The following is a 72,089-nucleotide window of genomic DNA, read 5'->3' as shown; positions in this document are numbered from 1 at the left end:
TTGCTTGTCCGATATATATATTGAGAGTGGGAGAATTTAAAATTTAAATACCATATCAGTTAAACATATAAATTATTTGTTTGAGTGTTTTTTTAAGATCACAAATTGGTTTTAGAATATAGAGAGATTTTGCATTTAAAATTGGGACATTAATGTCGTAACGGTTTTGTGTCCGTCTGATGAATTTGGAAACAGAATAAAAAATAACGGAGTCGCTACCAATCTTTTTGGTTAGGTGCGATTGGTCACCTATTAAAACATATCCTTTTAATGAAATATTAAAATTAATTAAAATTTATTAAAAAGATAATTTTACGGTCTGTGAAACAGTCTGGGTTCGAGAGTCGGTTACGCGTGGGGAAGGATTAGCACCCCCACAGCGCCTGTTAAAAATGGTACCAATTAACAACGTGTTATCCTTTAATTTTGATACAATCAGTCTTATTTTCAATATTCTAAAAATAATTTCCTTGATTTTTTATTTATTAAAAAAAATATTATTCTCGAGAAAAATAAATCAAAACCTTTTTACTGAAATAATTCTTAAAATGTTTCAGTACGTTAGTAACACTAAAAGAACTCTTTCTCACCTAAAGATTTCTTAAAGCATCTCTACTCGGAATACTTTTAGAATCTCATCTTTGGAGGCTCGAATTTATTTTTTGTAAGAAATGTCATGTTAAAAAAATATTTATTCTCAAGAAAAATAAATTAAAACTTTTTTATTGAAATAATTCTTAAAATGTTTCAGTACGTTGGTAACATTAAAAGAACTCTTTCTCACCTAGAGATTTCTTAAAGCATCTCTACTCGGAATACTTTTAGAATCTCATCTTTGGAAGGTCTGAATTTACTTTTCGTAAAAATTATGTCATGTATGCAATGCTAATAATAACAAGTTGATGCACACATTTTATTCTTTTTTTTTAAAATTTTATTAATTGTTTTATTAATTTTTAATTTTAATTGAAAATTTGAAAAAAAAAAAGAATTTAATCATATTGAAGATTTTCTATAAATATTCCAATACGCTAGTAATATTTTACAAAAAATCTTCTCACCTAGAGATTTCTTAAAGCATCTTTACTCGAAATACTTTTAGAATCTCATCATTGGATTAAATTTCTCTTCTTCCTATTTTTATTACTTATATTTTTAATTTATTAATCAATTTTTACTTATTATTTAAAAAAAAATCTTTACTGTATTGAAAATTTTTTATAAATACTCCAATACGCTGGTAGTACTTAAAAAAAATTTTCTCACCTAGAGATTTCGTAGACATCACTATTCGGAATATCTTTGAATCTCATCGTCAGATAAAAATTTCATTTTCTCTTATTTTTTATTAGTTTAGTATTATTATTAAATTTATTTTTATATTATTGTTTTTAAAGTTTATTAACATAATTACATAAAAAAATTAACCACAATTTCATCAATTAGTTTAACAAATATAGATATTTTAATATGCATAAATATTAATAAAATAATATATAAAAAAATAAGAAAAATTCAAAAAAAAATTTTTTTACCTGAACCGGATCGGTCAACGGTTCGGTCCGATGATTTGGCTCGGTCTGGCGGTTGGATCGACGGTTCAGACGATCTGACCGGTTCAATCCGGTCCACTGACGATTCGTATGAACCGATTCAAGGCTGGCTGGAACGGGTCGTTGGGTCGGGTTGCGCGGATCTCAGGTCGGGTTCGGGTCAACGCGCAGATCCTTCTTTGGTTAAAACGACGTCGTTTTGGGTTTTATTGAAATGATGTCGTTTTGGCTATTGATAATTTATATAAAAGTCAAAAATATTTTTTTTCGTCATATTTTCGGTCTTCAGAAAAAAAATAGCCCATTTTTTTTTCTTCTCTCTTCTTCTTCAGTCGCACGCTGGGCAGCCGTCGGTGCCGTCGCTGTTCGCCGATCGTCGGTCTTCATCTCCGGTGGTCGAAAAAACCCCAAAATTCTCTCACGAAATCTTCTCGACCCCCTGAGCATGGATCTGACCTCCTTTTCACCAAAAACAACATTGATTCGCGTAGATCAGGTTTTGAAGTTTTTGATTTTTTTTCTCTTTTTTTTTTTCGATGAAACTGATGATTTCTTGGCTTTTACAGGTGGCTCGACGCTGAGGTTCCTCGCCTATGGCGAGGACTATGTTATTTTTTAGTTTTTTTTTTGTTTTTTTGTGCATTTTTTTTTTTTACGTTTTTGTGCCCTTTTTTTTTTTGCTAGATCTATTTGTGTATTTTAAAGGGTAGCTGTGTGTTTGAAAATGGGTTTTTGTTCTTTTTATTTGAGAGCTGACCGATCTCTCAATGAGAAAGATGGTTGGAGATTTTAAAGGGTTTCGATTTAGGGGAATCTAGGTGGCTATAGGGTGGTTGTAAGTAGGTTGAGAGAGCTAGTCAGGGGGTTGGTTGGGTTGGTCGGAGAGTTGGTTGGGTGGCTGACAGGGAGTTGGTCACGGAGTTGGTTAGGTGGCTGACAGGGAGTTGGTCGGGGCAGTTTGACGCCGTACCAACCCCTTGACTTCTGTCTTATTTTCGTTTTGTTTTTTTGTTTGTTTTATTTTTTTTTTGTTTTTTTGTTTGTTTTGTTAAATATTATTATTATAAAAAAAATAAAACAGTAGACCCGAACAAAATCGGTGTCTACAGCTGCCCCTCTTTGCACATTATTGAGAATCAGGAATAGGGCAAAGACAAAGACAACGATTTTGTTCGAAAACAAATCGTGTTATTTTTTTGTTTTACAGAAAAGGGCACCTCTTAGCAGAGGCTCAACAACTTTAAAAATTCTCATCTAGAAAAAGCTCCTCTCAACAGAGGCTTCACAACTTTAAAAATCTCTTGAAAAAAGCTTCTCTCAGCAGAGGCTCCACAACTTTAAAAATTCTCTCTTGAAAAAAAGCTCCTCTCAGCAGAGGCTCCACAACTTTAAAAATCTCATATGAAAAAAAGCTCCTCTCAACAGAGGCTTCACAACTTTAAAAATCTCTTGAAAAAAGCTTCTCTCAGCAGAGGCTCCACAACTTTAAAAATCTCTCTTGAAAAAAGCTCCTCTCAGCAGAGGCTCCACAACTTTAAAAATCTTATCTTGAAAAAGCTCCTTTCAGCAAAGGCTCAACAACTTTAAAATTCTTTCTGAAAAAGCTCCTCTCAACAGAGGCTCTACAACTTTAAAATTTCTCATCTATTTTCAAATTTGAGTTTTCATCTTTGAACAAGTAAATCTCTCTCTTTTGAATTCCTTTGTTTGATCATTGTCTTTACCAAAATCTTGTTTTTTCATTAAGAAAAGGAAAATTTCTATCTTTGTTACAACTTCTCATGGATGCATGTACTGAGTGCTCATGATGCAATGCATGTAATGCAATCAAAATCGTTCATTGTAGTAAAAAGGTTCTCGAAATCTCTCACTTTCAGCTTTTTTTATCCGAATTCTTATATGACCAATCTGTCTTCAACATCTGACCATAATATTTTTTCTTCAAAAGTCTATAACATCAATGACTTGTCATGCTTTTCTCATCATTTTTCATTTGCCTTTGTCAACTTTAAAAGTAATGCTGAGATCTTTCGTGTTTGTTTTTCTTTTCATCATTTTAAGTTCAAGACAAATAAAATGCAATCACATTTCTCTGATGGACAAAAAATATCAGATAAGGATAAAGGAAAGGATAGGCATTATTTTCAAATGAAGGATAATGTATTTTCTATGGCTGATAACAAGTGTATGTCAAAGTGTTTGAGTTGAAATAAATGTGTTAAAAGAATGATCACAAGATAATCATGAATAAAATATTCTCAAATTCTTTCTCTAAAACTAAATCAAATGACTTCTTTGATTATTCAGAGTTCGTCAAACTATACTTGCCCCTGCATTATGGGATCTTTTCTTGATGATGCTTCTGCTTCACATCCAAGCCGCCTTTTCAGGTTTTCAGCTTAGATAAGTCATCATTTTTTCTTTTTTTTTAAGCAAAATATTTTTTCACAACATCTGAATTTATTGGGGTAGGCAAATCATCTCCGTCCATTTCTGCCAAAATCAATGCCCCACCAGAAAAGGCTTTTTTCACCACATATGGGCCTTCCCAATTTGGTGTCCATTTTCCCCGATTATCATGTTGATTTGGAAGGATTTTTTTTAGCACTAAGTCTCCTTCCCTAAAGTAACGGGGACGAGTTTTCTTATCATTTGCTCTCATCATTCTCTTTTGATATAATTGACCATGAAAAAAGTGTTGACAATCTTTTCTCTTCGATGAGGTTTAACTGCTCGTAGCGATTTCGAACCCATTCTGCTTCCTCTAACTCTACCTTCATCAGGACTCTCAGTGATGGAATTTTCACTTCGACCGGTAGCACAGCTTCCATTCCATATACCAAGGAGAACGGTGTGGCCCCAGTAGATGTTCTATAAGCATGCAAGGTAAAAGGCAACTTCTCATGCCAATCTTTGTAATTTTCAGTCATTTTCTCCAGGATTCTTTTGATATTCTTATTCGTAGCCTCCACTGCCCCATTCATTTTCGGACGATATGGTGCCGAATTACAATGACGGATCTTAAACTGAGTGCATACTTCATTCATCATTTTGTTTTCAAGTTTTTGGCATTATCAGAAATAATTATCTCTGGAAGCCTATATCTACATATTATCTCTCTTTTTATGAACTTACATACCACAGATCGAGTCACGCTAGCATATGATGTAGCCTCTACCCATTTGGTGAAGTAATCAATCATCACAAAAATGAATCTATGCCCATTCGAAGCTTTTGGAGTGATGGGACTAATGACATCCATACCCCACATTGAGAATGGCCAGAGAGGAGCTAGAACGTGTAATGTTGATGGTGGAGCATGAATCTTGTCAGCATAAATCTGACATTTATGACATCTCCTAGCATAATCAATACAGTCACTCTCCATTGTCAACCAATAATAGCCAGCCGTTATAATTTGTCTAACCATCATATGACCATTTGCATGTACCTCACAAACTACATCATGCACTTCTTCAATAATCTTTTTTGCTTTAGCTGCATTTACACATCTTAAGAGCACTTGATCTCGACCTCTTTTGTAAAGGATATCTCCATCAATGAAGAAAATCATAGCCAATCTTCTGATAGTCCTCTTATCATTTTCAGTTGCATGTTCTGGGTATTGCTAACTTTTAATGTATTGTATGATATCATGATACCATGGCTTCCCATCAACTTTTTTTTCAACACCTGAGTAATGTGCTGGTACATCTTTCACATCCAGCTTGATGGGTTGGATTTCAGTACTTGCATCTATTTTGATCATTACAGCTAGAGTAGCCAGTGCATCAGTAATTTGGTTTTCCTCTCTAGGTAGATGCTCAAACTGAACTTCTTTAAATTACTTAACTAACTCAGAGATGTATTTATGGTACCGAATCAACTTAGAGTCTCTTATTTCCCATTCACTTCATAACTGATAGATGACTAAAGCTGAATCTCCAAACACATCTAACACTTTGATCTTCTTTTCAATTGCTGCTTGTAGACCCATAACACAGGCCTCATATTCAGCCACATTGTTTGTGCAATTAAAATTTAATATGGCTGTGATGGGGTAATAATGTCCATCAGGAGATATCAAAATTACCCCAATACCATGACCCAAAGCATTACCAGCTCCATCAACTAAAATCTTCTCAACCTGTCGAACAGCTTTTTGAGACTGACTATATGATCCTCTCCTTCACGAGATTTTACAATCATATCATCTACATACACTTCTATCTTTTTATGCATCATTTCATAAAAAAGAGTCACCATTGCTCTTTGATAAGTAGCACCAGTATTTTTCAACCCAAAAGGCATGACTTTGTAACAGAATGTTCCCCACATGGTCACAAATATAGTTTTTTCCATATCATCTCGAGCCATCTTGATCTGATTATAGCTTGAGAAACCATTCATAAAGAAAAATGTGGAGTGCCTAGCAGTATTATCCACTAGAGTATCGATGTGAGGTAAAGGAAAGTTATCCTTGGGGCTTGCTCTATTCAGATCTCGATAATCGACACACATTCTCACTTTTCCATCCTTCTTAGGAATTGGCACTATGTTGGCTACCCATTCAGGATATTTTACCACTTCAAAAAATCCAGCATCGAATTGTTTCTTCACTTCTTCTTTAATTTTCAGTAGCATCTTTGGTTTCATGCGCCTTAGCTTTTGCTGCATCGGCTTACATCTTGGTTTTAAAGGTAACTTGTGCTCTACAATATCAGTGCTGCGTCTTGGCATATCCTGGTAAGTTCACGTAAACACATCTACATATTCTTAGAGCAGTTCTTCTAGCTTTTATCTTTCAGCTGATAAAAAAGATGTACCAACTTTGACCTCTTTTTTGTTCTCACCATCTCCCAAATTTACTGATTCAATAATTTTTTGGTGGGATTCAATTGGCTTATCTTCATGTTCTATTAATTTTAACAAATCAAGAGGCAGTGTATAGTTATCTGAATTTTTCTCATTATCAAGTTCATCAACATGAATTAAGTTTTCAAAATCAAATCTGAGATTATTGCCATGATTATCTTCATGTTCATTGTTTGAGACCCTGCAAAAGGTAAGATGAAGAGAATATTGGCACACAAAAATGGAATGGCAAGAAAATGTAAGAAAGAAAAGAATGAAAAGGTAAAATGAAGATAAAAATAATAGAAGAAATGTGGATGCATCTTTTAAGTCTTTTATTAAAATGACAAACATAAACACACCATAAAAGATCTCCTAATACTCGTAAAAAGTAATTAAAGATTTAAAGTTTCACATTACTTTTCCAAAGTTTTAAAAATAATAGGCAGCTCTATAACTTTCCAATTATCCAGCTCAAAATCTGAAGGACAAGGGTACACGAATAGCTCTTCATTTCGACTCTTTTTTTCTCTATCATCTACCATTTGAATGGCCAGCTTTAAAAATTTTTCCATGAATCTTGCACTTAAGGCTCCCGATAAATCTGAATAAATGTATCCTCCCAAGTGAAAAGAATCATAGAGGTATGGAATGACTATGGGCTCTGACTCTGGCTCATATCCCTTAAGATTAGCTATCATTTTATCTCTTTTCTCATTCACCATTCTTACTCTGTCCCCTCTTGTTGGTTTATATCCCAAGCCAAATCTGTCTCTCTTTTCATATATGGCCGATGGTTTCGTGATTCCTTGCAAGTTCTTCTCAAGTCCGGCTTTAGGTTGCCATCCCATCTTGGTAAGCTGTTTGACTACCATTTTAATAGTCGTAGATAAGTGTGGCGAATATAATTTAGATCTTTCAGCTATATATGTTACATTGGCAATCTCGAAAGATCTATAAGAGTATTTTAGAGCTTCATTTGTCGATTCCACAGAAAGAGTATTTATCAGTTGAGTTACCAATAAATCTTCTTCTCCTGTCACACATGTTAGCTTTCCTTCAACAATGAATTTAATTTTCTGATGTAATGAGGATGGGACAGCACCCGCCATATAGATCCACGGTCTACCCAATAAATAACTGTATGAAAGAGAGATGTCCATAACTTGAAATTTCACATTAAAAATACATGGGCCAATTTGCAATGGCACTTCTATATCTCCTAGCACTTCTCTTCTGGTTTCATCAAAGGCTCTTACTATCATATGACTAGGTTTCATATAAGATCCATCAACAGAAAGTTTTACCAAAGTAGTCACAGGCATAACATTGATGGATGAACCATTATCAATCAAAACCTTAGCCATTATATGACTTTTACATTTCACAGTAATGTAAAGAGCCTTGGTACTTCCTCTACCTTCAGGAGGAATCTCTTCATCACTGAAAGAGATATAGTTTGAAATTGTCAGATTGCCAACAAGCTTTTCACATATTCAACAGAAGCATTGTGAGACACATATGCTTGATTTAGTACTTTCAACAAAGTATTACGGTGTGACTCTGAACTGAGCAATAAATAACGAAATTCTAGCTGACATCTTGTTAAGCTATTCTACCACTCTATACTCGCTATGTTTTATTAACTTTAAAAATTCACCTGCTTCACTCTCAGATACTAGCTTCTGCCATTCTTTTTTTAGGGTTGTGTCAAGACCACTCTGACTTTCATTTTCTTCTCCTACCTTGGCTTTTTTTTTTTTAGCTTTTTTTAGAGCTTTTGGGGTATAACACCTCCCACTTCGAGTTATGCCTCCTACACCCATTATGTTGGCAGTATCTAGATTAATTACGATATCATAATCATACTTCCAAGGTACTGTTTTATCATTCTGATATGAAAAAGGGTCAGAAACTTTAATTGTCACCACTGGTTGAGAGACGGGCTTTTCTAGCTTTGATGTTGGCTTCTCATCATAATAGATAGTTACCGATCTACGTATAAACTTATTTTTTGAATCAATGGTAGACACTTCAGCTTTCACCAATTCTTTTCTTTCTTGGTAAAACTCCATTCGACCTTCATCTATCAATTTTTGCACCTCCTGACGAAATTGATGACAATTCTAGATAGAATGCCCCAAAATACCTCTGTGATAATTACAGCTTTCAGTTGAGTTTATTATTTCAGAGTAATTTTGAGGTTTTATTAGCTTCAACATGTCAGTTTTGACCAATACTTCGAACACCTTAGCCATAGGAGTTTTAACCTCCTCTATTCTTCTTTTCACATAGCTTGTTTGCCCATCAATCAAAGCATTTATTGATGGTCTGGTATGATTTGGTAGAGGGTTTTCATTGATATTTGAAGTCCTTTGTTGGTTGGTATCAAAATTTAATACTCTTTTATTGATTAACCCCTGTACTTTACGCTTTAAAGTAGTACAGTTCTCAGTGGAATGACCTAGATTTCCATAATGATAATCCCAATGTGCATTGGGGTCATACCATTTGGGAAACAGAGGTTTTATAGGTTCAATGATAGCAGGAGTAAGCAGATGTTTCTCAACAAGTTGAAGATATAGATCTGTGTATGTCATGAGAATGAGATCGAAAGTGAGTTTTTCTTGGGTATTTTTTGGGGCTCTTGGACTACTATTAGGTCTCCAGTCTGGTCTTATAGGTACAACAGAACGGTTATAAGAATAAGTGGGTGTTCGAAAGGATGGCTGAAAACGGGGTGAATAAATTGGTTGTAGAAATGACTGGTATGGTTCATATGAACGAGGGATAGATGTAACATGGTTTACAGAAGGGTAATGGGTCTGGTATACTGGTGTAGGATAAGGTGTGAAACCTTTGAATTGTTACCCCATATAGTTTATTGCTTGAGCTTCATTCTCTTTCTTTCTAGGAGCTCCACCTTTTTTTGCTTCACTTGTCTCTCTCGCATCGAGCTTACCATTCTTTATGGCATTTTCAATGATCTCATCAGATATCACCATATCTGTAAAATTTTTGGTTGCATTGCCTATCAATCTTTCATAATACGGTACTTTCAAGGTGTTCACAAATAAAACAGTTGTTTCTTTCTCAGTGAGAGGAGGTTGAACTTGTGTAGCCATATCTCTCCATCTTTGTGCATACTCTTTGAAGTTTTTAGTTACTTTTTTTTCCATGCTTTAAAGAGACAGACGATCTGGAACCATATCCGTGACATACCGATATTGTGTAAGGAATACCTTTGTAAGCTCTTACCAAGAACGAATATGAGTCTTATCTAGCTGAACATACCATCTAGCTGCAGAACCCGTAAGATTATCTTTAAATATGTGCATTAACAACTTCTCATCTTGAGCATATGCTGTCATCTTTCGACAATACATGGTGATGTGGGTCATTGGACATTTTGTGTCATCCTATTTTTCAAATTCAGGGACCTTGAATTTAGGCGAAATTACCACATCTGGAACTAAACAAAGGTCAACCGCATCTGTGGAGCCATAAAAATTCATTCTCTCTACAGCCCTAAGTATTTCTTCCAATAACTTCATCTTTTCTCGGGCACTGGTATCTTTTACCTTTTCAAGTGTCTGCATCCCTAGCTTTTCTCTTTCCTTGGGATCATCCAAATCAGGAACTAAGATTGGCTCAAGTGGTTTTTCCATCATAATGGGATTAACAAAATTTTGAAATTGTCCTGGAGTAGGTGTGGATGTCATTCCTGGATAAAGATTAGGATATCCACCGGGAGTAGGAATTGGTACTCTAGTTCTTTGTGAAGATTGGTTCAGTCGTGGCTCAAACCCTGGAGGATAGATAGGATCTACCATATCTGGCGATTGTTCTTGAAAGCTAGGATTTTCTTCCACTGCTTTTCTTTTGTCAAGTTTTTTGAGCATATCCATTATTGTACTAAGATCTCTTTTTAGTTCTTCTTGAGCTTTCTCAATTCTCTCAAATCGACTGGCCTGTTCTTGCTCCATGATTCTTGTCTGTGTCCTGGTGTTGTATGAATGACGAGTGGGTTGAGTCAATTTTTAAAGGACGAGCTATTCTTGAACCTTTATTACCATAAAATTTTTTTTAAAAAAAATCAGAATGCCATGTGTCAAAATTTTTATTTTTGAAAAAAAAAATTTTTTTAAAATGATGCAAATGATGCATGAATGCAAAAAAAAAAATTTATTTGATATGATTAATACAAAAAGAAAAAGAGAAAGAAACAAAATTGAGTTAGTGTGAGGATGTGATTTAAGAAAAGAAAATATTTTTTTTAGTGTTTTTTTTTTGTTTGTTTTGTTTTGTTTCGTATTATACACAACTTTTATTCTTAGGTATTTCCTACAAAAAGGTGAACAAGGCTTTACATAAGGTTGGTTTCCTAGGCTTATTATATGCTGTGTTTGGATTGACAGAGTCTAAAGGTTCTCAAATTATTCCTCACTGTCATCCATGTTGGACTAGTAAGGCACCCCGATCTTCACCCATTACAGGCTACGAACGAAAAGGGTTCAATTCGAGTGAAAGTATTTCGCTTGCCATTGTGGAGGTTATCACCTCACGAGAGCATAGGTACTTTACTTCCTCCTATAAAGGACGGAGCCCGGGTATAGAGCTCATGTATGAGATGCATCGTGCCATTATGTGCAAATATATCCTAATTTATTGAGAGCAATATATACAGAATATAAAACATAAGAGGCATAGTAAGAGAAATGTGTGTGAATTTTTTTGCTTTTTATTTTTTGATTTGTTTTTTTTGTTTTTTTTTTACTAAAAATGAAAAATAAAGATTTAAGAAATTGATTAAGACTGTTTTAAATCAAAATTTAAGGATAACAAGTAGTTAATTTTGGCCTGACTCTCGAAAACAAAAGGCATCCCCAGCGGAGTTGTCAAGCTGTCGTAACGGTTTTGTGTCCGCCCAACGAATTTGAAAACAGAATAAAAAATAACAGAGTCGCCACCAATCTTTTTGGCTAGGTGCGATTGGCCACCTATTAAAACATATCCTTTTAATGAAATCTTAAAATTAATTAAAATTTATTAAAAAGATAATTTTACGGTCTGCGAAACAGTCTGGGTTCGAGAGTCGGTTACGCGTGTGAAAGGATTAGCACCCCCACAGTGCCCGTTAAAAACGGTACCAATTAACAACGTGTTATCCTTTAATTTTGATACAAACAGTCTTATTTTCAATATTCTAAAAATAATTTCCTTGATTTTTTATTTATTAAAAAAAATATTATTCTCGAGAAAAATAAATCAAAACCTTTTTATTGAAATAATTCTTAAAATGTTCCAGTACGTTAGTAACATTAAAAGAACTCTTTCTCACCTAAAGATTTCTTAAAACATCTCTATTCGGAATACTTTTAGAATCTCATCTTTGGAGGCTCGAATTTATTTTTCGTAAGAAAATGTCATGTTAAAAAAAATTTATTCTCAAGAAAAATAAATTAAAACCTTTTTATTAAAATAATTCTTAAAATGTTCCAGTACGTTGATAACATTAAAAGAACTCTTTCTCACCTAAAGATTTCTTAAAGCATCTCTACTCGGAATACTTTTAGAATCTCATCTTTGGAAGATCTGAATTTACTTTTCGTAAAAATTATGTAATGTATGCAATGCTAATAATAACAAGTTGATGCACACATTTTATTCTTTTTTTTGAAAATTTTATTAATTGTTTTATTAATTTTTAATTTTAATTGAAAATTTGAAAAAAAAAAAGGAATTTAATCATATTGAAGATTTTCTATAAATATTCCAATACGCTGGTAATATTTTACAAAAAATCTTCTCACCTAGAGATTTCTTAAAGCATCTCTATTCGAAATACTTTTAGAATCCCATCATTGGATTAAATTTTTTTTCTTCCTATTTTTATTACTTATATTTTTAATTTATTAATCAACTTTTACTTATTATTTTAAAAAAAAAATCTTTACTGTATTGAAAATTTTTTATAAATACTCCAATACGCTGGTAGTACTTAAAAAAAATCTTCTCACCTAGAGATTTCGTAGGCATCACTACTCGGAATACCTTTGAATCTCATCGTCGGATAAAAATTTCCTTTTCTCTTATTTTTTATTAGTTTAGTATTATTATTAAATTTATTTTTATATTATTGTTTTTAAAGTTTATTAACATAATTACATAAAAAAATTACCACAATTTCATCAATTAGTCTAACAAATATAGATATTTTAATATGCATAAATATTAATAAAATAATATATAAAAAAATAAGAAAAATTCAAAAAAAAAAATTACCTGAACCGGATCGGTCAACGGTCCGGTCAACGTTCGGTTCGGTCCGACGATTTGGCTCGGTCTGGCGGTTGGATCGACGGTTCTGGCAATCTGACCGGTTTGACGGACCGGACGATCTGACCGGTTCAATCCGGTCCACTGACGGTTCGTATGAACCGATTCAAGGTTGGCTGAAACGGGTCGTTGGGTCGGGTTACACGGATCTCAGGTCGGGTTCGGGTCAATGTGCGGATCCTTCTTTGGTTAAAACGACGTCGTTTTGGGTTTTATTTAAACGAAGTCATTTTGGCTATTGATAATTTATATAAAAATCAAAAATATTTTTTTTTCGTCATATTTTCGGTCTTCAGAAAAAAAAATAGCCCATTTTTTTCTTCTCTTTCTTCTTCAACCGCACGCCGGGCAGTCGTCGGTGCCGTCGCCATTCGTCGATCGCCTGCCATCGTCTCCGGTGGTCAGAAAAACCCTAAAATTCTCCCACGAAATCTTCTCGACCCCCTGAGCACAGTTCTGTCCTCCTTTTCACCAAAAACGGCCTTGATTCGCGTAGATCGGGTTTTGAAGTTTTTGGGTTTTCTTCTCTTTTTTTTTTCGACGAAATTGATGATTTCTTGGCTTTTGCAAGTGGCTCGACGCTGAGGTTCCTCGCCGTTATTTTTTGGTTTTTGTTTTCTTTTTTTTTGCATTTTTTTTTTTTTTACGTTTCTGTGCCCTTTTTTTTGGCTAGATTTGTTTGTGTATTTTAAGGGGTAGCTGTGTGTTTGAAAATAGGTTTTTGTTCTTTTTGTTTGAGAGCTGACCGATCTCTCAATGAGGAAGATGGTTGGGGATTTTAAAGGGTTTCGATTTAGGAGAATCTAGGTGGCTATAGGGTGGCTGTAAGTAGGTTGAAAGAGCTGGTCAAGGGGTTGGTTGGGTTGGTCAGGGAGTTGGTTGGGTGGCTGACAGGGAGTTGGTCGGGGCAGTTCGGCGTCGTACCAACCTCTTGACTTCTGTCTTATTTTCGTTTTGTTTTTTTTTTTGTTTTTTTGTTTGTTTTATTAAATATTATTATTATAAAAAAAATAAAACAGTAGACCCGGATAAAACCGGTGTCTACAATTAGTTATAGCTACTAGTTCTTAACTTCTTGGATCGGAGTTAGTTTATTAATGGACTCTATCAGTTTGGGTAACAACATTAATTTAAAATAAAATTTGTTATCATTTTTTAAATATGAAAATTTTAAAGTGATTTGATCACTAATGAGACTAAATTATCATAAATAATGTAATAATAAAATCATTAGTGATATTAAATCAATGTATTCAATATTGCATAGAAAAAATGATTGAATAAAAAATATTCAAAAAAACTTAAAGGTAATAATTTTAACTTTTATTGAGTTAACAATTTATAAAATGGCAATTCATTATTGTATAAAAAAATTACAAAATATAAATCAATTTTGATAAAAATAATTCCTTAAAAATATTTATTCAAAGTCATGAACTCTTCTCATAAAATTAAGGTCACTTAGATTGACATGAAATTGAACTAATTAAATAAATTTATTTTTTTATAATCAATAGAAAGCTACTTATAAAGAAATTTTGAAAGGAAACATATGTTCTTTTTTAGTTATTAATAAAGCCAATCAATCATAAAAGGATTTTGAAAATTATTTTTCATGGTGATAAGATTTTTTAGATTTTTTGAAAGAAAATCAAATTATTTTTTAGACAATAATTTTATCACTTTAATTGATCTAAAATTACCATCACATATGATTTTCAAATTGTTATCGAATAGAAAGATTTAATCATAAATATATACATATCATCGAGATTTTTAAATCTATCATCCTATACAACAAACTCTAGTTAAAAGTGTATATATACGAAAAAATACATAAATAACGATTGATAGGTAGAGACTTTTCTTAGAATTTTCATTGTTTATTCTAAAGGTGAAGCACCTTGAAATGACCAATATTGTTTATTCTCATCCTTAGTTTGTTCATATTTCTAACTTTATTTTTGCTTACTTGCTTCAATATTTTTTGAGTTTCTCTTTTCATCTTTAAGATTTATCTTTTATATCAATACTTATAACTTTCTAAATTTCTATTTTATTTTTTTCAAAAGCTTAATGAGGTATTCAATGAGGAAATATACAATCAATTTCAATTATCTTTAATGAAAATAGCTATAATAGGTGGGCTACGGTTATGTATAGTTATCTAAAAAAAAAAAATCATGGCTTAATGTTATCGGAGAACGAAAAGCACCAAAAAGAAAAAAAAGAATAATTCGGTAATAAATTTGCATATTGAATAAAAGAATGGGAAAAATAAGAATTATCGAATTCTGATATGGTTTACTAGCACCATTGTTTCTTCTATTAATGTACATTTTAGGCGATTTGAACTTTATACAACTCTGATACCATAAAAAAAAAAAAAAAGAAAATGGTAAAAATTTTATTATAATTACTTTTGTTTTACAATGAGGTTTAAAATTTATTTATATAAAGATAAACTATTTCAAAATAAAAAATACAATAAATAAAAATAATGATTAAATCAATTTTTATAATCACATAATTAATATCTAAATCAATAATTAATATTCTTTAAATCAATATCAAATCAATCAAAAATATTACTAAAATAATATCAAAATATTATTAAAAAATCATTAACATACTTTAACATAAAATTAAGCTATAATAGATTTGTAAACCAGATGCTAATTATACTATGAAGAATTAATTAGAATTTTTATAGAAAGAACTAATTAGAATGTTTTGCCTGCATTTAGACTTTTGCAGACTCAACTGCGTAAATAAAAAAGGCAACGGAGTAAACAGAAACATTCGTGGAATGTTCAAAGGAAGCAATATCCAATTTGGGATTATTTATTTGATTGACTAATAAATAATTGATTTAATTAGTTAAAATTTATTTTTTTGATATGTAATCTTGAATTCGAATCTTATTTATAATCACTTATTAAGATTATTTTAAATATATAATTTATAATTATTTATTTTAAATTATTTGATATAATATATTTTATTTTAATTTCAAAAATTAAGTAATTTATCTATTTTAAATTTTTTTAAAAAAATATTTATTTGATTGTTTCAAGATTCATAGCCTGTCTCCAATATTTTGATATGTAGATTGAGTTGGCTTTTTGTCATCCACAAAATCATTTATAGTTTTACAAAAGAAAACCAATTTTCTCCCCACTCTTTTTGACTACGGTTTTTCAATTCTGTTGATGGTTTTTTTCTTTGTATGCCAGAAATAGGAAGCGTCTAAAAAGATAAAACCAGCGAAGGTATAACTTATTAGTTAAGACATGGAGATCAGCATGTGAAAATTGAAAATTTATGCAATTTTCGAAGTGGGGTGCTGACATTTTTTCCATGACTGCAGCTCTAAAAGACGGCAGGCAAAATCACTCGACTTCTTTTCATTTTTATTGACTTTTCCCCGTTCAAACTCAAAATATTATTGGTTAATTAACTATAATATAGCTAGTCTTCCACCTCCCTTTCTCTTTCACCATTTTATCTTGAATAGTAAAAATATAATAGTATTATTTAAATTTAAAATTAAGAATATGATAAAAAAAATATAATATTAATTTAATAATACTAAAATCGAATTTAAAATTTAAGATTTTGAATTTAAATTAATTTAAAAGACTAAAAATAATAAATAATATTTTTATGTACTAGCTACGTACTCTGATTTTTCTGTCTTGCAAATCTCCAATTAAGAAAGATTGACCATTTTACATTTTCTTTCTAAAATAAAAAATGTGTAAAAGCTACAAAGTATTCTCCTATTTTAATGGCCCACACCATTCTGGTCCTTACTGTGCAAGCAGCTGTATGTAAAGGGATGGGAAGGGTGAGAAGACTGGGGAATAGGGATCATGCTTTTATAAAACGTGGACAACATGTTAAAATCACAGCTTTGCTAGGATAACCTCAATGTTAAGGCGGCAGTAAAGACAACCACAAACTTAACATCAAACATCCAAAAGATATATGGAAGTATATACTTTCTAATATCTATATTTATTTGGGGAAAAGTCACCATGTCAACTGCTCTTTTTCCACTGTGGGTGATTATTATTGTTTCTTAAAGAACCGTTATTTTTTAATCTAAATCAATTTGATACGATTTAAAATTAATAAAAATTATATATAAATTTGATAAAAATAAAAAATATTTTATATATAATATTTTAATATAAATTATAATAAAATAATTTTTATATTTTATATATATATTTAACACAAAATAAATATGATATATAATTTTAAATCTAAACATGAATCTTAATCTCTCGTATTGTTCTTTTGATTTTGGTCTAAGTCAAAATATAAATAAATAGGATAATATTATAGCTTTATACTACTAAATTGGGAAAAATAGATTAGAAGGAAGAAAAGTAGGGAAGATACAAACACGGAATATCTAACAATTTGTTGTCTTAAACTAATAATTAGGCTGTGGTAGTAGTCGGAAAATATGTTGGTGGCGGTGCGGCTTTGAAGAGGTAGCAAACAACTATTGAAAATTGGATAGACTTAGAAAGTAGACTTTTTAAAGGAAAACGGTGGGCAGCAAATTTGCCTTTCGTCTACTTCTGCTCTGGCTTTGTCTGCGGTCAGCAAAGAGCTGTACACGCCCTTTCATGGCCGACATCCATGATCATAACATTTTTTTTTTATATATTAATTCCAACTTAAAGATGTAATTTATCGAGCTTAAATCGATATAATATTAAATTTAAGTTCGAGTTTATTTAAAATTTAAGACTCAAAATTCAGTTTAAATTCGATCGAGTTTTATTCTTTTAACTCGAGCTCGATTCAAGATAAAAATTGAGTTACTCGAACTCGTTCGATTAGGTTCGATTAATATGTAAAAATAAGTTTGATTTTTATATTCAACAAAAATTCGATTATTTGTGCTTGAGTGCGAGCTCGAATTTGAAATATTTTATTTATTAAAATAATAAAAATATATTTAAATATAAAAAACTCGATTAAGCTCGCGAGCTACTCGAGCCAGATATAAGAATGCTCGAACTCGGCTCGATCAATGAGTCAAGCTACTCGAGCTCGACTCAATAATAATCGAACCGAATTTGAGTTTTATTCTAATCGAACTCGAGTAACTTATGAGTACTAATGCATTTACAATCATATTCTAGCTTCTTTGGCGTCATCTCATATTGAATAAGATCAAGAGCATATCTTAACTTTTTAGATACCGTTAGATAAGTTATAAAAAATTTTTAAAAAAATTGTCACTAATCTTTTTTAATTAAGTATGATTGACTATTTATTAAAAATTTAATTTTTTTAATAAAATTTTAAAATTAATTAAAATGTATTAAAAATATAATTTTAAAATTTATAACACTCATTTTAAAAATAGTATCTATTAATTATATGTTTGTCTTTGAATTTTGACAAAAATGACCTTAAGTTTGGTATTTATCAATAATTTTCTTAATTTATTTTAATCATCACAAATTTGGCCCTTCTTTATTATTTTATTAGAGAAAAAATAAACTAAAACCTTGTTATTGAAATTTTTCAAAAAATATTTCAAAACACTGGTAATATTTGAAAAAAATTATTTTATGTAGAGATTTCTTAAAACTCATTACTTAAGCATCTTAAAATTCTTATCATCGGAGGCTCATATTTATTTTTTAAAAAATAAATGACATATATGCAATATGAAATGTTAATACACATATTTTAATTTTTTTTTTTTAACTATTTATTAATTTCTTTCTTATATTATTTAGAAGAAAAAAATTTTTATTGTTTTGAAAATTTTTTATAAATACTTCAATATGCTTGTAGTATTTTTTAAAAAAATTTCATCTATAGATTTTTTAGGCATTACTATTTGGAATATCTTAAAATCTTATCATCGAAATTTTATTTTTTTAAATTATTAATATTTCATGCTAAAAGTTTTACAATAATACAATTATCTATAATTTATTTTGTAAAACACATTTTTGATAAATATGTTATATTTTTATTTCTTTTTCTTTTAAAAAAACTATTCAAATTATATTAACAAATGAAAATATTTATATTAAAAAAAATTTTCAAATATTTCAATACTTTAGTAATTTTTAAAAGTCTGTTCTCATCTAAGAAATTTTTTGGAATCGTTACTCTGATTTCTCGGAACCTTATCATCGAAAACCTGCTTTACTTTCAAGATCATGTAATACAAATGATAAGGTGCAATATGCATATGAAAATTGTTGTTTATATGTATTATTTATTTATTTATTTTAAACATTTGTTTTATTATATTTTTATATTACATATTTTTTATATTTTAAAAGACATTACATATTTTCCTTATATTATATTTTTTTCATTATTCATTTTAATTTTGTGTTAATCACCTAATTATTTTACAATCATTATTATTAAAAAGTTTTAAAAGGAACAAAGTAAAGAAAATCTTTTTATTGAAAATTTTTTTAGATACCTCAATACTTTAGCAGTATTTTTAGAAAAATTTTCTCACATAGGGATTTCTTAGAAAAATTTTCTCACCTAAAGATATCTTAGAAATCTCTACTCAGACTTTCTTAAAATCCCATTTTCGAAAAAAGGTTTTAAAGAAAATATATTTTTTTAGCTTTTTTTTTAACATATCCTATTCAAAATTTAAAAAAATTAATTATGCATAAATAAACAAATAAATAGCTTAGTAAAAATATATAAAAACATAAAGGAAATAAGAAAATTACCTAAAAAGACCAGTCAAAATTGATCAATAGTTTGGAGGTGGTTTAACCTAATTCGGGCAAGGTTTGGGTGATCCAAATATGTTACATGGTTTAAAGGCAGTTCAAGAGATGCAGGCTAGTTTAAGAGCAGTTTATTGGTTGGAAGTAGTTTAGTAGCTGGAAGCGATTCATTTAGACTGACTCAAGGATGGATAAGATGCTACTTGCAGATGGGCTGAGCAAGCAGACTCGAGTTGAGTCAGGTCCAAGTGTGTTTTTTTTTTTTTTTTTTGTTAAGGCTATAAAAACTAAGTTTATTTTTTCACTTCATTTCTAACTTTTTCTAAAAAAAAAAAAGACCTTTAAAACTCTCTTAACTTCTAAAACAAATCCGGTAACCAATCACCCTTTCCAAATTCTGACCACCCTTGATCGCGCCTTTGTAGTCACCATCACAAGTGGCCACCATCGTCTGACGTTTTTTTTGGTCAAAATTTTCATCATAAGCTCCTTTTGACCCCCTAATCACTATTCCAACCTTAGTTTTCCCTAAATTGCCCTTTAATATCCTAAATCTAAAGTTAAAGCCCAAACTTTCAAACCGTCAAAAGCACATTTATTGTCATTCGATTTCCCTCATCTTTTAGTATGTTATTGCTATCTTCTTTTTCTTTCTTTTCATCATCTCTAATCTTCCTAAAATCTCGCCACCATTTATCACCATTGTTATTGCTAGTGATTTTTGCCTTCTTTTTATTTTTCACGATCTTCTTTTTGAAATAAAACCCAATACCCACTTAAAACCACCAAAACTGTAGCTCTTTTTTTGTATTTTTTCTAACTTTTGTTGCTTTTTTGCTTAATTGAGGTTCTTTCTTTTAAGAAGAATGTGATTTGATTTTTTTTTTATGTTATTGGCTCTGTGTTCTCTTCCAAAGATATGATTTTTTTTATTTTCTTTTTTTGGTGAAATGGGGTAGTAGAGAGTGGGCTACAGTGGTGGCTGTATACGTCCATGTGGGCAGGCTAAGCCGTTTAGATGGGTGGTCACAATGGGTTTTATGAGCTAAGGGTTAAAGATGGTAATGGTCGTAATGGTGCGATTGCTCTCAATGAGTAGGATTGAGCAAATATTGGTTCAAATCGATTTAATAGACCAAAACCTATGAAATATGGTCAATTCGATTCAATCTAGTGATTTTCGGTTATAGTCGATTTTGAGATAAATTAAATTTGTTAAATCGATTAATTATAGATTCTCAAAATTGATAATTGAATTAATCGAATTAATTGATCTTATAATAACTGAGGGTAAATAAGGTAAATATGTATATTCCCCCTAAAAAACCTTAAACTTAACTCACTTTTTCTAACCTATCAAGACCCATCTACATCGCCCTTTTTTTGCTCTTTGCCTCCCTCTTAGTCTCTTGCTCGACTACTTTCCTCTCAATCTCGTGCTCAATTACTTCTCTACCTCTTTCACATTTTGCCTTTCTTGCTTTTAATTTGCTACACAAGATTTGCATAAGATCAGAGTTTGATAGTTGTAAATATATTTTTTTGCTACACAAGACTTACAGTTATCATAAGTTCCTGATAACCTTTTTTTTTCCTTTACCATGATACTATAATGGTTGCCAAGATAGGATTAAACTATACCCATCGTTTTCACCTTAAAAATTTCTCCAAGCTTCTTAAAGCTAGTGAGGAGTAGGTAAATGTCTTTTCATATATGTCTTCATTTAGAGCCATCATTTTCCCTCTCTATCAATAGTCCAGTAATGTTTGTCATCAAAGCATAAAATAGACTCTTAGGCATCTTCTCCTTTATTATCCAGAAAAATGTTATAATCCTCTAATTCCCTATATTTCCACTTTTTCCATACCTTTTCAATTTTGACATAATTTTAAAAATTTTTTATTTTAATTTATATTTAAAGTTATCATAATTTAAATTCAAATCATTCAAGTTAATAATCTTTCATTTTTTTTATAAATGAATTGAAATGTTAAATTTTTTAGTGACATAAATGCAATTATCACAATGATTAAGCTTGTGAATCATTTAAATCAAAATTCAAATGGTTAAAAATTATTATCCCTGTAAATTACTAGTAACATGTAAAGACATTGAATTTTAAGTTGTCAATAATGGACATAATAAAGAGTTCCTAACTTCCTACTTCCTACCCATACTTTTTGGCCTTCGATATTAAATACTGAGTTATCATTAAAGCTAAAACAAGCAACTAATTACCCTAAACTATGCTAGATACTTAAATTAAAAGCTAAAACAAATTAGCCTAAACTATGCTAGATACTTAAATTGTTTGTTGATAAAACAAGCAACTAATATATAGTTTCATCAACAAACTATTTCATTATTTGAATATCCAATATGTTTAATAATTGTGTGGCCACTGTATTATTATTATTTCATTATTTGAATATAAATTTGTTTTATTCATTATTTAAATATAATTTAATTATTTATTTTTTTATTGTTTGGATATAATTTGATTACTTTTTTTTTTGGAAGATGTCAAATGAAATGGATGATATGACTTTGGATTCTACACCTAGTCAAACACAATCAGCCTCTCAACTTCCTGCACATGATAAAGTAACAAGAAGTGAAGCTGTAAATTCTAAAGGGATGAGATAAGCTTTTAAGCCATAGTCAAAGGTATGAGACCACTCCACTAAATTTGTCAATGAGGAAGGTAATCGTAAAGTTGGGTGTAATTATTGTGATAAAATTTTTTTTGCTGATCCTAAAAAGAATTGAACCACTGCTTTGAATAACTACATGAATTCTTGTAAAAAACTTTCTCGTGTTAATGGGGATGATGTTACTTAAACAAAATTGGTGTTGCTATTAGGGGGAGTAGAATCTTTAGGCACATTAAAATTTAATCAAGATACTGTTAGAAATAGTGTAGCTAAAATGATCATTCTAGATGAGTTGCCATTTAAATTTATGGATGAGGAAGGATTTAGGTATTACATGTCAGTTGCATATCCTAGAATTTGGGTACCATCATGATGGATAGTTGCTAAGGATTGCTATCAGTTTTATATTGATGAAAAGAATAATTTGAAGCAATTCATGAAATCATTTTCCACAACATTATCTCTTACCATTAATACATGAACCTTATTACAAATGGTCAATTATATATGTTTTATAGCTCACTTTATAGACAAAGATTGGAAACTAAACAAAAAGATATTAAATTTTTTTCCTGTTTCTAGTCATAAAGGTGAAGCCATTGGTAAGGCGATTAAAAAATGTTTGTGTAATTGGGGGATTGATAAGATTTTTACTGTTATAGTTGATAATGTTAGTTCTATTGCAATTGTATATTTGAGAAAGAAATTTAACAATGCTAGAACTAGTATTTTGGGAAGCAAATATCTTCATTTGAGATGTATTACACATATTATTAATTTTATTGTTTGTGATAGATTGAAAAAAATGAATGAATCAATTGCCCATGTTAGAAGGGCAGTAAGATATATAAGATAATTACCTTCTAAGTTAGCCAAGTTTAAAAATTATGTTGTGATTGAACATATTCGGAGTAAGGGTTTATTGTGTTTAGATGTTAGCACTAGATGAAATTTTACTTACTTTATGTTAGATGTAGCTTAAAAGTTTGAAAGGGCATTTAAAACATTTGATGATCTTGATCCTTATTATAGAGGTGAGCTTTTGATGGGAGATGGGGTGCCCGATCAAAATGATTGGGCAACTGTTAAAAAGTTTTACCTTTTCTTACAATAATTTTATGATCTCACCATGAAAGTTTTAGATACTTCTTACTTCATATCTAATACTTTTCTTAATGATATATGTGATTTTATTCCACTTTGTGAGAATGGTAATTAAATCCTGATGTTGAGTTGAATGCAATGGCAAAAAGAATGAAGGATAAATATTATAAGTATTGAAAAATATAAAGAAGATGAATTTGTTAGTTTATATTACTTCTCTTCTTAATCCTTCAAAATAGCGTCTTTTTGTTGAATATTACTTTATGAAAATGTATTTTTCTGATGAAGCTTCATTAATGATTAAGAAAGTACAACAAGCAATAGAAAACTTGTTCAATGAATACAAAAGAATGTTAGAATCTCAGTCTGAGTAAATTGGTGAAAGTAGGCAAGTAAGCCAAATATCACAGCCCATTGATGATGAAAGTGAAAATGGAATGATAAACAAGAAGTAAAGCTTTAAGTCCAAGTATATGAGGTATAAGATTGAACATGGAAAAGATGAATATAAATTAGAATTGGCTAAATATTTAAGTGAGAAGCCTGATGATGATGATAGTAATGAGTTTGATGTTTTAACTTAGTGGAAACTCAATAACCATAGGTTTATTATCATTTCCTATCTAGCTCGTGATATATTAGCAATTCTTATATCCATAGTTGTTTTTGAATCTTTTTTTAGCATTTATGGTCATGTGCTTAATGCATATATGAGTTCTTTAACTCTTAAGATTATGCAAATCTTTATTTGTGCTCAAGATTGGCTACATAGATATTCTAATCTTGATTCATTTCAACTTGAATATGATTTGATACAACTTAACAAAATGGATTTGGATAATATTTTATTTATACCATTATTTATTTTTTAAGTATTATTATTATTTTTTATTTTTTTAAAGCTTACGTTTGTTTTTTTTTTTGTTTATATATTTTTAAATTTGTCAAAAATTACCTTAGATCCGATAATTGATTAAGAAAATAGGTGCATTGACCTTTTAAGATAACTTCATTATTAATTTCTATGAATATTTGCATTTTGAAAATATTTATTTTATTATTGACAACTAATTAATGTTTTGATCTCTTTAACATCTTATGAAACAATGAAGAATGTGCACCAAAGCTATGGGGTTCATGTAAGAAAAATGCTATTAGAACCTGTAATGTCCTTTAATTAGCTTATTTTATGTTTTTTATGAACTTTTATATCCATTTGCCAACATGAAGTATCCTTAACTTGTTTTATATTTTGTATGAGCTGTTAGCTGAATTTGCCAACTTAAAATGTCTTTAATGTTTTGCATCAAAGTTATGAGAGCTGTATTTACTTGATTTGCTTTTTTAAGTTGGCCTGTTAACACTTGAAAACTTGTTTATGGGTTGAAATGATAATTATTATGTATTGTTGGCTTTATTTGTTATGTGATATATGTTAGAGTAATATTTTTTAAAACTTATTATTTAATTTATTTTGATTAAACAAGTTTGAATGAGTATTTATTTATCTTTTCTTTTGTAAAATGTTGTTGAAATTATTAAATTCTTTAATGATTTAGTTTGAATGATACATGAATTTGAGTTTTTATTGGATTGAATCTGTAGTAAAATAATTATTCAAAATAGGAAAAAAATGATGAAAATTTTAGTTATTTAACCGAACTGATTGAATCGAATTGAATCGAACTAAATCAAACCAATTTTTGATCGATTCAGTTAAATTGGTTATTTAAAATTTTGTTGATCAGTTCAGTTACTTATAGAATAAAAGTCAATTAATTTGGTTATTAATTTTTTCAGACCAAATCGACTAATTACCCACCCCTATCGGTGATGGGTTAGTGAAGTGATAATGGTGGCTTAGGTGTCAGTGAAAGGGAATGTGGTGTTTATTGCCAAATGGTTCAAAGGCAATAAGGTGGAAAATGGATTTTCTGGTTGTGGTTCTCTATGTTTTTTGCTGGTGTTTTGGTGAAGCTGTTATGGTGGTATGGGGGTTGTCTGGTGTTGCAAGCAAATTATGGTTCGAGGATAGGTAGTAGATTTAGGGTTTGTGTTAGGTGTAAGGGTGGTTGATGGGAGATCCTTCCTGGAAGTTGGGGAAAAAGTTTGTTTTTGTTTTTGTTTTGTTTTTATTTTTTATTTTTTTTGGTGTTGGTCTTTGGCAAGAAATGGTAGTTTGATGGTAAATGCAAAGCAGTTTGCGACTATCAATGGAGATGGTGGTTTGGTGTTATGTTGGTTCAAATGGGTTATTGTGTGGATTGTTTCGTTGAACGGGGGTTTTTGGGTAGTTTTGTGAATGAAGTTTTTGTTCTCGTCTCTCATGCCAAATGATGCTTGTGGATTTTATCTGTGAACTAGGGTTGTAACATTCCAAAGTTTATCAACTTCTAGTGGCCAACAAGCTATTGGTTGTAAGGTGTAGGGGTAGTGGGACTTCAACTGGTTGCTGGCAATGCCGACTTCAATCTGTCTTCTTGCTTTTTTTTTTAAATTTTTTAAAATTTTCCATTTAATTAAAATATTTAAATAAAATTGGCCTTTAAATTCTTAGGTTTTAAATTGGTTTTTGGGCCTTTTAAATTGAAAGAGTTAAATTCTATATTGATCTATACCAAATTGGGCCTTAACTCAAATAAAATTAGATTTGATTTTATCCTATAAAATATGATCTAAAAGTAATTAATTAGAAATAAATCCAAATAAATTTTAATTACATTGCTTAAATTACCCAAATTGAAACATCCAAATCAAATACAAAAATCATAAAAACTTAAATTGATTTGAATAAAATTAAATGTCTACATATGACATATATATTTTTTAATACTAAGATTTTGATCTATGAAATGAAACGAACTCTCAAATTTTAATAATTAAGAATTATTTTCAATCTTTGTCTCAATATGCATATAGAACTTGAAATTATCTTTTAGACTTCATGTTCAAGTTTTATCGGATGCGGATTTTATTTGATTATATATTAACTTATTAAAATTAATTAATTTATTTATTTGAATTTTCTTTTACTTGATATGTGTTAAAGATTACGTGATGATTATAATTCTATTAATAAATCTAACTTCATAAAATTATCAATTAAAACATGTTTTGTTCTAAATTGAAATACAATCACTTATATTAAAATTTTAATATTTTATTAACATATTTTATGTATATTATCAATTAAAAGATTAAAAAAAAAAAAAAAAAGACAAAAGCATAAACTTGTTTTTTCCTTTCCCCACTCTATTTCTCTTTTTATTTTTGTTGTTTTAATCCAAGAAAGATTCAAGCATTAGTTTTTTGGTCAAGTAGGATTTGAAATTGTAAACAATTAACTTTTTATAAATTTTGATAAAAAAAATTTATTTATAAATTAAAGACCAACCAATGAAATTGATATCTTTACTAATGCAAATTATTGTGCAAAGACCTTGAACAAAATATTTTAAAGCAAGGAAGAATTAAAATGAAAGAAAAAAATAATTTAATTTATTATTTATACAAACTATGCTTTATTCATTTGTTAATATCATTTTTTTTTTTAAATCTCTCTCTCCCTTCATCATGAAAATCAAGTTATCTTTTGAATTTTCAATTTGTCACTCTAATTTCGAGTTGGAAACCCCACATCAATATGTAGCTAGCCGCATTAAATGAAATTAAAAGGAAAGAAAATCTTTTCAATTTGAAGTCAGACACGTGGTTGAATGGATGCAACTCCACTAGCAAATGAAACGACTCTAGAAATAAGAGAGGCCGAAGCCTGAAAGTCACCCCCCCAATTTGGAAAACGATTCTAGAAAAAAGGACTATTGTTTATTTGCGCACGAGTTATTCATGCAACAATTAATCTTTTCTCGCGTGCCAAACAGCTTGAAATTATCGAAATCAATAAAATGGGTTCTACTATTTGAAGGAATATTGGATACTTAATTAATTGACTTTTTTTTCCATTTTTTGGTCCCCACCTTCTTACCATTGGAAAAACAAGTGACCCAATATTATATAAAGGCATGGCTTCTCTTCATATCATTCATCTCCTCATAAGTCATTACCCCTTGTTGTTAAGCTTTCCCTTCTTTGATTTCTTCAGCTTTTGTTAATTGTTGTTGTTTTTTAATCAATGGATTCAGAACTTTCCTTGTGGCTTTGCTCCATGTGCAGTGTTTTCTGCCTTATGTTCTTCTCTTTCACCCTCTTGTTTTCTTTGTTTTCATTGTTGATCTTAGTTTTGAGGATGAAGGTATGGTGTAATTGTGAAATCTGCCAGGCTTTTCTTACTTCGAGTTGGAACGAAGAATTCGATAATCTTTCTGATTGGTATACTCACCTTCTTAAAAAATCTCCCACCGGAACGATCCACATCCATGTTCTTGGCAATATCATCACTGCAAACCCTGAAAATGTGGAGCACATTCTGAAAACCAGGTTTGAAAACTACCCAAAAGGGAAACCTTTCTCTGCTCTTCTTGGTGATCTTCTTGGTAGAGGTATTTTCAATGTTGATGGTGATTCATGGAAGTTTCAAAGGAAAATGGCCAGCCTTGAGCTTGGTAGCATCTCCATAAGAATGCACGCGTTTGATATTGTCAGGTCCGAGATTCACTCCAGGCTCATCCCTCTTTTATCATCCGTTTCTGGTAAAGAACAAGTTTTAGATTTACAAGACGTGTTTAGAAGATTTTCATTCGATATTATCTGCAAATTCTCCTTCGGGTTAGACCCTGGTTGCCTCAATTTATCACTGCCCATTTCAGAATTTGCTGAAGCTTTTGATTTAGCATCCAAATTGTCGGCACAAAGAGCGGTGGCATCTTCACCTTTGATATGGAAAGTCAAAAGGCTATTGAATTTGGGCACAGAAAAGCAGCTCAAAGAAGCTATTAAAATGGTGGATGAATTTGCTCAAGAGATGATTAATCAACGGCGAGAAAAGGGCTTTTCAGACAGTAACGATCTTTTGTCAAGATTCATGGGTACAATCAATGACGAAAAGTATCTTAGAGACATTGTTATAAGTTTCCTCTTGGCTGGTCGTGACACGGTGGCCTCAGGGTTGACCAGCTTCTTCTGGTTGTTATCTCAGCATCCAGAAGTCGAGTCAGCTATTCGAGACGAGTTGGAAAGGTTCATGGGGACGTCCAGTGATCAACAGTTTGCAAGCTTTGATCAAATGCGAGAAATGCACTATTTACACGCGGCTTTGTACGAAAGCTTGAGACTGTTTCCACCAGTCCAATTTGATTCAAAGTTTGCTCAAGAAGACGACATTTTGCCTGATGGTACCTTTGTGAGGATAGGCACCAGGGTAACCTACCATCCATATGCAATGGGTCGGATGGACCGGGTTTGGGGCTCAGATTGTCTTGAATACAAGCCAGAGAGATGGTTGAAAAATGGCAGATATATCCCTGAAAACCCATACAAATTCCCAGTTTTCCAAGCTGGACAAAGGGTTTGTTTAGGGAAGGAAATGGCTTTGGTGGATATGAAATGTGTGGTTCTAGCCATAATCAGGCGCTACAGCATCCGGATTGCCGATCCGAATCAAGCACCAAGGTTTGCCCCTGGTCTCACCGCCACTGTAAGAGGTGGCTTACCGATTCTAGTCCAAGAAAGGGGAGCTTAATTTTAGACATGCATGCCCACAATTGTTGGGAATCATCTCATGCATAGTTAATTCACAACACGGGGGCGCAGCTGGTTAGCTTCTATTGGGGGGTAAATGCTTGGATATAAGCTGGCCCATCGTAGTTGAGTTTGAAAAACTTTTACCAAACATGGGACAGAGGGATATGTTTCTTCCTGTAATATTTTCGTCAGATATGGGGATTTTACCACACATATTGTACATATCTTAAATCCGTCATTTTCTTGGTACCAAAGGCTTAGAAATATAAGAGAGAATCTGAAACTACCTTGGTTGATGCAGTTACCTTTGGAAGTTGGTATTCGGTTTGGAGTTGGAATTTCGAAAACCTCATTGTAAAAACAAAATATTTAAGAGAGGAAAGATTCAAGCATTCCATATTCAAAAAATTTCAAATTTCCAACCTGTGTCTATCACACCAACAATTATATTACTCTCTTTTTGGAGATTTCTTTCAACTGATAAAGGCATGCCTAGAAAATCCCATGATCTTGTTGTGTGAAGCTGTCTCATACTGCTTGGGAAGACGGAAACCACATTTTCTTTCTCTGAAATCACTGGAAATAATCTCTCATAGTCATATAATATTGTTGCATATATAATATACTTACTGTAATCCAAAACTGGTATTTGCATATAAATAACCTTGCAGTCTTTCAGCTTCATCCGGCGACAAATATGCAGCAAATGCATTAAAACTTTTCCCGTAGCAGTAAATTCTGGACTGTCGAGCAGCTTCCTCACTAATAAAGATGAACTGTAGTGATTAGTTAATTAACTGATTATACTACTACATTTTAGATAGAAAATTAAGCTATATACATCACAGTCTAATTGATTGTTAATTCACTCTTTTAAACAACTTTCCAAACAAATTTGTTAAAAAGTAATGTCGCTTGTCCGATATACTAACAATTTATTTTGATTTTGAGTTACAATTAGGATTTAAACTCGAAACCAGGGGCGTAGCTAGCTAGGGGGCAAAAATAGGCTATGTCCCCTCAAAAAAAATTTTAACACCCTTATATGTATGGTACTCCTTTTCATAAAATTTATTATTTGATCCTATTCTCCTATTAAATTTATTATATGATCCTCCTTCTCACACCTTCTCTCTATATCTATATCTGATTTCACCTCTGCTAGAAACCCTTAATTTCAAAAACCCATTCTAGTACCACTAACTAATAATGACAATTTGGATAGTCACAAAACTTTTATAGGCATTTCTTTTTATGAATAGTCGGACAATTAGAATGTCAAACACTTTTAACATTTCTCATCTTTGAACTTGTCTGATTTGTGCTTAGAACACATAATAATTTTGTTATCACTTACTCTTCAGTAACTTTAGAAAGCAAGCTATGGTGATTGGCCACAGCTAGAGTTTTGATTTTCAAAGAATCTCCCACGTAAACGATGTAAGCCTGTTGCATGTCCTTAATAAAGAGAAAAAAAAAACTTTGTAAGTAGCAACTAAGCTTAGAAAAAAAAAAAAAAAACTGCACACATAAATATAAGATTTCAAAGCTTCAATTAACACCTTTTCCTCGCCCTTGTCGGCAGCAGCATGGCCTAATGTCGACACAAGAAGGAATGTAGCCGAAAAAAAGAGACTGAGAATAACAATGTTTATTTCCATTGATTATATGAATCCTCCAATATATTTTTTTTTGGTGTTTCTCTTTGCTTGTCTGGTATATATATTGAGAGTGGGAGAATTTAAAATTTAAATACCATATCAGATAAGCATATAAATCATCTGTTTGAGTATTTTTGTTAAGATCACAAAATGGTTTTAAAATATAGAGAGATTTTGTATTTAAATTTGGGATATTAATTGAAGCTACTAGTTCTTAGCTTCTTGGATCCGAGTTAGTTTATTAATGGACTCTATCAATTTGAGCAACAACATTAATTTAAAGTAAAATTTGGCATCATTTTCAAAATATGAGATCACTAAAATGATTTGATCATTAATGATACTAAATTGTCATAATTAATGTAATAATAAAATTACTAGTGATATTAAATCAATGTATTTGATATTACATAGGAAAAATGATTGAATAAAAAATATTCAAAAAAACTTAAAAATGGTAATAATTTTAACTTTTATTGAGTTAACGATTTATAAAATGGCTAATCATTATTGTATAAAAAAATTGCAAAATATAAATCAATTTTGATGAAAATAATTCTTTAAAAATATTTATTCAAAGTCATGAACTGTTCTCATAAAATTAAGCTCACTTAAATTGACATGAAATTGAACTAATTAAATAAAAAAAAAATTTATAATCAATAGAAATCTACTTATAAAGAAATTTTGAAAGGAAACATATGTTCTTTTTTAGTTATTAATAGGGCAAATCAATCATAAAAGGACTTTGAAATTATTTTTCATGGTGATAAGATTTTTTAGATATTTTGAATGAAAATCAGCTTTTTTTTTTGTACAATAATTTTATCACCTTAGTTGATTTAAAATCACTGTCATATATGATTTTCAAGTTGCTACCAAATAGAATGATTTAGTCATGAATATACTGATTTTTAAATCTATCATCCCATAAAAAACTCTAGTTAAAAGTGAACATATAAATATATAATATGAAAAGATACGTGAATAACGAATGATAGGTAGAGACTTTTCTTATAATTTTTACTTTAACATAAAATTAAGCTGTAATAAATTTGTAATATAGACGCTAATTATACTATGAAGAATTAATTAGAAATTTTATAGAAAGAACTAATTAGTTTTGCATCCATTCAGACTTTTAGAGACTCAACTGCATTAAAAAAAAAAAAAAAAGGCAATGGAGTAAATAGAAACATTCATTAACTGTTCAAAGGAAGCAACATCCAATTTGGAATTCTTTATTTGATTGGCCAAGATTCAACGATATCTCTAATTTTTGCATATATAGATTGAGTTGGCTTCTTGTCATCAACAAAATCATTATAGTTTTACAAAAATAATCCAATTCTCTCCCTTCCCTTTTGACTACGCCTTTCCAAATCTGTTAATGGTTTTCTTCTGCTTTCTGTTGCAGAAATAGGAAGCGTCTAAAACCCTAAAACCAGTGAAGCTGCACTTTCTTAGTTAAAACATGGAGATCAGCATGTGAAAATTGAAAATTTATGCAACTTTCAAAGTGGGGTGGTGATTTTTTTTTGTGGAGTTTCTCGTTGCTTGTCTGGTATATATATTGAGTGTGTGAGAATTTAAAATTTAAATACCATAACAGATAAGCATATAAATCATCTGTTTGAGTATTTTTGTTAAGATCACAAAATGGTTTTAGAATATAAAGAGATTTTGTATTTAAATTTGGGACATTAATTAAAGCTACTAGTTCTTAGCTTCTTGAATCCGAGTTAGTTTATTAATGGACTTTATCAATTTGATTAACAACATTAATTTAAAGTAAAATTTGGAATCATTTTCAAAATATGAGATCACTAAAGTGATTTGATCATTAATGATATTAAATTGTCATAATTAATGTAATAATAAAATTACTAGTGATATTAAATCAATATATTCGATATTGCATAGAAAAAATGATTTGAATAAAAAATATACAAAAAAAAAACTTAAAAAAGGTAATAATTTTAACTTTTATTGAGTTAACAATTTATACAATGGCAATTCATTATTGTATACAAAAATTACAAAATATAAATAAATTTTGATAAAAATTATTCTTTTAAAATATTTATTCAAAGTCATGAACTGTTCTCATAAAATTAAGGTAACTTAGATTGACATGAAATTTAACTAATTAAATAAATTTATTTTTTTATAATCAATAGAATCTACTTATAAAGAAATTTTGAAAGGAAACATACGTTCCTTTTTAGTTATTAATAGGGCAAATCAATCATAAAAGGATTTTCAAAATTATTTTTCATGGTGATTTTTTATACAATAATTTGATCACCTTGATTGATCTATGATCACCGTCACATATGATTTTCAAGTTGTTACCAAATAGAATGATTTAGTCATGAATATACAGATATCATCCTGATTGCTAAATACATCATCCCATAAAAAAACTCTAGTTAAAAGTGAATATATATATATATATATTTATGAAAAGATACATGAATAACAAATGATAGGTAGGGATTTTTCTTAAAAATTTTACTTTAATATAAAATTAAGCTGTAAGAAATGTTGGGTCTAAAGTAATAAACATAAAAATACAAAAGTAATATATCGTAATAAATTTATAGTAATAGATAACAATCGATAATCAACAACGTAGGAAAAATAAAGTAGATCAAGATTTACATTGAAAATCTTCTTGTGTAGTAGAAAAAAATCACAGACCACTAGAAAAAAATTTTACTATAAAAGAATAGATATACAAAATTTTTTTCTAATTAAAACTAGAGCTAATCAACAACTAAAGAGATAATTAAAGAAATCTCACCAAAAAAATAACTCAATAAATACACTCTAGATTTATTTTTAAAGAGCTTTAAACCCAATCATCATTGTTTAGAATGTAAAACTCTAAATCATAAACTTGTTGATAAAATTTTAACTCAATCAAACTATGGATCGACTTTTGTTCAACTAACTCTCCCTACTTCATTCTCTCTCTATTTTTCTAGCTTTTTTTTTCCATTTTCTTTTCTTGATTTGTGGTGCTACCTTATTTTTTCAACCTTAAAACAACCCCCACCTCTTTTTATTAAGTAGTTGGGCTCTGTGTAAAAAGAAAAATCAAAGCCTATAGCTTTTTATTGGTCCAAAACTAATTACATGGGGTTGAACTCCACTTATCAAGAAAGAAAAAGCCAAAAAAATAGAGGGAAAAGGGAGAATGAATAGTTGACTAAACGAAAATTGATCTGTAGTCTAATTGAGCTGAAATTTTATCAACAGGTTTATGATTCAAAGTTTTACATCTAAATGATGAAGATCGGGTTTGAAGCTCTCTAAAAATAAATTCAAGGTATATTTCTTGAGTCATTTATTTGGTAAAATTTCTCCAATTACCTTTCTAATTATTGATTAGCTATAGTTTTAACTAGAGAAGAACTTTTTGTATCCATTATTTAATAGTGGAGTTTTTTTTTTTGGTGATCCATGAAGTTTTTCCTCTACACTGAAAGGTTTTTCACATAAATTTTGGTGTGCTTTATTTTTTCTACGTTATTGATTGTTGATTGTTGTCTATTACTATGGATTTATTATGATATATTGCTTCTACGTTATTGTGTTTATTGCTTCAGGCCCAATAAATGCTATTAGAGTAAAAGTTATTTTAAGACGTCAATACAGAAGCAACCAATATATAAGTAATTTTGTTTAAGATCATAGAAGGTGATACAAGTTCTATGATAAAATTGACAGCATCAAATTATTCAATTTGAAAAGCCTATGATGAAAGATCATTTATACTATAAAAATTTGTATAAGCCGATAATGGATGATTCGACTAAACTAGCAGATATGAAAGATGAAAGTTGAAAAAAATTAGACGAAAAGATGCTGGCTACAATAAAAAAATGGGTTGATATTAGCGTGTTCCATCATGTAGCATAAGAGATAGATACCCACTCTACTCGAAAAAAATTAACAGTATTGTATGAGAAAAAAATAAGTATGAATAAAGTTATGTTTGTTAAAAAGCTTGTAACTTTATAGTACAATGATAGACGATCGATTACAAAGTACTTGAGTAATTTTTAAGATATATTTAATCGGATGACTACTATAGAACTTAATATGGACGACAAAATGAAAACGTTGTTTCTTTTGGATTAATTGCCAAACAGCTAGAATATTCTAGTTGTGATTATTTTTAATTTAGCTCTTAATTATAATATGACATGGGAGATGATAAAGAATAGTATGCTTAATAAAGAAGTAAGACGAAAAAATTTAGATCCTGGGAATTAAGCTTTGGTGACAAGGAATAGAGGTAAAAACATCGACAAAAGTCAGAAATCAAAAGGTCGTAATAAGTCTAAATATAAATCTAAGTCTAGAGATAAAGTAAAGTATTTTCATTACGGTAACGTCATATAAAACGATACTACAAAACCTTGAAGCAAAAGCGAAAAGATAAGAAAGGTAAAGGTTTAGATGATGATAATGTTATAGTAATAAATTCAGATAGTGATTCAGTTACTTTGATTTGTATACATAGTAATTGTAATCATGTTAATAATTCTTACGTTGAGTAGATAGTTGACATAAAAACGATATATTATTGTGTTCCTAAGAGAGTTATTTATAACTTACAAAACAAGAGACTTTGATTGCACTAAGATGAAAAATAAAAGTGTGTCACCGATTGTTTAAATTAGTGATATTATTATACAGACTAGTACGGGTTGTATGTTAACTTTGAAAGATATCAGACACATTCTAAATATAATAAATATGATAATGAACTTGTTTGCTATTAATGTCTTTGATAAAGAAAGATATGAAAGTCAATAAAAAAAATAGACAGTGAAAGCTTCTCAAAGGATTTATGATAGTTGCAAGAAAAAAACTATGCTGTACAATTTACAAGACGTGGATGCAATTGAATGGTAACTAGATAAATGCCATTGAGGATTAGCAAACTTGTGACATAAAATGCTGGCACACATGAGTGAGAAAAAGTTATAAATTTTGACAAAGGTAATATCTCATTCTCTTAATCAAATATATGTTTTTCGATTCATGTGATTATTGTTTATTTGCTAAGCATCATAGAGTTTATTTTCTTAAAAGTTCTTAAAGAAAAGAAAACATATTGAAATTGATTTATCCTAACGTATGTGATTCCATTGAACTTAAGTCATTGGGTGATAGTAGGTATTTTGTTGCATTTATTAATGATTCTTCACATAAAACTTGAATGTATATGTTGAAAAATAAAAGTCAGGTATTGCAGTATTTCAAAAATTTTATGCCATAGTGGAAAGGATGACAGGGCTGCCCTTAAAGTGTATTCAAACTAATAATGGTGGATAATATACATCCAAAAACTTTGAAGAGTATTGTTCAAAGCATGGGATCAGGCATGAAATGACAGAACTTGAAATACCACAGTATAATGATGTAGCTGAAAAGATGAATCACACCATTGTAAAAAAAGTTAGATGTATGTTAAGGATGACAAAATTATCAAAGCCATTCTAAGGTAAGTAGTTAACAGAGTTTGTTATTTACTTACTTAACAAATCACTATCAGTTTTTTGAGCTTTGAAATTTTAAAAAGATTATGGACAGAGAATTATGTTTCATACTTTCACCTGAAAATTTTTAGGTGTCAAGCATTCATACATGTACCAAAAGAGCAAAGATAAAAGTTTGATAGTAAAACCACATAGTGTGTGTTTGTAAGATATAATGATGAAGAATTTGGTTACTAGGTATAAGATCTAGTGAAAGAAAAGATAGTCAGAAGTAGAGATATGATCTTTTATAAAAAATAAACCATAATAAACCTTAAAAAAATGAAAAGACTATAGAGGTTGCTGTTGAGTGTGATGTTTCAACACTAACAGAAGTTTCACAGAAAAGAGCTACAGATGATGAAAATGAGTAAAAAATAGAACTAGAGGATATGAATGAGCCAGTCATAGTTAGTGATGAGCCAAATATAATTAGTTTTGAGTAGGGAAGGCAATCATCTCTACTTGAGAGTGTTGAGCAAGGAAAGCTGCCTTCGATATCAGGTAGTGTAGAGTCTTAACTTAGAAGATCTACTAGAGAGCATAAGCCATCTACTAGGTATCCAAGTTCAGATTTTATTTTAATTATCACTGAAAAAAAGTTAGAGAGCTTCTAAAATGTCAAACTACTTCGAATAGAAAATATTGATTAAAAGTAATGAAAAAAGAGATAGAGTAATTAAAAAAATGGTACATATTATCTTGTTAAACTTTCAACAAAAAGAAGGTCATTGAAAAATAAATTGGTGCTCAAGTTAAAAAAGAATGATGATAAATTAGTAAGGTGGTGAAAAGTTTTTTTCAAAAATCAAGCATTAATTTCGTTAAGATCTTCTCTTCAATTGTGAATATAAGTTTCATTCGAGTGATACTGAGATTAGTAGTTAGTTTGAATCTTGAGCTTGAGTAACTTAATATAAAGACTACATTCTTGTATGGTGACTTGTAGAAAGATATTTATATGAATCAACTTGAGGGTTTTGAAGTGAAAAAGAAAGAGTACTTAATTTACAAACTGAAAAAAAGCTTATATGACTTGAAATAAACTCTGCAATAATGGTACAAAAAGTCTAATTCTTTTATAATGAGCCACAATTATAAAAAAAATAGCAGCAGATCTTTGTATGTAAGAAAATTCTCTAATGGTAACTTCATTATTATCTTATTATATGTTGATAATATGTTGATTGTGGGACAAGATGCTGGTATGGTTCGCAGGTTGAAAGAACAATTATTTAAGTCATTTGACATGAAAGATTTAGACTCAGCAAAGTAGATTCTCAATACAGACATTATCCGAGATGAAGAAGCTAGAAAATTATAGTTGTCATAAGAAAAGTATGTTAAATGGGTGCTTAAGATTCAACATGCAATATGCTAAATCAGCTAGCAGTCCACTTGTCAACCATTTTCATTTGAATAAGATATCTTATCTGGTGACTAAAGAAGAGCAACTAGCTATACTTCTACAGTTGGTTCTTTGATGTATCATATGATTTGCACACAGCCTGACATTGCTCATGTAATTGGTATAGTGAGCAGATTTTTTTCTAATTCAAGAAAAGTTTACTAGGAAGCAATGAAATAATTTTTCAAATATTTTAGAGGCACTTCAAAAATGTACTTGAGTTATGGAGTTTCATAATCAATTCTAAAAGGTTTACTAATGTTGACATAGTATGTGATCTTGATGGTAAAAAATTTACTTCAGGGTATTTATTTACATTTACAAGAGGAGCTGTCTTAGTAATCTAAGTTATAGAAGTGTGTTACTTTATCAACTACAAAGGTTAAGTATATTGCAGCAACTAAAGCAAGTAAAAAAATACTTTGGATAAAATATTTTCTTCTTGAATTGAGGTTGAATCAGAAATAGTATATGGTGTTTTATGATAGCCAGAGTACTTTAAATTTGAGTAAAAATGTCATATACCATGCTAGAATGAAGCACATTGATGTTAAATATCACTGGTTACCTTTAATGATTGAGGAACAATATATGTTATTGAAAAAAGTTTATACTGATAAGAATATAGCAGATATGTTAACTAAGATACTTTCTAAGAAGAAGCTTGAACTCTACAATAACTTGGCCAAAATGGTTTTCTTGGCCAAGGTAAATTTTAAATGAAGCTGCTATGGTAATGAATCTCCTCCTAATAGAGTTGGAGAGGGAGATTGTTAGGAAAGTGGGGTCCAACCCCATGTAATTGGTTTTGGACCAATCAAAGGCTCTAAGTTTTGGTCTTTCTTTTTACACAAAGCCCTAGCTATTTAATAAAATGAAGTGGGGGTTATTTTAAGGTTAAAAAAAAAAAAAAAAAACAAGGTGGTGCTGCAAACCAAGAAAAGAAAAGAGAAAAAAGAAGCCAAAAAAATAGAGAAAAAATGGAAAAATGAGAGTTGGTTGAACGAAAGTCGATCCGTGATTCGATTGAACTGAAATTTTGTCAACAGGTTTTAGTTCAGAGTTCTACATTCTGAATAGTAAAGATTGGATTTGAAACTCTCTAGAAACAAATCCATGGTATATTTGTTGAGTTACTTATTTTGTGAGGTTTATCGAATTCTCTTTTTAATTATTGATTAACTCTAATTTTAGCTAGAAAAGAATTTTGTATATCCATTATTTGATAGCAAATTTTTTTTTTTTTTGTGATCTGTAGTTTTTTTCCTTTCATCAAAGGATTTTTTACGTAAATTTTTGGTATATTTTATTTTGCTTGCATTGTTGATTATTGTCTATTATTATAGATTTATAACGATATATTATTTTTATATTATTATGTTTATTGCTTCAGACCCAATAATAAATTTATAAATTAAACACTAATTATACTATAAAGAATTAATTAGAATTTTTATAGAAAGAACCAATTAGTTTTGCATGCATTCAGACTTTTGGAGAGTCAACTGCATAAATAAAAAAGGCAATGGAGTAAATAGAAACATTCATGAACTGTTCAAAGGAAGCAATATCCAATTTGGAATTCTTTATTTGATTGGCCAAGGTTCAACCATATCTCTAATGTTTGCATATATAGATTGAGTTGGCTTCTGGTCATCCACAAAATCATTATAGTTTTACAAAAAAAACCAATTCTCTCCCTCCCCTTTTGACTACGCTTTCCAATTCTGTTAATGGTTTTCTTCTGCTTTCTGCGGCAGAAATAGGAAGCGTCTAAAACCCTTAAACCAGTGAAGGTGTACTTTCTTAGTTAAAACATGGATATCAGCATGTGAAAATTGAAATTTTATGCAATTTTCAAAGTGCGGTGGCAACATTTGTTCCATGGCTGCAGCTCTAGAAGACGGCAGGCAAAATCACTTAACTACTTTGTTTTTTTTTTTTTTAACTTTTCCCCATTAAAACTCAAAATATTATTGATGTCTAGTCTTCCGCCTCCCTTTCTCTTTCACCATTTTATCTTGAATAGTAAAAATATAATAGTAATCTTTAAAGATACTGTTTTATGATTTGGTGATTACATATTTTAGTGGTGAAAATAATTTTCTATAAAATTATAAGAGAAGATTGCGTATAATAAATATTTATTTGAATTTCACACGAAAATTTTACGCATCAAATTATTTTTTAGTAAGAACATAATAGTAATCCATTTGCATATAAATTAGACATTTGGCTATTTAAAATTTAAAATTAAGAAAAAAAATCTATACATGATAAAAATAATAAAATATTAATTTAATTATACTAAAATCGAATTTAAAAATAAAGATTTTGAATTTAAATTAATTTAAAAGACTAAAAAATAATAAATAATATTTTAATGTAGTAGCTACCTACTCTGATCTTTGTCTGTCCAGCCAATCTTCAATTAAGAAAGATTTTTATCTAGTAGCTACCTACCGTAAAGGCCCACGCCATTGAAAGTATATGAACAATATCCTTGTCAAAAACTAATAGTAAAAGATTACTCAAAAATGAACATCAAAGTAATATTAAATTTTATTTTATATAAATGATGAGATAAGTTTTGATAAAATTAAATAATAGCAACAATTATTGTTATTATGATTGAAAAATTTTTATTATAATTAAAATTAAAAAATTTAATAAAAATTTTATATTTAATAAATTTTATTAAAATTAATATTCATACTAAAAATGTTATAGAATCCAAATCTAATCTTGAATGCTTTCAAGTAAAATGAATGACAAATTAAATAATTATCCAAAGAAAATTTTAAAAAAAAGTCGAGAATATACTATAATGAAAAGGGCCGAAAAAGAACAGCTCAGGACTGAAAAGGACTTGTGAATTGTAGGGGTCCAATCAAACTAAAGGCGACGGGTTTGGTTTAAATTCACACAGTTAGATTGTGGGGATATTGAAGTTGACAACAGTGTGATGCATGAAATTTACAGCCCCTCTCTCTCTCTCTCTCTCTCTCTCTCTCTCTCTCTCTCTCGGACCAAACAACAAAAACAAACAATGAACTTATGTCATATCATAGTCAAAATTAAGAAAGAAAAAGAAGTGTGATGCCCCACTTTTGAACAGCTCAAAACATACGAAAAATGGAAGGTGGTGTGGACCAGCCGTTCCTTATTGTGCAAGCAGATACGTGTAGATGTCATCGACCTAAAAAAAAAAAAAAATCTTGAATATACATCGAACATAATAAAAGAATCTTTAAGATATATAAGAGTTCACATTATTTTTATCTTGTGAGATGTCTTTTGTAAGATAAAATTATGAGGTCAGAGGATTAGAGCGGATAATATCTCACAAGGGTGTGAATCGTGATAAAAAGGTTGATCTGAGATACCGAAAAGATGAATGCTCGGGTCTTGGAGCCGCACGGATTTGAAGCTTAAGTCTCGACCCGTGACAAGTGGTATCAGAGCCAACCTTAAATCGTTCGATTTACGTCAAGTACCTCGAGAGAGGTAGGTAGAGTGATCAACCTCTGTGATGAGGGCGTCACGAGATTAGGTACGGAAAAATGTCACGAACTTAAAGAAAAGTCATGAATCTCACATCGAACATAATAAGAAGATCTCTGGGGTATATAAGGATTCACACCACTTTTACCTTGTGAAACATCTTTTGTAAAATAAAATCGTGAGGTCATGAAATCAGAACGGATAATACTTTACAAAGATATGAACCGTGATAAAAAAATTAATCTGAGATATCAAAAATGTGAATGCCCTAATTCTAAAACTACATGAATTCGAAGCTTAAGTCTCGGGATAGAGACCAACCTGGGAATGGAAAATGTGAGAAGACTGGGGAATATGGATCATGCTTTTATAAAACGTGGACAACATGTTGAAATAACAGCTTTGCTAGGATAACCTCAATGTTACGGCGGCAGTAAAGACAACCTCAAAGTTAACATCAAACATCCAAAAGATATATGAAATTATATCCTCTTTTAATTTCTATTTTTATTGGGGGCAAAACCCACCAATTCAACTGCTCTTTTTCCACCATAGGTGAGTATTATTGTTTCTTAAAGAATCGTTATTTTTTAATTTAAATAAATTTGATACAACTTAAAATTAATAAAAAATTATATATAAATTTAATATAAATAAATAATAAATTTTATATTTAATATTTTAAGATAAATTATAATAAAATAATTTTTATATTATATATATTTAATATGAAATAAATTCGACATAAAATTTTAGATTTAAATATGAATCTTATTCCCTCTTATCATTCTTTCGATTTTGGTCTAAGTGAAAACATAAATAAATAGTATAATGCTATAGCTTTATACTATTTACTTGGGAAGAAAGAATTGAAGGAAGAAAAGTAGCGAAGATACAAACACAGAATATCTAACAATTTGTTGTCTTAAAACTAATTAGGCTGTTGTAGTAGTGGGAAAATATGCCGGTGGCGATGCGGCGTTGGAGAGATAGAAAACAATATTTGAAAATTGGATAGATTCAACGAGTAGATTTTCTAAAGGAAAACGGTGGGCAGCAAATTTGCCTTTCGTCTGCTGCCGCTCTGGCTATGTCTGCAGTAAACGACGAGCTGTACATGACCATTCGTGGCCGACATCCGTGATCATAAATTTTTTTTTAATTAATTCTGGCTTCTTTAGCGTCATCTCATATTGAATAAGATCGTCAACTGTTACGACTTATTTTTTTTCCTTCTTTTTATACTAAGATTTTGATCTATGAAATGAGGCTTCTAACATGAACCCTCAAATTTTAATAATTAAGAATTATTTTTATCTTTGTCTCAATGTGTTTATAGAACTTGAAATTATTTTTTGAATTTTATGTTCAAATTTTATCATATGTGAATTTTATTTGATTATATATTAATTTATTAATATTGATTTAATTTACTTATTAGTTTTTTCTTTTTCTTGATATGCGTTAACGATTATGTGATGATTATAATTTTATTGATAAATCTAACTTCATAAAATTATCGATTAAAACATGTTTTATCTTGAATTTGATCGAAATCACTTAAGTTAAAAATTCAATATTCTATTAACATATCTCGTAACTATTAGCAATTAAAAGAAAAAAAAAAGCATGAGCTTGTTTTTCTCTTTCCCCACTCTATTTCTCTTTTTATTTTTGTTGTTTTAATCCAAAAAAGATTCAACCATTATTTTTTTGTCAAGTTAGATTTGAAATTCTAAATGTTTAACTTTATTTATAAATTTCGATAAAAAATTTTCTATTTATAAATTAAAGATCAAACTATGAAATTGATATATGTAATAATGCAAATTGTTATGCAAAGACTGTGAACAAAATATTTTTAAATCAAGGGAGAATCAAAATCAAAGAAACAAAGTAATTTCATTTATTATTTACACAAACTAATTTTTATTCATTTGTTAATATCAAATTTTTTTTTTTTAAATCTCTCTCTCCCTTCGTCATGAAAATCAAGTTGGCTTTGGAATTGTCAATTTGTCACTCTACTCGCAAGTTGGAAAAAGCACATCAATTTGAAGGCAGGCACGTGGTTGAACGGACGCAACTCCACAAGCAAATGAAAGAAGTCTAGAAATAAGAGAGGCCGAAGTCTGGAAGGGACCCCCCAATTTGGCAATTTTCCTTCTCCAAAAAGGACTATTGTTTATTTTGCGCACGCGTTATTCATGCAACAATTAATCTTTTCTCGCGTGCCAAACAGCTCGAAGATATCCAAATCAATAAAATTAGTACGATTATAGTAAATATTGAATACTCAATTAACTGACTTTTATTTTTTCCATTTTTTTGGTCCCCGCCTTCTTACCAGTAGAAAAAAAGTGACCCAATATTATATAAAGGCATGGGTTCTCTTCATTTCCTTATCTCCTCATAACTCATTACCCCTAGTTGTTAAGCTTTCCCTTCTTTGATTTCTTCAACTTTTGTTTTATTGTTGTTGTTTTTCAATCAATGGATTCTGAACTTTCCTTGTGGTTTTGCTCCATGTGCAGTGCTTTCTGCTTCATGTTCTTCTCTTTCACCCTCATGTTTTCTTTGTTTTCATTGTTGATCTTAGTTTTGAGGTTGAAGCTCTGGTGTAATTGTGAAATCTGCCAGGCTTTTCTTACTTCGAGTTGGACCAAAGAATTCGATAATCTTTCTGATTGGTATACTCACCTTCTTAAAAACTCTCCCACCGGAACGATCCATATCCATGTTCTTGGCAATATCATCACTGCAAACCCTGAAAATGTGGAGCACATTCTCAAAACCAGGTTTGAAAACTACCCAAAAGGGAAACCCTTCTCTGCTCTTCTTGGTGATCTTCTTGGTAGAGGTATTTTCAATGTTGATGGTGATTCATGGAAGTTTCAAAGGAAAATGGCCAGCCTTGAGCTTGGTAGCATCTCCATAAGAACGCACGCGTTTGATATTGTCAAGTCCGAGATTCAATCCAGGCTTATCCCTCTTTTATCATCAGTTTCTGGTAAAGAACAAGTTTTAGATTTACAAGACGTGTTTAGAAGATTTTCATTCGATAATATCTGCAAATTCTCCTTCGGGTTAGACCCTGGTTGCCTCAATTTATCACTACCCATTTCAGAATTTGCTGAAGCTTTTGATTTAGCATCTAAATTATCGGCACAAAGAGCGGTGGCATCTTCACCTTTGATATGGAAAGTCAAAAGGCTATTGAATTTGGGCACGGAAAAGCAGCTCAAAGAAGCTATTAAAATGGTGGATGAATTCGCTCAAGAGATGATTAATCAACGGCGAGAAAAGGCCTTTCCAGACAGTAACGATCTTTTGTCAAGATTCATGGGCACAATCAATGACGACAAGTATCTTAGAGACATTGTTATAAGTTTCCTCTTGGCTGGTCGTGATACGGTGGCCTCAGGGTTGACCAGCTTCTTCTGGCTGTTATCTCAGCATCCAGAAGTCGAGTCAGCCATCCGAGACGAGTTGGAAAGAGTCATGGGGACGTCGAGTGATCAACAGTTTGCAAGCTTCAACCAAATGCAACAAATGCACTATTTACACGCCGCTTTGTACGAAAGCTTGAGACTGTTTCCACCAGTCCAATTTGATTCAAAGTTTGCTCAAGAAGATGACATTTTGCCTGATGGTACCTTTGTGAGGAAAGGCACCAGGGTAACCTACCACCAATATGCAATGGGTCGGATGGACTGGGTTTGGGGCTCAGATTGTCTTGAATACAAGCCAGAGAGATGGTTGAAAAATGGTAGATATATCCCTGAAAACCCATACAAATTCCCAGTTTTCCAAGCTGGACAAAGGGTTTGTTTAGGGAAGGAAATGGCTTTGGTGGATATGAAATGTGTGGTTCTAGCCATTATCAGGCGGTACAACATCCGGGTTGCCGATCCGAATCAAGCACCAAGGTTTGCCCCTGGTCTCACCGCCACTGTAAGAGGTGGCTTACCGATTCTAGTCCAAAAAAGGGGAGCTTAACTTTAGACATGCATGCCCACAATTGTTGGGAATCATCTCATGCAGAGTTAATTCACAACACGGGCGCAGCTGGTTAGCTTCCATTAGGGGGTAAATGCTTAGGTATAAGCTGGCCCATCTGAGTTGAGATTGAAACTACTAAGGGGTAAATGCTTAGATATAAACATGGGTCAAAGGGATATGTTTCTTCCTGTAAAGTTTTCATCAGATATGGGAATTTTAACAGACATATTGTACATATCTTATATCTAACATTTTCTTAGTACCAAAGGCTTAAAATTTTAGTACAAATGCTTTTCAAGTTTTGACAATGAGCTTATTTTCCCCTTATTATTTTTGTTTAAAATTATAAAAAAAAATTAAATTTTAATCACTAAAATTAAAAAAAAATTAATATTTTAACGACATACCAAATAATTATTGACTTTTCTTCTTATTACTTGCAATTATATAGTAATATTTTTATTTTTGTACTACTCTTACTCCGTCCATTTTCGGGATTATAAAATATTCAAACTAGATTCTTTTTATTGGATCCGATCATATAGAGCTTATTTATAATTACGTTCAAAAAAAGATATAGGCAGAAAGTAATTGCTTTTTTCTATATTTTTAGTTTAGAAAATAAATAAGTAGTGTTGATTATATTATATTCACCCTTTCAAAAATTTGATAATGAATCCAACCATATATTATATTTCTTGAGATGACGAAAGCGCCAACGTAATTGATCTAAGTTTGCGAATTTCACAAACTTAGAGTAAAACCTATAAAGTCGTAGAGTTTTTTTTTTTTCTTTTTGACAATGTGATGGATGGTTCTTTCGTTGTGATTTGATTATATTTTATGACTGATTTAATCATAAAATACAATTTAATTTCACATAAAGAGAGATGAAAAATGATTAAATACAAGAACCCAAATGAAATCAAATAGTAAAAATGTTAGACGAGAAAGAATTTTAATATTTATTACTTTCTTTATCTCATTTTGTGTATTTAAAATTGATTTTGTTGGTCAAAAAAAATATTATTAGGTAGTGTTCTGCGCATTGATATGGTTCAGCAACAACAGTAATAAAATATATTAAAATATATTTATACATATATGTTTTATTAACATGTGAAATAGTAAGTTTTTTAAAAACAAATATGAAGATATGTTATTAACAAAAAAAAAAAAATTGAAATAGGTTAAGAATTTACAGTATAAATAAACAAATTTATGATCAGATTCTTTCAATATCTTTTGAATTTGTAAGTTAGGTTTTTTAATTGATGGATTCTGTATAAGAAAATTATAAATTAGTGAGTATATTCATCAATAAATCTTAAAATTTTAAATAAAATAATAAAAATACTTACAAATTGATGAATATTTTTTTAAAAATAAAATCTAGATAAAAATTGAAGGATTAAAAATAGGCAATTTTTTAAAAGATTTTCTTATAAAGGTTTTTGGAAAATCAACAATATTAAAATAGATTGACAGGAAAATATTAGATAAGGAAGAGAAAGAGATTTCATCATTTTTTTTTAGTTTAATGAATTAAACTTTTCATTTTCTCTTAATGAAAGTATTAATTGTGATAATGAGATGAAAAAATCAATAATTACTGGAATTAAATTTTTGTTGATTTCAACATTCTCTTATAATTGTAAAGCTTTAATTTACGAGTTGAAAGGTTAAGCTAATTTGTGAAATTGAATAGTCAAAAAAATAAAAAAGATTTTTCTAAAAATAAGATAATAACTTATATACGAAGTTGACATTGATATGTTCTGAAAATTTTGTACGTTCAAATAGAATTATGTTAAATTTTAACGTTTATTTTTTTAAAATAAGATATTGAATTAAAATTAAAAAAGTTTTAAAATTTTTAAAATTCAAAATTTACCAACCTTATTTTTAATATCTAATTTTATTAAAATTAATAGTCAAACTTAATTTAATGTTGGATTAATTAAGTATAGGAAAAGGTTGGGTGTATATTGCCAAGAATAGAGAAGTTCACATGTTTGGTGTTGTCCAAACAAATAGTAAATGAAACTATCCCCACCATGAGAGGTCGTAGGCCATGGATAATGTGGGTAGCCGCCCCATGTTTTTATGTACTTTTATTATTAGTTGCTTTTCCTTGGGCAAGAGGTAACGTGCTTTATCGACTTGTTCATTCACTCTTTTGCCACCATAACTTATTTGATTTGATGCCTTGTTTCTTTCAATAATTAACTCTAATTAATGTATAATTAAATCAAGTCATTAAATTTGGGTTTTGAATCTTGAATTCTGATTCAAATTAAATTGAATGTTTAATTGAAGGGAAAAATTATATATATAATAATTACATAAGTTTCATACAAAAAAATTTGACAACATGAGAATAAATTGAAGAAAAATAATTTTAAAACAAAAAAAATAATGCATATGTGTATAATATGTATATGAATTATGAGTATGTAACATTGTCTTTAATTAAATAGTTAAAATTGATTATTCTTGCTCAAAATTGGATATATAATGGTTATTGAAATTGAGTAATGCTAAGTTTCTTAAAACTTTTATCTCGATTATACTTGTCTCAAATAGCATAACAATAGTTTATTGATCAAATTAATGTGAACTATTTAATTTATAAAATAATTAATAGACTATTAAAAAAATTATCTAAATTTAACATTATTTTAAATTCCAATCTCTTGACACTAATTAATCTTAAATGCATAACATCACGGAATAAATACAGTTTGAGCAACTTAGATGTACCAAATTTTATATTAAAAATTGATACATTCATAAAGTGATTGTATATATTATTAGAGAGGACAAATAATTAAGTGTAGTACAACTACTAATTAAAATTTAAATAAAAAATTATTTTTCCCACCCACATGCATAGGGGCAATATTTTGCAAACCATAAGCTTTTGTTTATTTTGTATTTATTATTTTATTCCAAAGCCAAACTCATAACTTCTTTATGCACATTGGACCTAGAGATCCATGTTTCTGGAGAAATGATTCTATTATTGTATTCTATATTTTTATGAGAATTAGGTTCTGACAATTGCCTCTGCTGATGGGCTGAAGGCTAAATGTCGGCTTAATTTGGCTCTGAAAAGCTAAATTGAAGACATTCTTTTTATTATAACTTTAAACTAATTAATCTAAGGACAGTGGTTGAGACTACTTTTTTTTAAATCATAATCATATTTTTAATTAATCACGAGGTATAAGGAAATATGAAAATTATGAAACGGTGTGCCAATAAAAAAAATTTTAATTAAAATTATTGAAATTGAAATGTTAATTATTAAAATTAAAATTAAAATTAAAAATTTTATTAATAAACTATGCAATTATTGACGTAATAAAAATTGTTCAAAATTTTATATTGGTTAGAAAAAGATTCCGAATGAAAGTTCCCAATTCAATGATCAAATTAAATGAATAATGAAATGATTAAATTATTCATATATAAGATTCCCAATGGCACAATTATTGGCTTCCAATTCTTAAAATTTGTAAGCACAAGGAAAATTCAAGAATTAATAATATTTAATTGTAAGCATTTTTCTACATCTAGATCGAGGAGCTGATCTGACTAAAAAAATAGAAAAATAATCCGATATTCAAGCAAAGTAATATTGTAATAACAAAACCCTTGGCAGTTTTCATGTAAGATTCATGCATGCTCTCCCCAACGTGGTAGGGAATTTAACTAAAACTTTCGATGGAAGAAAATTTGTTGGAAAATTAGTTTTTATTAGAGCATTTATATACCAAAAATCAGTACATATATCAACAGTATATATAATAATAATAATAAATAAAATATGTGATAATTATTTTTATTTGTAAAATTAAAAAATTAACATGTCTGGGCATTAAAAAGCAACTCTATATATATTTGAAAAGAAGCTTAGCTAACAGAAAAAAAGTGGTAAGTCTCATTAATTAATTTAATTTTTCATGTTTTTCCTGCGTGAAATATGAAATATCTTGCATCTTAAGTTATAATGGTTACCATAAATTTTCATCAAAGCCAAATCTGGACCACAATTTTGACTCTATCTCCAATTTGTAAATATAAGTATGAAATGCAGCAGGTGAGCCTTCACCGACAGAAAACTTTCTTTTCCCTAGCTTAAGCCATTTCCTAAATGTCGTCTCGTGCCTTTCTTCCTTTTAATAATGATCTGATCTGTATTGAAATCAAAGCTTTTACCATTAAATTTTCGTGGCTGATTAATATCCTCGAAGGAAAGCTGTTTATGAAATTGATGATTCTCAGCTTTTTGTAGGGAACATGCCACTATCGACAAGGAATTAATTAACAATTTTTAACATTAAATTCCACGGTGAAACAACAGGAGCATGAAGTTTTGGTCTCTGTTCTTCATTTAAATTATGTTGGTAAGAAGAATTAACTATATGAATGAAGCAATTAAGCATGCAAATTTTTTTAATTAAAAGTTTAGAAATTTTAGCATAATTTTTAGATAAATATTTTTATTTAAAATTTTATCCTTGATTTTCTGTGATTATTTTATAACAAGACATGTCATCATTTAGTTCTCTAAACCGAGAGATTGGATATGTCATGCTTCATATATATTGTAAATTAACATCAAAGAAGGCTAGAATAAAATTTACTGTCAAAACTGATAAATTTATATGGATGAAATCAACTTAGCAGCAAGGGATTTATGGATTTTGCATGTCTAATATATATATAACTGAAATGGACTCTTTGTATTTTGTGTGTTCATTTTTTTTTTGGTTAAAGGGTCAAAATACTCTTAAATTATAATTTAATAATTATTCAAATATTTAATATTTTATTACAATCAATTAAATTTTTTATTTTGATTTAATTGAACTTTTAAGTTGACGAAATTTAGTTATATGATAAATTTAATCAATTAATTTTTGAATTGCAATCAATTGAATTTTTAAAGAGATTTTAAAAAGAGAGTAACCAAGAAAATACAAAAGAAAAAAAAAAAGGAAGAAATCTGATTTTATTTAATTTTCATGTTAATTGTGTCATATGATAAACTTTCATTTATTTTATTAATGTCACATAAATTTTATTTTAGTTGACAAAAATTTATGGTGTTAACTTTTTTATTTAAATAAAAATTGAATTGAATACAAATAAATATTAAAAAAATTGACTAATTGAAATAAAAATATTTAAATAATTTTTTAATTAGAGTTTAAAAATGTTTAAAAATTTTTTATACTCTTTAACCTTTTTGTTTGTTGATGTATGTCATTTTTTTGGTAGATATCAACTAAGTAGTGTGGAAATGCAAAGCAACTAGGGCTTCAGTTTGATTGAAACATTGTCCCGGTGAGATAACATTTTTTATGAAAAGTTGTCTCTAACGCTTGATTCTTTTCTTTTAAGAAAATTTTGAAATAGATAAATTATTTAATTTTTTAAATTAAGTTAAGATGTATCATATTTGATAATTTAAGATAGATTATTACAGATCGTACATAATCTTAATAAGTGATCACTAACAGATTTCAAATTAAAAATCTTTTCATAAAGAAAAATGAACATTAATCAATTGAATCAATCATTTATTATCATGTTGAATGCTTGATTAGCCATTTAGTGACCGGAAGTTTTGGGTGCATTGACCCAACGCCATTTGCCATTTGCCATTTGCCATTTTTATTTTTTATTTTTTATTTTTATTGTTTTGCCCTTATAATTATATTGAATAAATAATTTTATCTTTATAATTTAACTAATTTTTTTATTTAAAAATTATAAAATAATTTTGTTAATTTAATATAATAAAAATATTATTTAATATGTTATTATTTTTATTAATTTTAATTATTTTATTATATATAAATTTTAATGTAATGTTTTTATTGAATTTTTTTTATTACAATTCTTTTTATTGTCGTTACTATTTTTTATTGCTATTTTTCATCTAAAAATATATATTTTATCATTAATTTTAACTTTACTTTTACGATAACTAATCTCATATTTTTTATTATTTTTAATCTTTTCAAAATTAATTTTATCATTTATCTAAATTAATCCTAAATCACAATTATTAGGGTTTTTACATGTTGTGTACGTTTTAAACAAGTTATCAAGGAGAAAGAAATGGTATGGTACAACTGACTGAACTGTTTCATGGAGGCAGTGAAAGCTCTATTTTCTTAGCTTTGACAGATCATGAGGGTACCTTTTTTTTTTTTCACAAATATTTTTTTTATCAACAAATATTTTGTCAATAAAAAATGTTTTAAAAAATATTTTGGAGGTATATATAAGAAAAATGTTTTTTAATTTTTCAATCTTTAAATTATCATCGACATCTTACCTTAAATTATGGATTAGTACCATTTTAATTAATGTTGAGTTAATAAAAATATTTTTAAAATCTCATATATAAAATTTTTAATTATGTAAAAGATAACAACATATTTAGAAAAACAGCCATATGAAAATTGAAATGAAAATTAAAAATAATCATTATCATTTTAATGAAATTACTAAAAAAATGTTTTTACTTTTTCTCTAATGTATTTTTATTTTTAATTTTTAATGAAATAATAAAACAATAAGAAATTATTTTACAAAATTTTAGTTATGATTTGAAAATTATTTGACAAGTTCATTTTCAATTTATTCATAATAATAAAAAAATACTCAACAAATCATGGTGGGTCAATAATTTAGATTTCTCATAGAGATCAACTATATAAACGACCCAATTAAAAAATTAATTAAAACTAAAGATCGAATCACCAAGTCAATCAGTGGATAACTTGTGAAAAGTAGATAACTAGAAGTATAATCTTATTGATTAAAATCCAAAAGAAATAGCTTAACATGTGTTCCCAATTCCAACCGGCAAAAGAATTAATGAATTTTGACAATTAGCGCCGCTTGATTTGATAGTATTTCTAGTTCCTTGAACTATGGTTGCTTTGGTGGGGTAGATTTTGATGTCAATTTACTTTTTGCCCTTTGACAATTGGGAAAAAAATTTTGGGAGGTGGAGGCAATGAAGTGATCAAAGAAACAATGAGGTCCACAACTTTAGAAATTTTGTTAATTGTTGTACGATTTACATAGTTTGCACATGCTATTTATTCTTTATAAAATTTTGATAATTACCTTTATTTATTTATTTAGAAAGAGAACTCAGTTTTTAAAATTTTGAGTTCAGCTTAAAATAATACTTAATTAATAAAAATATTTTTTAATTTTATTTTTAAAATATATTTATAATACTATTAAAAAATAATGTTAAATTTATTTGAATTCAATCGAATCTTCGACAAAAATTTTCTAACATCAATCAATTTATTTGACCCGACTTGTTTTATAAATAATTCTAAACACAAACGTGTATCATTGACTAGTCAAAACTCAAAAACAAATTTGAGATTCGATGTAATAAAATAATAAAAAAATAACAATATAATTAAGAAAATCGAAAACATGTGAAGGGGAAAAAAAGTCAGAATCATCAAGGCATGCAAATTCATTCCCCTTGGAATTATATAATGTTTCTCTCTCTCAACAAACAACAAATTTTTTATTTTTTTATGTTGTCAAAGAAATTTCGCAAACTGCTAAGTATCATTCGGAAAATAAATAGAAGAAGAAAATTGATATTTTGATTACAATTCGAAGTAAAATGAAAGTAATAGAAATCGAAGAGCTCAGTTTTTGAATAAGCATTTTAGTATTTTCCTTCTTTGTATAGGTGTATTTAAAAAGGAAATTATTATTTTATACATTGTTAATAAAATTTAAATTTTAAAATTACAAAAGATTCAATACGATTTTCATTCGCCTATTTAATTATAATAAATTATTTATTTATTTATTTAAATATATTATATATTGAAAATGCTGATCAAGGCCCATTAGCAAACCTTCATATGAGCCTTCTTATTTTTCGTAACCCTATGGTCCAGGCTCAACTGACCTCATCATGGTCAGCCAACCCAAGCAATAATCCTAATTGGGCTTTTTCAGAATCTAAAACCTTAAATATTAATAAGTATATATTGCCAAGCTTTCTTTTCTTAATTTCTAGCTCGTAAGCAAATATAAACATATTAACAAAAATATTAGTCGCAAAATTTATTCATTTCAAACAGTAAACACCTTTTTTATTTTTATATATTTGAATTTGTCAAAATTTAAATTTTAATTGCTAAAATTAAATCAATGATCTTTCGATCATTGGCATCACGCATGAAACACTTATAGTATTAAAAAAAATTAGAGTTACTATAATTAAAAAAAGATTAGTATACTATTAATTTTTTGAGAATAATGCTGATATTTGTTTAAAATATCCACCTAATGTGTGTCATTAGGATTATGTGAACTCAAATCCTAGCCTTTGAACATGCCACAACTTTTTTTTATATATAAATATATATTTGAAATTATAGAAACTAAAATTTTGATTATTAAATTTAAAAATTTGGTATTCTATTGATAATTTATGTGACTTTTGACACTACAACTTTCTTTTAATCATTCTATCAAAAGATTATTGGCATTGTGGTTTGTTATTTTAATAATAAAATAAAAATTCACGTAGATTAAAGATTAAGAAGCGAAATTTTGGGCAAAAAAGAGATTAATATACAAAATAATGTGGAGCTTAAAGCCCAATATAAGTTATCTTAGCATTACCTGAAGTCCAGTTCAAACCTATTATTGTATAACAGCAACCTCCCAAAACCCCAGCAAAGCCATCAAAGCAAAAAGGTAGGGTTTTTCGTTTCCGATTGGGAAATCTTTAGGATTGATCTTAGGAAAACCTGTATCCATGGCTACCCCTAGCCATCACCAAAACCCCACAAATTCAACCAAAAGAAAGAAAACCCAGAAAAACCCAGAAGCCAATTTCCTATATGAACTCAATTCTTGCTCCAAATCCAAAGACCTCAAAGCGGCAATTTCACTTTACGAGTCAGCTATTTCAAACCAAACTCGCCTCAATCAACACCATTTCAACACCCTCCTTTACCTTTGTTCCACTTTTTCCGCCGATCCGGAGTTAAGAAATCTCGCTTTAACACATGGGTTTCTAGTTTTTGACCATATGATGGCCTTAAATCTCCATCCCAATGAAGCTTCCATTACTGCTATTGCCCGTTTAGCGGCGGCGAAAGGTGATGGGGATTACGCTTTTGAAATGGTTAAAAAGTTGGATGATTATCGTGTTTTGCCACGGCTTCGTACTTATGAGCCTGCATTGTTTTGTTTTTGCCAGAAGTTGGAAGCTGAGAAGGCTTATGAAGTTGAGGAGGATATAAATAAGATGGGGTTGAGCTTGGAGGAATCTCAGATTGCTGCTTTATTGAAATTAAGTGCGGAGACGGGGAGAGGGGGGAGAGTTTATGAGTATTTGCAGAAGTTGAGGAGGAGTGTGAGGTGGGTTAGTGAGGAGACAGGGAAGGTTTTGGAGGATTGTTTTTGTAGTAAGGGAAGTGAGGTTTGTTTTGAGGGAGCGAAATATGAGGTGGGTTTCGTGGAAGAGGCGGTTTTGAGGAATGGTGGGGGTTGGCATGGATTGGGGTGGATTGGGGAAGGGAAGTGGGTGGTGAGAAAAGGGAATGTCGAGCTGAATGGGCGGTGTTGTTGCTGTGGAGAGCAGTTGGGTTGTGTAGATATTGGTGATGTCGAGACTGAGAAGTTTGGGCAGTCAGTTGCAGGGTTGGCAATGGAGAGGGAGGTTAAGGCTAACTTTAAGGAGTTTCAGGTGAGGGAGATATTTGCAAATTTCTTTACGTGGCTTGGATTGGCTTCATCGAGTTAATAATGAGTTGATTACATTATGCAATGTTCTGTTACTTTTTATTTTTATTATGTTTGATGTGGTTGATTGTATATACTGAATGAAAGAAACCACGAAAACGGGGTTGTAGGTAACTACGTGTAGACCTTTAGTGTTGGTTGACACTCTTGGAATTTTGTTATTCCTATTGCAGAAGGCTTGATATTTTAATTAATTTGCTTGTTACAATTTCTTTATGTAGTATATTGGTATAGTTTATGAAGGTTTGGTATTTGAACTTATTATGATTTATCTGTTGCTTTTATATTTGGATACGGATTTGGATTTAAGAATGTCCACATGAGTCTTGCTTACTCCTTCATACAATCAATATGTAGCCACCTTTTTATTCCCAGGCTGCTGGAATAGAAAGAAAGATAGAAAACTACATATACATACCCTTATGGTGATTTAGCGTTTTAGTCTTGTCGATGAGTTGGGACAATATAATGTGCAATGACTAAAATTTCTTTGGACTATGCAAATTTCTATAGATTATGTTTTGATTTGTGGAGCATTCTTGATGTTTTCTGGTTTGAGCATCACCTCTAGGAAAACCTTGCAGGAACTGATGTTTTCCCTAGTTTTTCATAATTTGCTAGAATTTTCTTGCAGTGGTAATCTTTATCCATTGTCTGATAGGTATCTTTCCTTATTATTTAATGTAGAGATAAATAGAAAAATTTTATAATCAGTCTATCATAACAGATGTGAACCTATAATTTATGCACTGCTTAAAGAATCATAAAATGTCAAAACATGAACAAGGCATAATATTGACATGGTAAATATGATATCTTGATATTACATTATTCCATTTCACTTAATTCTTACTGTTTTTTTTTTCTCTTAATTCATTTTTATCATTTGTGAAGGACTGGTTGGAAGAAAAAGCTGATTATGAAGCCATAGTGGATGGAGCAAATATTGCACTTTACCAACAAAATTTTGCAGAGGGTGGATTCAGTCTTCTTCAGGTTGTATATCCAACAGCTGGCGTGTTTCCTTTGCTTTTGTATTGCTCTGTTTCTTCTGTCTCCCAATTTGTATTGCTAATTGTTGTTCATTTTTTGTAAAAATTGCGATAGAGCAGCTTGATGCTGTCATAAAAGAAATGTATGCTAGAAGTGGGAATAAATGGCCACTCATCATCCTGCATAATAAACGTGTGCGAGCCCTCCTGGAAAATCCTTCCTACAGAAAGCTGGTTGAAGAGTGGACAAATAATGGTGTTCTTTATACAACACCTCATGGTTCCAATGATGACTGGTGGGAATGTTGAAAAAAACTCAACTTTGATACTTTTTTACTTTGATTTAATTTGTTCCTAATGTTAAAATCTGATTCAATATGGTGGTTTTGCTTCGGTCAGCTCATTTTTTTTTTTTTTAACTTGACAATTTTCATACTCTTGCACCAGAAAAGTTAGTATTTAAGGGAATATATTAGCTTCATCAGGAGTTACCGTGCAATATTGGTGGCACTAAATTCATGATGGATTCTTCTGTTTTTAATTGGTAATTGATGTTAATTTGAGCATGATAAAAAATTTCTGCTATATACAGGTATTGGCTTTATGCTGCTGTAAAACTTCGATGTCTGCTTGTGACAAATGATGAAATGCGGGATCACATTTTTGAACTCCTAGGTAGCAGCTTCTTTCTCAAGTGGAAAGAAAGGCACCAGGTTTGTTCTGTCTGAATACCTAATTGATGTATAACAACATTGTTCCTTTCTTAATTGTGCTTTCATATTAATTTCTGTTAACCTTGTTTCTGATGTGGTAAAAAGTGCATTTGGCAGTATTTTACAACTTACCAGTTACATTATTATTTTATTTTTCTACATCAAGTTTTGCATCTAAAAGCTATTTCTATCACATGATTGTATCATTTGTAACACACTGAAACTTGCAACTTTGTAGTAGGTTGAGCCACTCTATGACACTGTATCAAACATACTCTTCTTATTAACTATCATTTCACCTGTGTTCTGCTAAGCTGAGAAATGGCCCAATTCTGTCTTTGAACATGGGATTTAATGCATGATTTTCTGTTTGGACTTCTATTTAAATTCCAAAGGATGGCTCCTATTCATTTGTGATTAGTGTTAAATGGCATCGCATTTTATAAATTGGCTTCTGTTACACTTGCAGGTGCGATATACTTTTCTGAAAGGAATCCTGAAACTTCAGATGCCACCCTCATATTCTGTTGTCATTCAGGTATCATCTGTTTTTTGCTGTTGTAGTTTCATTTGGTGACATGTTCTACTTGACTGCTATGATTTAGCCATTGTGTGAAAGCTTGTGTATAAACTCTTCTATGTTCCATTCGTATGTAAAGATATGAATCTCTATTTCAGGAATCAGAAAAAGGATCATGGCACGTGCCTATTGTATGTGACGACGATGAGGAGTCTTCTAGAACTTGGCTCTGCATTACCAGGCCAGGTGCTTGTGAAGATCTCGGTAAAACTGCAGCCAACATGGAAACTTGTGAAAATTGTAATGGTCCCCGCTGCAAGTTAGCCATGTTGAACACAGGCGATTCTGAGATTCTCTCAACTGGCGGTAAAAATCATGCTAGTCAGGATTCCTTTCAAAAGTCTGACGATAAAACAACATCCATGACGGGTAAAAGGAAAGAGAGATCCCCATAATTCACACAGCTGCAGCTATTTGTAAGTGGCAAGCTGAAGCTGCCTGTTTCAGGCCCAGAGTTTTTTGCACTTGTATTTTTTTCAGCCAATCGAAATAATCTTCCATATTTTCCTCCAATTTTCCATATGGAGTAACTCCATCCTTGTAACTCCAATATTGTTTTACTCATTAATCATATTATATTTCTATCATTTCTTTCAAGGAAGAAAGCATTAAAGAATCAATAAGATCAATTTTGCATTCTCACATGAAGTGTTATAAAGAACATATTGTTACGTTACGTACGTAGGATGTGATGAGATGCAGATGCTGACATCTTTATAAGCTAAGATCGATTTCGATGAGCCAATTTGACCATGTAATTGCCACATTTTATGACTATACTTTATCAGTATCATATAGTTTACTGATCATGTATAGAAATATACTTTTTCATTATTATAAAAAACGTTGGAACTAGATTAACAGAACATATTATGTATGTTATAGCTAATATACATAGTATATAAGGAACAAACTCAAATTTGCTTTGGATCAAAGCATAGAAACATAGGTATTGCTACGTTTTACGACGTGCCTTAGGAGGCCGGGAATGATGATGTTCATAACGTAATCTTCCCAATCAATGCACTTGGGATCAAAGTTAAATGCATTCACATCAGCAACGCACTCTCTTGCGGCAATCTGCAAGTTTTCTGCATTTCTATCATCGAATCTGTTTCGGAAAATAAGTTTATATTTAGTGACAAAGGAAACAAAACCGTTGATGATAAATCGCCACATGCAAGCATCCAAATACTTACATGCCACTAAAGAACGCAAAATGTTCATAAAGTTCTGCCATTCTTATCAATGAGTTCGTTTTATGAGCAAAATCTGTAAAAGCTTCTCCATAATTCAAATATCGTCCCTTCAAATTAAAAACAATAGGGAATTTAGAAATGAAAGTTGGAAAGATCTTCAAAATGATAAAATAATATAATTTAATTTATGACAAACCTTTTGAGATAGCACATAGTGAAAGGCCATATGTAGGAGGAACTCATTCATGCTGCTCAACAATGTTGTTTCTCCAACTTCTATTAGGTTTCCCTTCATATCGATCAAAGGATTTTTCACGAAATAACGAAAGGTATAATCGTTAACATTCAAGAATTTCAGAGGGTTTCTAAGCGAGGAGCCAATGTGGTAAACGATCTCGCAAGACTGATTTGTGTGAGCCATCATCGCCACAATCATTGCATTAATAACCATGTCTGCTGGTATCTGCATAATAGTTTAGTGGAGGATCAAAGTCTAAAGTTTGAATTCCCGTCATCTTTTGATGTTTTTTATTGCAATAAAAAAATCATACGAAAAAATGAGATTGAAGCAGAAATGGGTAGGTTTATGGGACAAGTTGGAAGGAAAAACAAAAAGCATGCTAACTCACCAAATCAAGTACAGTGTTAGGATTGCCAAGAAAATATGACATTTTTCCCTTGCCTTGAGCTAGAATGATAGGATTCACATTTCTGTAGCCACAATTTTTCTTATGATAATTTGGAAGAGGAAAACAAAATTTATTATACGGAAACATAAAAATTTTCAACTATAGACGTTGCTTGGTTACCTCAAGCCTTCAATCCAACCAGGGAATGGCTCTTTGTAAGTACTGGTCACCATGGTCGGCCTTATAAGGACAAGGGGCAGATCTTCTCTGAAGTGTCTTAAAAGCATCTCTCCCATCGCCTTAGTAAATACGTAAGTGTTTGGCCATCCATACAATCTTGCCCTATACAATTGAGAGATTATATATATAGGTATTTGAGAAGAGCAGAGAAAAAAAAAAAACTATAAGCACCCCTATAGTAGGTTATATGTCTCAAATAGTTTGTATACATTGTTCATTACATCAATACGATCATATGTAAATCTAGCATTGAAATTAACCTTTTGATGCCAAAACTCTTCATTGCTAATGTAATTGCTTCTTCTGTGGCATTTTGCAATCGAAGTTGGTTTAATTTTTCCTTCACAATTTTCATCTCCTTATCAATATTTAACTCATACATTCCGTTGGGAGTTTCACCCATATGATATGATTTCTCTATTATAATTCCTTCCTTTTCACCGCACACATAAGCTGAAAAAAGAACAAAAGTATATAAAAAAGAACAAATTTAAAATAATTTTATGAATATTTACAATATTAATATCAACAACTGTATGATTCGTTGATAAAGTATTAGACTTTTAATTTTAGTGTTTAAGATTCAAATTATGTCAATTTTAAATAAAAACATTTTAAAAAAAGAACTAAATGTGTTGAAGAATAATTAAATTGGATACGTACTTACCGGTTGAGGTATGGAGGAACATCTCTATTCTATCACATTTCTTTGCAAAGTTCATAGCATTTAAAGCTCCAAGAGTATTGGTGCTCAAAGCAACATCATACCTTAAAATTCAAGCAACATTGAGCTCTTAATTTTATGGTTTTTTCAATTGCATCCTCTCATATACATATAATTGATGTTATGGAAAACAAAATTCTTGATTGATTACCTTTCATCAAAGATAGTCACGGCAGCAAGATTTACTACAATATCAATTTCTCTCCACATTTCTTTTCTTAAGTTGAAATCTTTCACTCCCAAATCCAGGGTAGAGTTATCACCAGGTACCATTGTCACCTTAGCCGATATAAAATCATCAAAATTCGAATTGTATCTTTCTCGAAGAATACTAAACAATTCTGTCCTTATGATCTGTTAACAAACATTACAAATATTATGTTAATTATAGACAACTTTTCCTTTTACAAAGGAGACTGCAATTTGACAATAGAAAAAAAAAATTGTATGTGTTAAAATTTGAATTTTAAATTAATTTATTGAATTTCAACTTTGAAAGATAACTATATAAATTAATTAAAGGAGATATTCAATAAATTTAAAATTCAAATCTCAACACATAATTTTTTTTTATTCTAAGTTACAGTCTCTTTTGTAAAAAAAAAATATTAAAACTTAATAAACTATATATATAATTACCTCATTATGCAATCTTTGAGTTGCAGATTTAGTGTCTCCAGCTCTTAAAAGTAGATAAAGCTTCTTCACGTTTGGCTGAGTTCTCAATATCTTCTCAATGAAAACTAGACCCAAAGATACAAAATTGTTAAAAACATATAAAGATCACATACATATATATAAATAAATAAATAAATAAATAAATAAAGAGAGATGAATATGTATAAATATATATACTTTTTGCTAGAAAGCCAGTTGCACCAATGACCAATATGGTCTTGTCTTGAAGATATTTAGTGACACTTCCGAACTCCATCGATCTGAGAAGAAATGAAAGAGAAAATGAAGAAGAAAAGAAGCTGGTTTCAAGCTTTATTTGTGTATCATAAACTTCATAGTGTTGGGATTTGAGCTTCTTTGCGAAAGCGACAACATGCGGTTAAACTAGGAGTAAATAATAGTGAAAACGAGGCACACGAAAATTTGCGTAGTTCACCTATTTGGCTACGTCCATAAGCAGGTATAAAAAGAATTTCATTATGAGAAATAAAAAGGGAATACAACCTCTCTACTTTAGAGAGAAAAAAATTATACTCTCTCAAGGACAAGAAGAAAGCACCTTACAGAACTCTCCTTTTTATCTCACAAAATCACTAAAATTCTTGAATTTTTGGCTTGCATTCAACTTTCAACTTAAGCCTATTTATAGGCAAAATTTTTCGTGTTTCACTATAGCAGTACTATAGCGGCGGCGGTGGTATTGTAGCAGCAGTGTAAAGGCCGTGGTACTGTAGTAATTATGGCGGTACTGTAGCACAAGTTAAAAAATGCATGTTCACATTTGTTGTACCGGTTTTCCAGACTCGTAGGTAAAAATTAAAAACACATAAGTCGCTATTAATATTTTTAGTTATATGTGATTTATTATTTATTAAAATTTATATTTTTAATAAAATTTTAAATTTAATTATAATTTATTAAAAGATAATTTTTGAGTTTATGAAATTAGTTTGAGTTCAAAAATATGATTATAAATAAAAATGATTAGCATTCTCATAATGCTTGTTTTAAAAATGATACCTTTTAATCACATGTTATCTTTTAATATTTATGAAAATGATCTTATTTTTTATATTTAAACATTGATCCCCTTAATTTTTTTATTACGAAAAAATATTTTTTATTTTTTAATCCTTCGTTTGAAAAATAAATAAAAATATTGTATATTAAAAATTTTTAAAATATACTCAAATACTTTGGTAATATTAAGAGAAATATTTTTACTTACTACAAGAATTTTTCAAGAGTCTCATTCTTGGCAGTTCATATTTATCTTTAAAATTAAAATTTATAATGCATATAATAAAATAATAATTATAATTTAACCCAGGTAATAATTTCTTGTTATAAAATTAATTTTGTATTTTTTTATTAAATAAAAAAATGAGAATTTTTATTGAAAATGATTTTAAATACTCTAATACTTTGATAGCATTTTAGAAAAATCTTTTCACTTAGAGATTTATAAAAAATCACTACTTAAATTTTTTTAGGATCTCATTATAAGAAATTCATAAAATTTATTATTATTATTATTATTATTATTATTATTATTATTATTATTATTATTATTATTGTTATTATATTTTTGCATAAATATGAAGTGCATAGAATATAAATTGTATTAAAAGCAAATTCAAACTTGAAAGATTAAATTGCATAAAAATTAAAATAAGTATAGAAATTCAACTAACAAGAAAATTAAAAATGTAGGGAATTTAAATTGTAATTAAACATAAAAGAAATGTACATGAAAAAAAAAGGTCGAAAACGTTTTGACCCTCTATGGACGGCCATAAAAAAATACATAAGCCATTTGCTTTTCAAAATAGATTTTCTATTTAGACATGAACTTTCATAAACATTTCTTCATTTTTATTAAAAAAACTTGTTGTTTCAACAAAAGGAAACCCCTTTTCTATAGTGAAAATCATCACATACAACCTCTTAATGCTAGAACTGAAACTCTCACAAAATGATAAAAGCCATAAAAGACTTCTTTGTTTGTCATGTTTTGAAAAGATCCTATACTTTTTCATAAAAGCTTCAATCCTTATCATAAAAATTGAACTTAAGAGTTTAAAACTTGAGCCAAAATGTCTGTAAACATGCGAAAGGATAATCAAAAAGATATTTTTAGTCTTTGAAAGCAGAGTTGAATTCGGGAGTTTGGCTATACGTGGAGAAGGATTAGAATCTCACAGTGCATGTTAAACAATAGTCCAACTAATCATGCATTATCTTTGGTTTTGGATAAAAATAGTATCAGCTTGGAATCTAATAATAATTTCCTTCATTTTTTGTTAATAAGAAGATCAATTTTATTAAATCTTTATTTAGGAATATTGCAAAAATTTTTAGGTTAAAGAATTACCTTAAAATTTTTTAATATCTAGGCAGAATTTAAAGATAACTCTTTTCACCTAAAATTTACAACAACATTCCTTAAAAATAAAAATAATATTCTTTGTAAATGATAATTATTGATGATTCTTTAACATATAGGCAAAATATTAAGAATTATTTTCTTTGAAATATTATTTTTGTCTTATTTTAAAATTTCATATTTTAAATAACACATTTGTTTTTAAAAACATTTTTATGCAAAAAAGCTAATGATGCTACAATTAGTTAGCAAATAATAATTAAAAGGCATAAACATGCAGAATGAGTGCAAACAATAATAAATAGATGCATATATGCCAATTGATACTATACATGATAATGAGATGTAATTTTGAAATCGGGATTTTAAATATAATAAAATCTAACTTCTAAGCATAGTTTAGGTGTAACTATTTATATTTAAGATCCTTTTTTTTATTTGTATACTTTCATTTAATCTCATTATTATTTCAGCTTAAAGAATCATATAAAAAAGTTAATGAAATAAAAATTTCTAAATACCTTATCTTTACGGCAACATTTGGGAACAAACTATTTCATATGAAATTTTCATACGAATCCTTTGAATTTTAGTATGGCTTTGGGTATGGGTTTAGGTCAAGGTTTTTATGGTTTAAATAAATTTTTTTTTTGTGATAATTTAGGGTTGCAAGTCGAATTTATGATTTAGGTAAAATTTAAGGTTTTGGGGGTCTTTTAGGATTCAGGGTTTGGTTTTAAGGTTTTAAAATTTAGGGTTTTAGGGTTTTAAAGTTTTAAGATTTGGGGTTTCAAGTTTTCTTTTGATGGGAAAAATGAAAATTGTCAATAACTTGAACTTTTTCAATCATCTTCAACTTCTAAGCTAACTTTTGAAGCAAACTTGATTTTCATAATTTTTTCTAACAATTATATTTTTATTAATCTTTTCAAAATGCATTTAAAAAAATGCAAATACCAAATATAAATGCATGATTATAATTTAAGATGACTATAAATGATAATTTATAATGTTAATGCATGTAACAAGTTATTAAATAAACAAAAAACAAAAACAAACACAAATAATGATAAAAGAAATTATTATTATTATTATTATTATTATTATTATTATTTATTTTATGAATAAAAATTTTCCTTAATTCCTCAATATCTACACGAAATTCGAGAAATTAATTTTTTGAAACTTGATTTGAATTCTCTCCAACATCTACTCAGAGTTTCCAAAATCTTTTTTTTTTAGAAATATTATCTTATTTTTATTTTCCAGACAACAATAATAACTATTCTATTAGCAAAAAATATATATAAAAAATTATAATATTAACAAAGTCATTCACAATTTTTAATTCCACAAAATATCATTTTACCAATGGCATGAATGCAAAAGAAAAATTAGTAAATAAATGAGTACATGATAAAATAATTAAAGTAAAAAAATTATACCATCCAAGGTCCAACATTTAGTAAGCCTAATGAACCAAGTTGCTGGGCTAGAAACAAATCTGGGCCTTATCCAAAGGTGGGCCTAGTAGGTCATAGGTTGGTTCCTAGGTTAGGCCAAGTCGATTGATTTTTTTTTTAACCTATAAAAGAATTTTTTTTTTGCTTATTTTCTCATCTCTTAAAAAAAATTATCTGGCTTGAAAAGAAAACAAAATAGCTGGTCACTCTCCAAATCTCAGCGATCGACCATCGTTCACTCTGTCATTTTTTTTCCTTCATTTTCTCTTTTTTTCTCTTTTTTTTTCCCTTACTGATTCCAAGCTAGCTTTCTTTCTTTATCTTCTTTTTTTCTTTTTCTTATTCTCTTCTCTTCTTATTTCCTTTCTTTTCTATTTTTATTTTTTTTCTTTTTTTTTCACCCTATTTCAACTAAACAGGGCCCAAATAGATCACCAAAGTTTTTTTGATTTTTTTGCTATTAGATTCTTCACCATTGGTGAGGATTGTGGTTTTTTTTTTATGTATGTGTTTTTTCTTTATATTTTTTGTAGAAAGGAAAAATGAGTGAATTTCTTTGGTATGAAAAAAAATTTTTTTAGGTGATGGTAGAGAAGATATGGTGGCAGTATTGGTTTAGATGGGTGTTTGGTGGTTATTTCGGGTTTGTGGTGGTTTAGGCAGTTGTTTGCAGTGGAGTCATTAAATCTATTGCCACAGTGGTTCGGGCGAATTTTTTTTTAGAATGGTGATGGTGTTGCCTTACTCTCTACCGAATAGGTTTTGAAGTTGTCTGAGTGTTTATGCTTTCAATAGTGTTGAGTTTTCTTGAAATTTGGTTTAAGTAGTTTAAGGTTTCGACGAGATTTAAATACAGGTGATAGGTTTGTGGGTTGATGGTGGTCAATGGTGCAAGTGGTAGTGGGATTGAATATGTGGGGGTGGTTAGCTAAACAACATCAGTATGGTGATGGAGAGTTTGTGGACTGTTGGTTTCGGTGGGAAGTCAAGGCTACTGGTGGTTATCTCTGTTGGTGACTATTAGGGCTATGGGATTTTTTATAGAGTTTTTGGCGTGAGGATGATGAAGTCTGGTAGGTTTTTTCTTATGAATTTTTTTTATGAATTGTTGTGTATATCTTTTTTAGCCAAGTGGTCTTTTTCTTTTTACATGAATTGCCTTTTTTATGCTTTGTATTGTGTAGACATCCAATTTGGTCCAAGACCGGATCAATTGGGCCTGGTCCAAATGGGTAAGCCCATTTGTAATTTTTTTATTTTTTATTTTTTTCAATTTTTATTTATTTATTTATTATTACTATTATTATTTATTAATATATAATTATTTTTATTATTATTTATCTATTAACATATTTTATTATTTATCTGTTAATATATATATTTTTATTATTATTTATCTATTATTATTATTTATCTATTAATATATTATCTTTATTTTATTTTTTTTCTTTTATTTTTTTTTTTTGCTTACTTTTATCTATTAATATATTATCTTTATTTTATTTTATTCTTTTCTTTCTTTCTTTTTCTGCTTACCCAATCGGAATTGGGATTAGGAGCAACTGAAATTCTGGCGTGAATTTAAGGTTGGCAGAGTTGGGATTTGATTCAAAGATTGAATTCAAATCTCAGAGGGAATTGGGATTGATCAGAAACTCTTTTGATCAATCCCTATAAATAGGTGCTGGAATAAAACAGGAAAGACACTGACAGAGAAATAAACACTAGGAGAGAGGGAGAGCAGAAGAGAAAAAAAAACATTCAGAAAGGTCAGAAGCAATTTTAAGAATTTTTTAAAAATTTTGAAGAATTTTAGGTGATTTTTTTCTGAAAATTTTTGAAAAATTTTTAGATTTCGGTTGAATTTTTTGATGAAGTTTGAATTTTTTGATGAATTTTTCAGCATCGGTTGAATTTTTCGGCCAGCTATCCAGTTTTTGATAACTATTTTCAAAAATCGACCAACTTTTCGATGAACTTTCGACGAAAAACTCAGATTTCGGTGACATTTTTTAGAATCCGACGAGATTCAACTAGAGTTCTTCATTCGGGTAGAGAGAGGAATGAGGAAAGGAAGGGAAGAGAGAGAAATGGAAGGGGAGATCTGCAAAAAAATAGAGGTTATAACCTTTTATACTTTAGACACCCAATTTGGTCCAGGCCCGGATCAATTGGGCTTGGTCCAAATGGGTAAGCCCAATTTGACTTTTATTTTGTATTTTATATCATTTTTTTTATTTTATTTTTTTCCCTTTGTATTTTATGTATTTATTATTTATTTATTTATTATTACTATGTATTAATATATGCATATCTTTATTTATTTTTTTCTGTTAATATTTATAGATATATTTTATTTATCTAGCTATATATTTATTATTATATTATAATTTATTTATTATTATTATTTTTTTATTTATCTTATAATATTTTTTATTTATCTTATTTTTATTTTTAATTATCTGTTAATTTTTTTATTTTTTATTCGTTTATCTAATTTTTTTTTCCGCTCCAGGTTTTTTGGGGTTGAGATTGAAGGCTGAAGAATCCTACTGTGAATGGGAATTCAATTAGAATCCATATTGGATTCAAAGATTGAATCCCCATCCAAAAAAGAATAGGGATTGATCAGAAACTCTTCTGATCAATCCCTATAAATAAGTACAGAACACAGAAGCAAAACACAGAGAAAAACAGTGAGTAAAAAGCTACTGATTGAGAGAAAAGGACGTATAGAAGATTTTTTAAGGCTAAAAGAAGGTTGAGAAGTGTTAGAATAGCTGAGGGAATCGAAAAAAATTTTTGAAGATTTTTGGCGAAAATTTTTTCTGAAAATTTTTGGAAAATTTCCAGATTCCGGTGGTTTTTTCGACGAAGGTTAAATTTTTCGACAACAATTTTGGCCATCTTTGAAGTTTCTGGCCAACTGCCCAGCTTCCGATGAAGAATCCCAGAAACAGACCAACTTTTCGACGAACTTTCGATGAAAAAACCCAGATTCCGATGAAAATTTCCAAAATCTGATGAATATTCAATCGAAGTTTTTCGGTCGTTTTAAAGAGAAGTGAGAGAAAAATGAAGAAGAGAGAGAGGGGAAAAAGGTTTCTGCTGAAAAACAAAGGGAAAAGCCTTATATACCCTCCCAAAATGACGTCGTTTTTACGTTAAACAACCCAGAGGATCCGCACATTTTACCGAGATCTGACCCGACCCGAGTGTCGACCCACTTTGTGACCCACGCGTGTTCCACCTCCCCGAGCCGAGTCGAGTCGAACCGACGTCCCGAGCCTCTTCTTCGAGCCGTTTTTCTTTATTGAGCCGAGCCGAGCCGTTTTTCGAGCCGCTCCAGGTTTTTTTTTTTATTTTTATTTATTAGATTAGCTTTATTTAATGTTCTTTTATCTTTATTTTATTTTTACTTTTGTTTTACTTTTCTTTATTTATTTATTTATTTATTTTTATTTCTCACTTTTATTTTGTTTTATTATTTTATTTTCTTTAAATAAAATCTAAAAAAAATATTTTTAGAAAAAAGTTGAAAGTATCAATTTTCCTTGAAAATCAAAGTTTCCAAAAAATATTTTTGGAGAAAAGTTGAAAATATCAATTTTTCTTAAAAATAAATTTTCAAAAAAGGTTTTTGAGGAAAAGTTGAAAGTATCAATTTTCCTTAAAAAATAAATTTTCAAAAAAAAAGTTTTTGAGAAAAAGTTGAAAGTATCAATTTTCCTTAAAATTAAATTTTTAAAAAATCAATTTTTGAGAAAAAGTTGAAAGTATCAATTTTTCTTAAAAAATCAATTTTCAAAAAAATCAATTTTTGAGGAAAAGTTGAAAGTATCAATTTTCCTCGAAATTAAAGTTTCAAAAGAATATTTTCAGGGAAAAGTTGAAAGTATCAATTTTTCCTGCACAAGAACAGAGATAGTGGAGCACAGATTACCCTTAAAGCCAGAATGTAAGTCAGTTCAGCAGAAACTGAGATGGATGAAGCCCGAAATGCTACTAAAGATTAAAGAAGAAGTGAAGAAACAATTTGATGCAAGTTTTCTACAAGTGGCTAAGTATCCAGAATGGGTAGCCAATATAGTCTTAGTTTCTAAAAAAGATGAAAAAGTATGAATGTGTGTAAACTATCGGGACTTGAATAAAGCTAGCCCAAAGGATAACTTTCATTTGCCTCATATCGACACATTGGTAGATAACACGGCTAAGCATTCAATTTTTTTGTTTATGGATGGTTTCTCAGGGTATAATCAGATAAAAATGGCTGCAGATGATATGGAAAAGACTACTTTTGTGACCATATGGGGAACCTTTTGCTACAAAGTCATGTCTTTTGGGTTAAAGAATGCTGGGGTAACATATCAAAGGGTCATGGTAACACTCTTCCATGACATGATGCACAAAGAGATTGAGGTGTATGTAGACGATATGATTGTAAAGTCTTGTGAGGATGAAGATCATGACACTAGCCTCAGAAAGTTATTTGAGAGATTGAAGAAATTTCAGCTCAAATTAAACCCAGCCAAGTGCACCTTTGGGGTAAAATCAGGAAAGTTGTAGGCTTTATGATCAGTGAAAGAGGAATTGAAGTTGATCCCGATAAGATACGGGCCATTCAAAATCTGTCACCTCTCAACATGGTAAAAGAAGTTCGAGGTTTTCTGGGGAGATTGAACTACATTTCTCGATTTATCTTTCAACTTACTTACAAATGTGATCCCATATTTAAGCTTCTCCGTAAGAATAATCCTGAAAAATGGAATGAAGAATGTCAAGAGGCGTTTGATAAAATTAAGCAATATTTATCGAACCCTCCAATATTGGTGCCACCTGTTACAGGAAAACCTTTAATCTTATACTTAATTGTATGTGAAAATTCAATGAGATGTGTGTTGGGGCAGCAAGACGAGGCTAGCAGAAAGGAGAGAGCTATTTACTATTTGAGTAAAAAATTCACGAAATATGAATCCAAGTATTCTTCATTGGAGAAAATGTGTTGTGCATTAGCATGGACTGCCAAAAGACTCAGACAATATATGCTCTATCATACTACGTGGCTCATAGCGAAACTGAAAGAATCGCTAGATGGCAAGTAATGCTCTCGGAATATGATATTATATACGTGAGCCAAAAAGCAATAAAAGGAAGTGCTATAGAAAAATTTCTTACAGATCGTGCTACTGAAAAGTATGAGCCAATGAAGGTAGAATTTCCTGATGAAGACTTAATGACTATTTTCCAACTGAAAGAAGGGAAGCATGAAGAAAAATGTTGGAGAATGTACTTTGATGAAGCTGCTAATGCCTTGGGACATGGAATTGGAGCAATTCTGATCTTTCTAGAAGAACAATACTGTCCTATAACAACAATGTTAAATTTTAATTGCACAAATAACATCGTTGAATATGAGGCATGTGTCATGGGCTTACAAGCTGCTATAGATAGAAGAGTGAAAGTATTAAAAGTGTTTGGAGACTCAGCTCTAGTTATATATCAGTTGAAAGGAGAATAGGAGACGAAAGATTCAAAACTCGTTCCATATCATAAGTATATTCTAGAGTTGACAAAACAATTTGAAGATATCCAGTTTGACCACTTACCTCGAGAAAAGAATTCGATTGTTGACGTATTGGCTACTCTGGCTGTAATGATTCAAATTAATGATAATACCGACATTCAGCCCATCAAGTTAGATGTTAAAGATATACCAGCTTATTACTCTAATGTAGAGGAAGAAGAAGATGGAAAGCCCTGATATTATGATATCCTACAGTATATTAAAGATCAGCAATACCTAATGCAAGCAATAAAAAATGATAAAAGTGTCATTCGAAGATTGGCTATGAGCTTTTTCCTAGATGAAGATGTCCTGTACAAAAGAAACAAGGATCAAGTATTATTGAGGTGCGTAAATAAGACTGAAGCGAAGAAAATCATTAAAAAGGTGCATGATGGAATATGTGAGGCACATACTAGTAGACATATGATGGCAAGGCAAATCATGAGAGTAGGATATTACTAGTTGATGATGGAGAATGATTGCATTGATTATGCTCGTAAATGCCATAAATGTTAGATATATGCTTATAAGATCCGTGCTCTGCCATCTGTTTTACATGTTATGGCACCACTGTGGCCATTCTCAATGTGAGGCATGGATGTCATTGGTCCAATCACCCCAAAGCCTTCTAACGGGCACAGATTCATTTTTGTGATGATAGATTACTTCAAAAAATGGGTAGAGACAGCATCATATGCAAATGTGACATGCTCTATGATTTGTAAGTTCATAAAAAAAGAGATCATCTGTAAATATAGACTTTCAGAGAGAATTATTTCAGACAATGCCAAGAATCTAAATAGTAAGATGATGCAAGAAATATGTGTTCAATATAAGATAAAACATCATAACTCGGTACCATACCATCCGAAAATGAATGAGACAGTTGAGGCAGCCAATAAGAACATAAAGAGAATTTTAGAGAAGATGACTGAGACTTACAAATATTGGCATGAGAAGTTACCATTTGTATTACATGCATATCAAACGTCAGTTCGCACCTCTACTAGGGCAACCTCATTTTTTTTTGCTTTATGGGATGGAAGCTATACTACCAGTGGAAGTAGAGATTCCCTCTTTGAGAGTTTTAAAAGAAGTTAAGTTGAAAGAAGCTGAATGGGTTTAAGAATGTTATGAGCAGTTAAATTTCATAGAAAAAAAGAGATTGACTGCACTGTGCCATGGTCAGCTATATCAAAGAAGAATGATGAGGGCTCATGATAAAAAGATTCGATCCCGTTGCTTTAAAAAAAAAAAGTTAGTCTTAAAAAGAATTTTCTCAATCTAGTACGATAGTAGAGGAAAATGGACTCCTAATTAGGAAGAGTCGTATATGGTGAAACGAGCTTTTTCAGGTGGAGCATTGATATTGACTGAGATGGATGGAAATGATTTACCCCATCCTATAAATTTCGATGTTGTGAAGAAGTACTATGCTTGAAAAAAAATAAAAAAATAAAAAAATAAAAAAAAATAAAAAAAAATAAAAAAAAATAAAAAAAAAATGAAAAAGTGAACGAAAAAAGAGAACTCAAGGCGAAAATCCTAAAAGGGCAGTTTGAGTCATAAGGGGTTTGTCTAAGTTGAAAACCTAAAAAGGTAGCTTAGATAAGAAGAATACAGCATCAAATTTAAAAGTCTGCTAACATAGAGGCTAGCAAATTCGGAAGAGTTCCAAGTTGTTAAGTACATCAGAGGGTTGGGTTTTCAAAAAAAAAACTTTGAGATGTATTATCATGATCATCTGATTGTTCATTTTTAGACTTTGTCCCCACATTTATCCTTGTAATTCTTTCTTGGCCAAAGTTTGCCAACATTTTGTTAATAAAAGACATTCTATTTCATTCTTTGTCTTTTTTTTATGACTGTTTCTCAACCATTCATATTCCTTTCTTCTTAGTACCCCACCATGGAAGAAATGTGCAAATGCATTCTTACTTTTTGAGTTTGAAATAATGATTGATGAATGAATAATAACATGAAAAGATTTTTACATTACATTGAATAAGTCAATAGTGATAAAAGCAGAATCGAGATGTTTAGTTCTTGATTAGGACATTGAATTTGAGAAGAGAT

At 29.8% G+C, this 72,089-nt stretch overlaps 3 protein-coding genes and 1 pseudogene across 4 annotated transcripts; 3 read left to right on the top strand and 1 right to left on the bottom strand.

The window, feature by feature from the left end:
- Positions 1–27,289: 27,289 nt before the first annotated feature.
- LOC111302096 (cytochrome P450 94C1-like) lies at positions 27,290–29,174 on the top strand. The gene has a single exon (XM_022898033.2). It carries the CDS (start codon positions 27,381–27,383, stop codon positions 28,884–28,886), a length of 1,506 nt encoding a protein of 501 aa, XP_022753768.1. The 5' UTR covers positions 27,290–27,380; the 3' UTR covers positions 28,887–29,174.
- Positions 29,175–43,415: 14,241 nt separating this feature from the next.
- Positions 43,416–45,316, top strand: LOC111302094 (cytochrome P450 94C1 pseudogene; annotated as a pseudogene). Its single transcript, XR_016328294.1, has one exon. The product of XR_016328294.1 is annotated as a cytochrome P450 94C1 pseudogene (transcript).
- Positions 45,317–53,719: 8,403 nt separating this feature from the next.
- On the top strand, positions 53,720–57,725 carry LOC111301286 (proteinaceous RNase P 2-like). The gene is made up of 6 exons (XM_022896847.2): positions 53,720–54,787; positions 55,738–55,839; positions 55,956–56,131; positions 56,428–56,548; positions 57,018–57,086; positions 57,227–57,725. Exons 1-6 carry the CDS (start codon positions 53,852–53,854, stop codon positions 57,521–57,523), a joined length of 1,701 nt encoding a protein of 566 aa, XP_022752582.2. The 5' UTR covers positions 53,720–53,851; the 3' UTR covers positions 57,524–57,725.
- Positions 57,726–57,864: 139 nt separating this feature from the next.
- On the bottom strand, positions 57,865–61,388 carry LOC111302093 (alcohol-forming fatty acyl-CoA reductase-like). Its single transcript, XM_022898031.2, has 10 exons — positions 60,776–61,388; positions 60,560–60,663; positions 60,072–60,274; positions 59,864–59,964; positions 59,457–59,649; positions 59,137–59,298; positions 58,957–59,038; positions 58,524–58,790; positions 58,328–58,434; positions 57,865–58,239 (listed from the first exon to the last, which is right to left on the bottom strand). The coding sequence occupies exons 1-10, from the start codon at positions 60,852–60,854 to the stop codon at positions 58,059–58,061; spliced, it is 1,479 nt and encodes a 492-aa protein (XP_022753766.2). The 5' UTR covers positions 60,855–61,388; the 3' UTR covers positions 57,865–58,058.
- Positions 61,389–72,089: the final 10,701 nt, after the last annotated feature.

Source organism: Durio zibethinus, chromosome 15, assembly GCF_047325235.1.
Source record: "Durio zibethinus cultivar Kanyao isolate XHJ-2024 chromosome 15, ASM4732523v1, whole genome shotgun sequence".
NCBI classification, from domain to species: Eukaryota; Viridiplantae; Streptophyta; class Magnoliopsida; order Malvales; family Malvaceae; genus Durio; species Durio zibethinus.
Note: the sequence above shows the minus strand (reverse complement) of the source record. Positions and strands in the feature narration are given on the sequence as shown.

Bases quoted from the DNA above. Each gene is read 5' to 3' on its own strand.
- LOC111302096 (XM_022898033.2), top strand. From the start codon at position 27,381: ATGGATTCAGAACTTTCCTTGTGGCTTTGCTCCATGTGCAGTGTTTTC.
- LOC111301286 (XM_022896847.2), top strand. From the start codon at position 53,852: ATGGCTACCCCTAGCCATCACCAAAACCCCACAAATTCAACCAAAAGA. The intron at 56,549-57,017 runs GTTTGTTCTGTC...TTACACTTGCAG, and splicing joins AGTGGAAAGAAAGGCACCAG to GTGCGATATACTTTTCTGAA. The intron at 57,087-57,226 runs GTATCATCTGTT...TCTCTATTTCAG, and splicing joins CATATTCTGTTGTCATTCAG to GAATCAGAAAAAGGATCATG.
- LOC111302093 (XM_022898031.2), bottom strand. From the start codon at position 60,854: ATGGAGTTCGGAAGTGTCACTAAATATCTTCAAGACAAGACCATATTG. The intron at 60,664-60,775 runs GTATATATATTT...CTTTGGGTCTAG, and splicing joins AACTGGCTTTCTAGCAAAAA to TTTTCATTGAGAAGATATTG. The intron at 58,435-58,523 runs GTTTGTCATAAA...TTTAATTTGAAG, and splicing joins ACTATGTGCTATCTCAAAAG to GGACGATATTTGAATTATGG.